The sequence below is a fragment of the Pinus tabuliformis genome, chromosome X (genome assembly GCF_031772625.1).
Source record: "Pinus tabuliformis cultivar Carrire ecotype Pingquan chromosome X, CPIR1, whole genome shotgun sequence".
NCBI lineage: Eukaryota > Viridiplantae > Streptophyta > Pinopsida > Pinales > Pinaceae > Pinus > Pinus tabuliformis.
The window spans coordinates 963528712-963600800 of record NC_142308.1 but is presented as its reverse complement, the minus strand read 5'-3'; the positions used below and the strand labels follow the sequence as shown (position 1 = coordinate 963600800).

Genomic DNA, 72089 nt, shown 5'->3' with positions numbered 1-72089 from the left:
AAGGGCCACCCCACCCTTTGATATATATAGTACCTCATAACTCATTGTATGGGCTTTTGGTGAACCAAGCTTCCAATAGGAGTATCTTAGAGAAATCTTGGAGAGTCTTGTAATGAGACTTGGCTTCTCCACAGTGCAAAGCTAGTACATCTCTTTGGGGGAGCAAGCACAATGACTGTAATGTTCTGCTACTGGGACTAGTGGTTGGTCATGGTTGTATTGTATGATTGGAACCTTCAATTTTAATATAATAGATCCAGCATGTTTCATTCATATGTTGTTAGTGTATTTTAGCTATCTTGGTTACTCTAATGATATATGTATTTGTTTGCTTACGCATGCATGTATGGACTCTTTCTATATAAGTATGCGCATAGTCTAACGAGGTGAAGGAGTTGCCCAAAAAGTTATGGAAATTCTGGTTATATTTAGAGAAAATCCAACAAGGGTTTTTGTAAATCCAAGTTATAGTTGTTAAACTTCAAAATTTTAGGTGTCATATACGTTTTTGATGGTGTTGAATCCATTTCCACCATCAAAAACACAATTCAAACACTGCCTCTACAAGATTTTTTGAAATATTTTTACCCGGATTCCGGCCACTTTTGGCCGTCCAGGCAATTCCTCCGCCTCGTTAGATGTCTCCATAAGTATGTATGAATCTTACTGAGATGTGTTGTTGGTTTAACCATCACTTTGGATTGTTAGCTTACTTGCTTTCCAGTTTGTGATGCATCTTTGCTAGTGTGTTCCCTTCCAAGCCGTGTGCTTTCACAGGTTTCCAAGGACCGCACCCACCCCACTTTCCATGTATTAGAACCGTTCATGCACCTTCCTTGGCTTATTGTACATGTCACGCCCTTGCTACCAACAGGGACATCCTACTTGCCTCTGTGCGCGACTGCGGTCAAGGCAATACCGTACGACCCACTACTGGAAATCCTACACCATACGATCTAAGGTCTAGTTGGGACTTCTTACCGGGGAGATCCCCTGACATGTTCGTAGGTCCAGCACCATCAACAGGAATGCAAGTTGAAAACCTAACCACCATAATTATTATGAATCATCTTGAAGTCATTAAATTTCCAAAGGCATATTTCAACTATTGCTCGATGTAGTCATATAACAATGCAACCATCATTTCATGTTTTACTTGAGTCATAAATAATTAATCTTCAATCTCCTTTAAGTGGTTGTCTTGATGTATTATTATTGATTGATATTCATTTCTATTTTCGAAATGAATTAACCATTTCTCAATTTCTTCCTTGGAAAAATCAACAAGTTTGTTGAACTCACTACCCCATGTGATCTTTAATACATAAAAAAGTTCTTGAATTTTCTCTCAAGTTAGTAACATTTTTTCTATAATTAAATTATGACGCTTCAACTCTTTAGTCATATCAATTAATTTAAAGAACAAGTAACACCTTTTTTTCTTGATATTGTCACATATGGAGATCATTTCTCAATGTGCGTGAATCATTTCCATCATGTAAGTGTTTACCTATTTCATTCTATTCTAGGATGGTAGATTGCATTCTATAATTTGGACTTTGTTCATATATGACACTTTAGTGATAAAGGTAGTTAAGGCTTCTTTATAAAACAATTCATCATTCTCCAAAACCTTTTGCAAATATTACACAAAATAATTGATCCTTCTTAGACAAATTGTGTGTAGTAGCTACTTCTCATACTTCTAGGATTATAGAAATCCTTTTATTAATATTATCACCCACATATTTCCAAATTCCCATTAATAAAATTGAAGCTTCTCTTATTACCAAACTACTTTTTGGCATGTCTTCAGATATCTAACTTATGTTAACAACAAACAGTGGTTAAGCATTATGTTTTCCGTTTTTCATTCGGAAAGTGAACAGGAAAGTGAATCTCTAGGTCTTTGATGAAATTCAAAAGTTGGAAGGTTTCATTCCTTTAATATCAATTTTTAAAATTGTTTTTTCAACAACTTGTTTGTTCCTCAAATTCACTTTTTGAAATTGCAGTTTCTTAGAAGTTTTGTCATTCATTCCATGATGCAATATGACTAATTCCTCCTCAAAATCAATGAGGTTTTCTTGATCCAACTCCTCTACAATAAATTGTCTTTCAAGCAATCATTTTTCAACCTAGTCTCATATTTCAACAATTGCATCAAGATCATCATTTCCATTACTTGAACGCCCCTTTCCTCTGATAAATCTTTAGTGTTTATTTAAGTAGTGTTTCTCTTCCTTTTTTAATTTATTGTAGTAGTATGAGTCTTTTCCAAATTATGTTTTGGGAGATTACTGTCACAACCCTCTCCAGCACTACCACCAACATTTTTCTCTGTTCCTTCTTTCCCAATTGACTTCTACCATGTGATATAGAAGTACTTCTCTGATATTGTTGAAGAGTTGAAGCAACACCTATAATAGAATATTCATGTTGTTTGTTTTTTTGTTCAAACTATGCAAGGAACTGATATCTTCACAAACTACCTAAATTAGTATTAGGCAAAACCTTATTATCACCTCCACCTTCTACATGTTTTGTCCGAAAAATAAAAATCAAAAAATAAAATAAAAAATAAAGTGCATCATATCCAATATAAAATGACCAAAGAAATGGCCTCAATGTCAAAAACCTCGACTACTTCTAATTCCTTTAATTTAAACATCTCCAAATAAGCTTCATATTCATCAAGACGAGCAATAATTTTGATGCTTAAATGGAAGAATTTGATAGGGAGTGGTATGAATTGTTTTCTTTTCATTAAAAGAATGAGCCCAATCCCTGTATTGTCGATGATTTTCTGCCAAGAAAAACTTATCACGTACATAAATTAGAAGCACAAAGCACTTTCCTTCAAACCCAAATAGTGGAATGAATGAGTAATATCCTTGAATATGAAAAAATCCCTCCTAAAAAGGTTAAGGCTTTAGATGAACATCTAGTATCTAAAGAACCAACTAGCAATTTTCTGCTTTTTGTAGGGAAAAAGTTCCGAACTTGATAACAAAAAAATGGGTCTTGTGCTTCAATAATGATAGAGATTCATATTCATCAAGATGACAATATTTTTTATGCTTAAGTGGTAGAATTTGATAGGGAGTAGTATGAATTTTTTTTTTTTCATTAAAAAAATGAGCCCAATCCCTATATTGTCGATGGTTTTCTGCCAAGAAAAACTTATTACGTACGTAAATTGGAAGCATGGAGCACTTTCCTTCAAACCCAAATAGTGGAATGAATGAGTAATATCCTTGAATATGAAAAAATCCCTCCTAAAAATGTTAAGGCTTCATATGAACATCTAGTATCTAAAGAACCAACTAGCAAGTTTCTACTTTCTGTAGGGAAAAAGTTTTGAACTTGATAAAAATAAAATTGAGTCTTGTGCTTCAATAATGATAGATACCAAAATTTCATTGGATCTATGTCAAAGTTGGAGTGTGACCTGGGTAGGCCCAAGTTGATATGAGATTTCAATTGAAATTGTATGAGCCCAATCAACTATGGCCCCCGCATGAAAACAATAATGTAGTACATAAATAAAATATGTAGGAAAAAAAGTAGTAGACTCTTGGCCAAGAATTCTTGCAAATAGTCAAACAAATTCCTAATATGGGTTGTTTAGCATACAGACCTCAATCTTACTAGTAATAACCATTTTTTGTTGGTTTCTTCAAACACTTCTTGAGAAGGTTATTTCCTCCTTCATGATTATTACAAAAGGCATTCACCTCTATATATTAAAGACTCTATTGGCTTTTAGAAGCCAAAGAATCTCCTTGAATACACTAGGAGTGAAAGGAATAGGAGTCTTTCCACCTTCTTCGAGTTGTATATCTTTTTCCAACTTAAAATTTGCTATCACACTAGGAAACCAATTCTTAGAAGTCAAAAAAATTGAGCATGTAACCAACATTTACAATACCTTAATTCCAAGCTTTAGTTCTATTCTTCTCCTCTAGATTGAGCTCATACCATCTAGAGGCAATAAACCGTTGGAATTCGTAATCCTATCACCCAAGCATGTTTACAGTATCTCAATAAAAGGTTTCGCTTATTATGTTTGCCATCTTTTATTTGATAGTTATTAACAATACTCAATAGATACATTGGTGGATCCCTTGTCCCACAAACAAATGGGTGTCATACAACAATATGGTGTCTAGATTGGTTGTGACCTTAGAAATAGATTGTTATTATTTATTATTGTTGAAAGGATTGCCAAATCTCAATGAGAAATGTGCCTTATTCATTATAGGAAACAATTTAGATCGTATGAAGTATGCATTGGTTGTGGTAATTTAATGTGTCTCGAAAAAAACATCCAAAATATAAAGAGTAGTGGAATGTAGGATCCAAGATACGGGATGTAAGACATAGGATAGTATATAGTATGGTCTCCTGCATCTACATGTGAAAGAGGCAGTGAATCAAAATATGAGGCTAGGTATGAAGCTTTGTTGGTCCCATTGAGCAATGCAAGGAAATCTATATAGGTTGAGTAAATGCAAGTAGATGAACAAGAAATATCCCCTACACCCACATGATCTATAGGTGCCTTATGAGTGTTGCAAATTGCAAAATGAGGAATGTGAAATGCAGGATATGAGTTGAACGCAGTGGAAAGAATAGCCTACGACCTGCCTGGATAAAAAATAACTAAGTACTTGAACATTACAAGTTATGAGGTATGCAGGGAAGTAACAAAGTAACCAACGTAACGAGAAATGTAACCTCAAAATGAGAACTCTAGCCCAAAAAAAACCTGTTTTTGAGCAAAAATAACGAAAAAACACCCCAGAAATGAAAAGTGTTGATGATGCATCAACACTTTCTTTTTCAGGTTAAAATTCAAAAAAAAAATAACACTCATATTAAAAACCAAACTTTTTATGCAATAAACATGAAAAAACACCCTAAAATGAAAAGTGTTGATGGAGCTTGAAGTTGCATCACATTCTTTTTTGGGGGTTAAAATTCCATTTTTTTAACAATGGCAATAAAAACTATTTTTTTTTTGCAATAAACATGAAAAACACCCCAAAATTAAAAAGTATTGATGCTTCATCAACGTTGTTTCTTTTTTTCTTTTTTCTTTTTTTTTTTTTTTTTTTTTATTCCAACATTTTTTAGCAATGAAATTAAAGAATAAAAGTTCATGACTCTGAAAAACCTTAAAATTTCAATGGTTTTCAATGATATCATTAAAGATAAAATACTACTACTCCAAAAGACCTAAAAATTCCAATAATTTTCAACCATAACGTTAAAGATTAATATCATGGCTCTGAAAAAAACTTAAAATTTTGACAATTTTCAACCATGGCATTAAAGATTAAATATCACGACTCCAAAAAACCTTAATATTTCAATATTTTTCAACCATGAAATTAAAACAAAATATCATGACTCTAAAAAACCTTAAATTTTCAGCATATTTCAAGGCCAAATATCATGAATAAAAAAAACCTTATAAATGAATACCTAAATCAAAGAATCATTATACCAAATGCTACACATATAGTTCTTTTACAATCTTAGCCTAACACAACTTGACACATTGCAATGAAAACTTTAAAATCAACCATCAAATTGACATACAGTGGAGGCACACTTGACTTATTGTAACGAAAACTTAAAAATCAACTATCAAATTGACACATAGTGGGGTCAGGTTGTTAGTCGAGCATTGACACAACCCCTGTAAAAAAAAACACACACACACATAGATAAATAGATTACTAATTAAAAATTTAAAAACAAAATTGAAACAAAAGAAAAAAAATGTTTAAAAAAAATAATGAAAAAGGAGAAAATGGCCACAAACTCTATAACCCTAGTCGTCGATCGGTCAACATCCTTCATTCTCCAACAATATGTTAAGGGTATAGATGGCATATCTCATTGCATTCAACCGTTTGATCTCCACCCTGATGTCCCTAATTTGAAAGCACGGCCCTTTGATTTGTGGAAACACTCGTTGCAATTTGACAAGACCATATTAGACATACGTCTATCTACTTAGGTCGTGTGTTTTAGTTTTCTTCTCAACGGCATTGCCACCACGGATGGCAAGAGGTAGACCAACAATTTGGACGTTAATAGACACTTGAAACGATGTTGGATATGTAATTTGAGTACTGATATGAAACTAGATCCTTACGCCGCAACTCAGGCGAGCCTCAACTCTTACAATGCAACAGGTAGTGGATTGTGTGCATCGCTCCTTGTTCATGGGTAACAGGGGTTGGTCAATCTTGGTAGAAGCATGGGAGGACTCTTGCGACACTTAATGTACACTGAGATCTCAAGACCCCTCCTTATGTCAGGCTCATCCTACTCCCAAGATGTGGTTATGACTTCAAATCTGGAGAAATTTTCAATCCTAGTAAAACCATTCTTAAGGGGGCCTTTTGTTTGCAGGTCATAAACTTATATCTCATCTCCTCACTTGCAATGAGGATACAAAATAAGGTTAGAATCCATCATGGCTATATTTGGCTCATATATGGAGGTCAGCAGCTTCAAGAGCAAAAATCCCCCAGTGAATACAACATAGCTAATGATGCCCTAATTTACATTGTAGCAATAATTTGAGGTGACGTAAAAGGTGGAGGTGCTTCCTCCTCATCCCAACCTAAATCTTTTAAGGGTGTCCTACAACTAGGACCTTCACTGCCAAACGCTAAATATCTCTCTAGACCTACATTCGTGGTGGAATATGTTGCGAAAACCCCCTTTTGAAGTGGACAATGTCATTTGTAGATATATAACTTCATATTATGAACAACAAGCACTTATTTGTCATTTCAATGGTTTTTGGCCTTCATCATCTGCTCTTCAAGAATGGGTTCCCCAAAATTGGTCTCAGAATATTGTGCTTCATTTTTACTCCAAAGGATTTTTTGTTCTTTTTAAAAAATTAGAGAACCGTCATAACGATTTTGATCAGGGGCCCTAATTTTGGGGTTGGTTCTAGCCTCTCCTTCAAAATTGGTTTCTTAATTTTAATCCTCTCTCTGTGTTTATTCTAGCAACTCCATTATGGGTAAGGCTCCCCAACAGGCCTGGAATTTGACATCATGTAGGACGTATTTTGCGTTCCCGGACGTATTTGACGGTCACTGAAAAATTTTCCACGTCAAGTTTGACGTGTCCTATACGGCTACAACCCGTCATTTTTATGTCTAATTTCAAAGTTAAACCGTCAAAAACTATGATACCTATATTGGGAGTAGGGGCTTGGTATGAGTACACAAGACAGTTCGAATTTAATGCTATTTAAATGCTCCATGCTCCAGCCTCTGATTGCCTCCTAGCATAGTACGTAATAGTAGTAACTCTCTCATCTACCATATGCTAGTACCTAATAGGAGTAACTCTCTCAGCACCATCTGTAGCTCTGCCCAAATGAATTATATGTGTAAATTTAATCTAGAGCTACCATTACCATTTGCTACTGGTTTGTACTCAGTGGAGAGTAGGAAATGAATGCAGTTTTAAAGTTTGCTTTGACGCCACGCTAAATCTAACACGCACAAATTTCAATCTTAACTATTCGTCACCCAGGTGCCAAGGACTGCGTGCCAGCAAGTGCATTGTCATTTTCACGAAAATGTTCACTGTCCAGGCCATTGATAGCCCAATTAGTGTCAACCATCTATGAACAACCTGCATGAATTTGAAGCTATCTGCATGATTGCACAAGAAAAGGGAATGGTGGCTTTGTTCCATGATCCATCCCGAAGGCTTATTTTTGCAAGTTGTTGCCATAATCTCACATAAGCGAAATCCTTGTATTCTGATTAGCTTGGATGTTTCTTTCTGGACATGCGGCTCTGGTGCTCCCTGGCAGATTGAAGATCTCAGGTTGTAATTTGATAGCAGGCCTGGATGCTCAACAGGGTTTATTTATTCGCCAGTAACCCAACTCGCCATTTCAACTAGCTTTATCAAAAACAATTCGATAAGTTTCTCAGGTCAGATGATAACACTAAATTGTTTTCTGAGTAGAGTTTAATTTGAGTGTTTGATTATTGCATGAAGAACTTTATAATGATGTATAAATTTTATTACCTCACCAGAATCCTGCCTGATCAGAAATATATAACATAGACTTGCAATCACATCTCTACAACAACCTAGAACCTGTGAACATGCTTCAGCACTGTGAGACAATGTAATACTTTGAGGTAGAGCTGAGTGAAAGGTTTATGTCTCGGTCCTTAACCCTCGGTAAATCTTCGACGAAATCACACCCATTTTCTATGAATAGCAGGGATGTACAGGAATACCACTTAAAACATTTGGGTGGTTTTGAGAGAATAGGTTTCTCTCATCCAATGTTTCGCACGCCTCGTCTATAAAACCATGGGTGATTTTTTTAAGTCTAGAGTTTGTTAAAAGGTCCACTTGGTTTATTATTTTATTCTCAACTCATTGAAAGGATCCCTACAATATAGCTGCATGCCACAAAGTGATCCAAAACTCTTTAGGTTGCAGTAATTGTATTTAGCATGGTTTTATCTTTGACTGTAATGTAATGTTCTGAGCATAAAATCAATACATAAATTAGAGAGACTTGTGTTGAGCAAATGAATGTAAACCGTGTAATTTTTTTATTACAATCACATGAGTGGATTCTACCTGGTTTTCTTGATATTGTACAGAGTAAAATGAATAATAGTTTGTGTTTATATTTGGATTTGTTGTAGTCTTTTTGAGAGAGTATCTTGATATCGTACAGAGCAAAATGAATAATAGTTTGTGTTTATATTTGGATTTGTTGTAGCCTTTTTGAGAGAGTATCTTAAGCGTAAGAACAACCTGCAACGTGAACTCTTTTGACTGAATTGCAATTATTATTCGGCTTTGCTAATTGACGAATGAAGAGTTTCACGAAACCAGTTGTTTCTTTTAATCTACATATTTCAAAAATGGAAAATGTATGTACAATTTTTCATTATAAATGATTATGGAGAAAATTATCATCACCTCTCCAAGCTACGAAAACTCTGCCAACTCTTTCATCCTAAAGGATTATGATTGGTTTTCTTGATAACATTGTAGATTTTCTCACATAACAACAATAATTAAATACAAAGGTTAGCTACTTGAGCAAGGACCAAGTTTCAACAAACCAATTTTTGTTTTCCATTCAACTACATATATTTTTCAAAAATAAAAAACCTTTGTACAATCGTTGAATATAAACTTTGACTCGGAAGGAAGTTGTCATCAGTTTTCCAACTAAAGAAAATTCTGCCAAACTTTCCAGTAAATGTATAACTTGAATAGAAACTTTGACTCGAAAGGACGTTGTCATCATCTTTCCAGAGAAAATTTTGCCAACCTTTCCAAATCATTATTATACTCTAGTAAATGTATAACAGCCAATGGAATGGATGGCAATGAAAATATCATCAATGACCTGCCTCGTAGACTATCATGGTTGACTTTGTCAGAATCTCAATGAACATAATGATTCCAATGCTAACTTTCTAACCTAATGGATGCTTGTCTTATTAGAGAAACAGTAGGTTTAAAATCCTTAAATATGAGAAAACTTTGAAATGAATAGAGTCTAAGAATACTATATATTCATAGTTTAAGTATTAGATTATAGTGATAATAATATATTTCAATGAAAAAAATTTGTGATATTACTTAATTATAGTTCGGAAAATAAATAAATAAAAAGTTGATTCATTTTAAAATTATTAATCACTATAATAAATATAAAAGAAATTTCAAATATTTATTTTGTTTTGTTTAATTTAATGAGATTGATTTTATTTTTTTTAATTAATAATATAATTTTTCATAAAAATACAATGTTTTATTAAGATAGAAGTAGGTCAGGAATTTCAAATCAACCACAGGAGTCTATCGGGAGCCCCATAAAATATGGTTATTTCCACATTCATTTCGAGCAGTGAACTACTATGGTGATTGTAGTTGTGGATAGAAATCTTGCCTTTTTGGATACGATACAAAAATTGTGCCGTAAAAAAGGGTTATTTTCACATTCATCTCTTCATCCATCCGAGCAATGAAATATGGTGATTGTAGGTGTGGATAGCAATCTTTCTTTTTTGGATACGATACAAAAATTGTGCCGTAAAAAAGGGTTATTTTCACATTCATCTCTTCATCTGTCCGAGCAATGAAATATGGTGATTGTAGGTGTGGATAGCAATAATTGTGTTGAGAAAGTGTACATAAAAATATTATAAAGAGATAAGTTATAATCTCCATTAGGGTGTGAATGTTTTCATGTAGTATGAGATAGATGAGTGTTTTATTCCTACGTTGTTATATTTCTTTTTGTAAAAGAGGAGTTGTTATTCTGAGTATCTCAATTTCATGGAGTGGTGGTTGTTGACCTTTAATTCATTCCACTTTAATTTTTGCACCCATCCCTTAGATTTTTTCCTCATATATTGTACTTTTCAATTGTGAACAATCAAAATACACATTTTCAATTTTGAACAATCAAATACACATTTTCCTAGTTATTGCTATCTAGCATGTAGAATTTGGCAAGGCCTTTGTTAAGATAGGAGTCTTCTTGTGTCACACAGATGGAATTTTAAGATGGACTCTCACAACTGTCATTTCCCAAAGAGGCTACAAAAGTGTACTAAGGTATACATGGTGGATAGGGATTAGCTTCCTATCCTTCATCGAATTATTAAGCATCAACAAATATAATCCTTTCTCTTTGAGTAAAATATAAATCCAATATTAAGATATGAATAATATCTCGAAACCCATGTTAATTTAGGAAAAAAATAAAGCACCATTTTTGGAGGGAGATTAATGAAAGTAGAGATGCAAAAGTAGTAGAAAAAGAGTTTGTAGATAAAGGGAGGTTGACACTCACAATTTTGAGTAGAACGTAAAATGAAGGGCATGAAAAATGTAAAAACGTCATAAAATTTTCATTTGACAGGCAAAGAAGATTTGAAATTCCAGGCCTGCTCCCCAATTTTCTCATCCATATGACACACCCAAATATCTTAAAAGACATGGGAAATTTACTAGGTCACTTCATCAAAGTCGACTCTAGAAAGATTCCAAAAGAATCGTCACATTTGTCTTTTAATTAATTTTTTTGTTTTTTTTTTTTCTAATTTTTTTAATATTTTATTTTTTTTAATTTATATTTTAATAATTTTACTCTTTGGTGCCGCAAAAATCGACCCCCCACCAGGCCCCGGTGTCCAAGGGCCACCGACAAGGCAACTGGAGCAACCTGTCACTCCATTTACCCTATTGATGACCCTTAAGCACTAGGGCCAAGCAAAGAGCCACCCAAATTTTTTTAAATATTGGCAACACATTTGGTCCATAAAGGAATTTCAGTGGCACCTCTAGCGCAATTCTCACGACACATCGAGAAAGGAGTGAGGGCGTGGTGTCAAGTCCACCCCCCTTAGGCATTTAAAGTGCATTTAGCACATGCCCTCTCCACTTAGCCTCCGCAACAATAATCCGCCATTATATTGATGGAAGATGACATCATCCAATTCAATTTTGGTTTTTGAGAGAAGGTAGTCTCTCAACTTTGTTTCAGACCTTGCCGTTTTGTTCTTTTACATCTAAGGTGAGAGAGCGAGGAAGGCCAACCTCCTCACCCTCCATGGTGTGGGCATGGAGATGAACACTTCGACAATGGAATCCCCTACCACTTCAAATGCAAGGTGGCTGAAGCTAAAGCTCAAGAATTTTGCAACTCAAGAGACCACATTTGGGCCTTGTGCAATGTTCTAGGTCGGAATTATCGTGATCAAGAGGACACCAATGTCTTGCATGAGGCTCATGTGTTGGATTTGGAGTATCACCTCCACCATGCAAACTCGACATATCAAAAAATTTGACATCTTTTGGGCTTGGAATTGCAAGGCTCTGAATCCCCATCGACTGACACAATCCATGATTCTTCCTTCTCTCTCGTGCTCGTAGAAGCTCCTCGTGCTCGATTGTGTAGTCCCTCTCCCTATCATCGTCAGCCTCATTGCAACACAAAGCAGAGCCCTGTGGGTGTGGATCCTTCCCAAGGCCCATGTTGCCAGACAAGCAGACCTAAAATCCAAGTCAATGAATCCTCTCAACAGTCTGTTGAAATTCAAGCCCCTGCCTCCAGAGCTTCAAAACTTCCTCCTCTTGATGGCTTGGACTTCTACAAACCATGCCATGTGGTCGAGGAGGATCCTCTGGAGCACTAAGCTAGAAAGCTCAACCTCTGAAGGTATTATGTCTACTCGTTGCTCATGGTTCATTCCTCACGTCCACATTGTTGGTTCCCCTCAGTCGTGTGGCCACCTCTTGTGTTCTCATGGCTCACATTTTCAGCAACTAACCTCTTAAGGTGGCGTGGTCTATCTTTTATTTTATGCTTATTTTGGTGAATTGTAAATGCGGGGAGATTTTACAGTTTCTCCACTATGAGCAGAAACCTCCTCAATTTTGTCTACACCTCATGTCTTCTTGACCTATAGGCCATCAAGCATAGCATATGCACAGCTCAATAGCTCCCATTACCGTAATTTTTGTACTGCCAACGAAAATGCCTTATAAAAAAAATTATGTTTCTTTTTTCTTTTCTCTTTTTATAATTTATTTTGCATTTTGTTTCTTTTTCAATTTGTTCTTCCTTTTAATTTTATTTTTATAATTTTCAATAACATTTTAATTTTTAGGGAAGGCATGAGCAACAGGGGTTGTATTGTGCCCCAATGAAGAAATAGAGATCTAATATGCATGGGACTTGGAGAATATTACAAATAATCAGGCTGAATTTTTATCCTTGTGGCAAGGGCTAGATTTAGCGATTTCAAAAAGAATTTGACAATTATTGGTATATTGAGACTCTATAATGGTCATTCAACAGGTGAGAAACTTCAAGAGAATTTGAAGCAAGGCTCATTCCTCAATCCTGCAGAGAATGACTTCAAATATCAAAATTTGAAAAGGTTGAGTTCTTCCATGTCAAACGACACCTCAATGCAAAAACGCCTGCGCTGGAAAACATGGGAGCCTCCCTAGAACAAGGAATTTGATTAGAGTCTGAGTGCCTACCTGGCTAAACCATATGCTTTCATGCAAATGAAGATACAGATGGATGTCAACCCATTTCATTAATAAATTTGAAAGGGTCAAAGGAACGTTTATTGCAATTTTGAGGAGAAGCTAGCACCCCTGAGGTACAGAACTATAATAGCGAAAGGAGGATTGTGAAGGGAATTAAATCCAGGGCTCTGTTTGGTCTTGAAACTATACAAGGTAGTTAATGGCATCGAAGATTGAGATCACATCAATGAATTGGTGGCGGCAGGCTTTGGCTATAAGAAGCTTTCATTCAACGCAATACCATTACCAGCCTATGTCGGATTCATAAAATTGTATGCATGCAAGGAAATCACTTAGATTACCTAACGACGTCCACGGAATATATTATGACTTTGTTTACCAGGCAGGGGAAAAGTGGGCTCCGAGATGCAACCTCAATTACTGCTTATAAATTAAAAAATTGGTAACCAAGATAGACAAGATGCAGATAAATTATGAAACTATGGGGCGTCGTCTGTCTAATTTGGAAGCTTTGAGCGGGAATGGTGCAGCTGAATTAGAAACGGTCAGGCATGGAGTTAACGGTTCCTCCGGACGCGGTTGGAGAGTTGCAACAAAGGGAAGCGGAGTTGGTGGAAGGAGTCCGGGAAACTGTTCCAGTGCACCCGAGGAAGCCAAAAGAGAAACAAGATAAATTCATTACTAAATTTGGAGCAAACTGAGCAGGCTAGTTTATCTTTTTTGGTTAAGCGATGTATTTTTTAGTTAAGCGATGTATTGCAAGTATGTAGTCATATTAGGAGTCTTTTTGGGAGGATATATAAGCTAGGTTAGATTAATATTGCAATAAATAGACAGTTTAGGAAGGAAGTATTTTTTTTAATGCAGCTAAATTTAGTAAAGTAAATGAAGTCATGACTAAAATTTTATTTTTTATTTTTTATATTTGTTTAATTTATTTATTTTTTCTTATTTCATTTTTTTAATAAATTTTGATTTTTAATTAGTTTATAATGTTTTAATTTATTTATTTTCAAACTTTTTTTAATTATGTTTTCAACTTTTTTTTAAATTTTATTTTAAATAGCCTTTAAGGTTAGTTTTCTTGGTAAGCCCTTAAGGTTAGCTTTATTGGTAAGTTTTTGTTACTAAAGCATTTCTCTAATGGAAGATCAATGGGTCAAATTTCTTTCACACTCTTGGGGTTAAGGGATTTTTTTAGATATTTTCTCCAAATATATATATAAAATTTTATTTTAAATAATTTATTTTTATTTTGTTAGTTTGGAATTTATTTTTTTGTTAAAGTTGGTTTTAATTTTTTTTTGTTATTTTTACTTAAAATTTTATGTAAATTTTACCTAAAGTAACAAGTAAATGAAAACTTCAAATATTATTGTCTTTGAGCATAGAATTATAAAATTTGTTATTTTTGGGAATTTCTATGTTCAATTTTTTCCATAAAAAACCTTTCATTGACATGTCATTTTTGGCTAAAAGGCCTTTAAATGTGTATTTTTTACTTATAACTTCAAATTATTAATTTTATTATTTTTTAACTTTGTAAAAAAGTTGAATATTTCATAACAAAAAATCATTGCAAAGAAAAACAAAAAACACAAACTTGAAAAATCCTTAAAAAACAAACATAAAATCCCTTAAAAAACAAACATATCGGGAAGAAAAACAAAGAAGACAACTTGAAAAGTGGTTAAATAACCAACATTTTAAAAAACAATGTGAATACTTTACACAACAAAATTTGAAGTGTCAAAAATATGTTGATGCTAGATCCAAATATTTCAAAATCAACATGAAGAACACCAACATTTTAAAAAAATCATTTCTAATTCTCATTATGAATACTTAATGTTAGTCAATATGGAACTTTCATTATGTTAGTCAATATGGAACTTTCATTTGGAGGAAATAGAGGAGTGACACTCATTAGTCGTAATTGCATTATATTTAAGATTGTGTATAGTTCTAGTTATGTTTATGATGAAATTTTCCTTTCTAATTCTCATTGTGAATATGTAATGTTAGGCTATATGGAACTCTCATTTGGAGGAAGATTTCAATTGTGGGCTTTTTGTAGAAACAAATCCTATTACAAATTATTTTCCTTTTACAAATTCTATTTCTTTGGTTTTAAATGTCCTTTTGAATATGGTCAAGTCCTACATATTATTTGTATTGATATTATTGATACTTTTTCATTGCAATTAAAATAAAAATAAGAATATTAATATATGTTGGTCAATATTATTATTAACCATGACATCTAATTATGATTATTTATGTATGTATGTGTCTTTGAGTTTGTGCGTTGGGGCATTCATTCCATTCAAAGATGATGGAGCTCAATATTAGGGTTCAAATGCATGTGAGGATTTCTTCTTATGGAAGTGAGCACCTCAAAAAGAACCAACGTACTAGGGTGTGACACATTTGTTTTTACAAATGGTTCTTGCATCACAACATAGTTTGCACACACCTTTCCTATATGAAAATATATAATTTTGCAAAGTTGGCTTGCAACACTCAACTAAAGCTACTTCAACTAAGATGCCATAAGTAAATATATATTCTACCAAAGTTGCCTAGTTCATGAATATGGTCCAAACTCCATTTGCAAGCATAAGCACAAGCAAAGAACGTGTCATCAAAGAGACTTAAACCTTGGTGGAGTCAACAATAATGTCATGCTTTCACCAACCTAGCAAACCATAATTGATAAATATTTGTTTTCAATTTGGGTTTTGGGTGAGGCCTACCTTGTAATATTGTCCAAAGATGTGAATTTTGGAGTTCAAATCCTTTAAATCAATCTTTGGTTTCTCTTTGTTTAGGCTTATGACATCCCCCACCTTATAATGTATGGGCGCAACTTTTTCCCATTAGTCACTCCATATTAGCTTTGAGGCAAGTCTGATGTTTGAAGCCAAGGTTTACTATTGCCATTTGATTTATTTTAACAAAGTTCCAATGATTCCCCAATTCCACCTTGAAAATACATAAAGGAAATTGTCTTTGGGAATTTATATTGATGAAGCCTCTCAATCCTTCTCCAAGGCCAACTTCATCTTGTAGAAAGTAATGTCAATCACTAAAACTCTCATTCAAGAGGTTGGTGATCAAGTTGAATTTTACCAAGATCATGCCACAATACTCGGAACTTACTAATGGATGTCTCAGCTATGAAATCCCATCTTAAAATAATCTTACAAATTCACATGTATTTGTGGGTATTGTACTGTAAATGTTGATTCTAGAGAAGATAGGGGATTATATCTTTCATTACAACTCTTCTTTCCTAGGGCACATGAATTTGCGAATTAAACCTTGGTAATCATGTTATCATCCATCCATGGGCATGTACTCTCCAAAAATTATGTGTCAAAAAATTTTAATTATATTCCAAAGATAGTAGTAAAAAATGTTTAGCAATCTTCACGAGGTTGTACATTGACATGTACCTAATGAGGGACTTCCATGAGAACTCTAGGTGAAGGTGATTGCTGTTCCATGGATGAAAAAAACGGAGTATGGGTAAGTTGTTTTTAAATGCAAGTTGACTTTTGCTTATTGGGCACATCATCACATCCTATTATATAATAAAAATGATGTTTGCATCTATGAATTCTAGGAAAACAAGGATTGATTGCCTTAAAAGTTGATAACATAACACTATAGAATATCATCACTTGGTTAAATGTAAAGATCAAACCAAGGTACCAATCAAAAATCATGGAAATAATATTATATAATAAAAATATTGTTGCATAAGCCTCAAAATCGAATCACTGATCAAATTAAGGTACCATAATTTTTCCACTTTGAAAAAAGGGAAGGGAAGTGTACATGACAGTCTTCCATGAAATATATATACATAGATATATGACCATCATTAAAACCTAGTGGTTAGCATAATTAACTCGAACATATTGTTTCAAGGCCAAGTTCATCATGATGTCTCTAATTCTAATACAATTGAAGTTTGGTTCAAATTGAGATCCACTGGATTATTATAATACCTAGCAATTAAGCTTCCCTTCCTCAAAGAGATTCGAGAGAATTAAGGAGAGATCCCACGATACTTTCCCCTTATGTGTGTGGATGCGCGCACACATAACTTTACATTAATATCAAATTAACATGTGTCGCCCACAAAACAAATTAATCCTAGTCCACTAGTGACTTAAGTGGGAGAATGTTACTCGGAAAAATGTTGCTTGTAAGTTGTGTACGCATATAAAGTATGTATATCTTCAATAAAAAGAAGCTATTGAAAATGAGAACTTGTTTAATTGAATCCAAGCAAACCCCTTGCCATTGCATTCTGAAAGAGATAAAGCACAAATTGTGCCTTTAAATTAATTTATTAAATAAAATCTATCATTGACTCTACATAAGCTTTTTGAACTCTCTTTATGGTCAAATCTTAACAAGTAAAGATGCAAAAGGGTTAAAAATGATACCATACAGGATTATTCATAAAATTTAGTCGATAATTATTATTAAATCATATTTTTCCATCTAGATTGAGACTAGGGCGAGGCCAGCCCCAATATTGGATGGAAGAACGATCTGCCACCTGCAGGAATCTGTCACCGAGATTGTGCGATCATAATGTTAAAAAAATTACATGCCAAACAAGCAATATATAGAGCTCTATTTACCAGCAAAAGACAATTGATTATTCATCAAACTTCAACAAAACCCAAAACTAAGAAACTAACCACATGCAATATCAAAATAAATCACTCACAACTTGAAACAACAATGCACATTATGTTTGCTTTAACTTCCCAGGGACACAACCTAGATTTCATTGACATAGGATCAAATCTCATCGAATTCCTTGGGATTACCAGCTAGAATTTCTGCTGGTGGTTACTACAACCTAGATTTCATTGACATAGCATCAAATCTCATCGAATTCCTTGGGATTACCAGCTAGAATTTCTGCTGGTTGTTACTACAGTCCATTATCCAAAAAAACATGGGAAAAGGGATAAACCGCAACGCCTAATAGGTGGGTGAGGGATCATATTTCTCCAGTGAAAAAATGAAACGGTTTCATCCTACTTAAGAAATTCAGCTAAATTCTAGTTTAGTTAACCTGTTAACCATGTGTTCGAAATGAAAATTAATTAGGCATCATTGATAGCCATAATCAGTCCGCATATATTCTACTATCTTTCTAAATGAACTTAAGCAACAAGTCCAGGAATATTTCAACAAATCTCATTTGCTTCAACAAGCGACATAAGACAATGTATTAGTGTCCGCTCACTAAATCTAACGGGAAAAAGTTAACTACCCACGACTTTCATCTGTTTATTCACAAGCAGCTACAATGGCATTAGAGCAAAGGACCTCAAGTGATCATAGAAACAAAGAAAATAATAGTCCAAACACTACACTTAGATGGTAATACAGTTAATATAAATTATTTTTATTGTGGTCTATCGCTAAAATCCAGATAAAAATATATGATACCAAATTTATGAAGGCCATATGTTAATGAGATTTGGGATCAACACATTTCATTGAATACCTTCAGAGGGAAAATTGAACCAAAAATTCAAACCATAGTTGAATCATAAATTTTAGAATGAACCGGGCATCCAGATTTAAAAGTGTCCTCAGTGTCAATTGAATGACATCCAAAATAGAAACCCGCCAAATATTAGGATTGTTAAATCCCAAGGCACAAAGAACATCAAGATGTAAAATGGAGAAACTGAGATTATCTTGTAATGTCCTCTTATACCGGTCTCAAAATGTTGCCTTAAATTAGATACGTTCTTGATAAATATATTGTACAGTACTTTATGCCCTCGAGAATTGCAACTTTCTAGGGTGAAATATCACTAAACTCTATTGTAAGCAACACTTCTGCTAAATAGACGACGAATAAAATATACTTGTAACCCACTAGCAACAATTAGTGCCAAGTATTCAGCCAATGTGTAGCCAATTAGACGCCTGCGTGTGCTCTCATTTGCTGCAAAATGAGTAAGAATTAGAAGAGATCCGGAATAACTTTGCGAGACATAATGATTAAATATGTAAAGAAATGCTGGGAACATCAAACATATGCTATGAACCAAATCATTAGCGCATGGTCATTTATATACTATTTGTTGAAACTCGTGATTGCACATTTGAAGAAATGTTACAAGTATTATGAAAACAGAGCATATCAAAATTATACTTCATGTGACACGCAAATCAGGCAACATTCAGACACCTCATTTCCTAAATAGTTAAACATCACTCAAAAATATAAGGAAAATATCAAAATTACCGAGGGAAACTAATTGACTATGTATAAGACTCTTTGGAGATGGTAAATCGCTTGATTTTCCGTTCACATAAGTTTTTAGGGCCAGAGGAAAGAACACTTTGTTCCCTTCTTTTGACATGAAGTTTTCCAGAACCAAAAAAGCCTTCCCAGGTCTCTCCAAATGAACAAGTTTTCTCCCAAAGAGATCCCACATAGGGAACTAGCCCAATGTGCTGATGATATCCCCGAGGTATGTGATTTATCCTCGAAAACTATAGAGTTCAGTCTCACTGCCACTGTCCATAGAAGGCCAATATGGAAGCTGTCACAAAATTCAATGGCAAAAGGACCCTGCCAAAACCACAACTATACCTGACCAACTTGAAGCATGGAAGGCAGGACACAAGGACCAAAATACTCTTCTTCCAGGCTTTTCTCCCCACAGACCAGAGAATTCCGACCCAATTTCAGAGAAGTTAGCTATACAAGCAAGGCTTTCCAAAAACCACACAGAAAATTGCATTTCTTTTTTCTTTTTTTGGGGGGGTGGGGGAATCAGGCATTACAATTTTTTAACAAAATAAAAAATTACCAATTTCTCGTACCATGATGGAAAAAATCAGCAACAGCAATTTTGACCCTCATTTGACCCTCATTTGTCAAAATTGTCTTTGGTTTTTTTCTCATTTGTCTTTGCGAGTGTTGGGGAATGAGAGGGAAGGCATTTCCCATTATCAACAACCAATCTTACGAGGGCCAAACCATTGCTCTCATCACCATCAAAGTTTGTTTTATTGGAGCAAGGATCAGATCTTATCCACCTATGGTTTTATTCTCAGATCCCAGATATCTCTTCAAAATTTCAAATTCCACCTTCCTAACTAGTTTTTTTCTAGATTTATGCATGGTTTTCAAAGTGCATGTTGTTCGTCTCTTATCATCAATATTCAGACCCATAGAACAATTTATGTCTGCTTTCTTTTTACCAACAAACCATCTTTTCTCTAGCAGAGTTCGATGCTCATTTTAATTTTTTGCCCTAAGTTTGAAGTTGGAAGTTATGTTTTGTCTTGCCAATATGCCAAAGCCTTTGGACCCATTTTGCTGATATGGTGGACCTAAAGATGGGGCAAACAGATAAAGATTGTCTTGTAAACTATGTGGGCAGCTGACTATGATGTTATTTATGAAAAGGATGAAAGGAAGGAAGAAGCAACCACTACCAAAACTGAACTTGATGCCAGGGCAGTGGCTAGATCCTTGAGGAAAACATATATCTGTGACTCTAGCAGTGAGAAGTGTTGAGAAATCTAGGGAAGCTAGATTAGGGTGATTTCTCTTGCTTGATAACTGTTTGCTATGTATTTTAACTTCATTAGCTTTCTTCTTTCACTTGATTATTATTATGTTTTCATCATCAAACAGCTACCAAACTATGAAAGAACAATAAAAACAAGAGGACACAAGATATAGGCTATCAGCCAGGGCCAAAACCTCTCCTCTTGGGAGGAAAACCCACAAGTACTCTTCTCTTCTTAATGAACTTCAAATGACGAATTCCAAGACCCATGACCCTTGACCAAGGCTCCTCCAAGACCAAGTCAAACTTCTCCTCTTCTTGCAAAGTCAAACCAAGTCAACCTTGCCTTGTAGCAACTGCAATTTCTCTTTTGACCTAAACTTTGAACCTGCACCCTAGGACTGCAACTTCGACCTATAGTTCTCGGCCCCTGGTGCAAAAACCCTAAATGGCACGTGTGAAATTTTATGGTGATTTTTCCCTTCTTTCTCCTTCGCTTGAGATGACTTCTTCTTGCATCCAAAATATCAAGGGTCTCCTTTCTTTTTCAAACTTTATCAAGGTCTTCATATCTTTTCTATGGAGATGTCATAGCTAATTCTTCTAGTCATCGGAGGTTGATCACTTATCTTATCTTACTATAGTTGCATCTTTTCACAAACTCTTCCTTTCTTTGCATATTGCTTTCCCAGGAACATCTATACATAGTTCCTTCATCATAGGAACCATCATTTTCAACCACATCATCTTCCATATAAGGTCATAGTATGTTGATTTCATCTTATCATCAGGTAGTGCATTGAGCACAACTGTGGTCATTTCTTTGTCGGACATTATTTCCCCTAACCCTTGTAATTGGTCTCTTATTTGTGACACCATCATAAGATATGAGGCTATCCCTTCTTCCCTTGATACCATCATTTTGTATAGCTTGGTTCTCAAAGATATAACTTCTCCTGCAGTGCTTACGGAGAACAACTATACCAACTTATCATAGATTTCTTTCGATTTCCCCAACTTTGCCACATAAGGGATGAGGGAATCCTTGATTGATTCTATAAGGATTCTTTGAACCCTTATTTCCCCTTTCAAATCTATCCTCTTTTTCCATGCAAGGAAATTTGATGACCCAACCAGTTTGTTGCTCTCCTTGCAGAATGAAGTCATTTTGGTAGTAGATTCAGACATAGATATAAAGGTACTTACTTGTCAAATGAAGATGCTTCTTTGATGATGATATATTCAACTTGATGCCTTTCGTAATGATTGATGATGTTTGCTTCCTTGAAGATGACAATACTTCTTCTTGCTTCCTTGGGATGTAGAAGTGTAGAATATGGAGACTTCAAGATGCTTCAAATGTGTAGTTCTTCTTTCTTTGAGTGGAGGTAGGGTCCTTGAAAGTAGAGTCTTTGAGGTCTTCTTCTTGATGTTGCTTCTAGATGGTATTATCCTTGAGATGAGATGGGTAGTCCACCTTGATGCTTCTTAGATTCTTCCTTCAAGCTGTTTTTTCTTGTCTTGTCACCTTAGCTCTAATACCATGTTGAGAAATCTAGGGCAGATAGATTAGGGTGATTTCTCTTGCTTTGATAACTACTTGTGATGTATTTTAACTTAATTAGCTTTCTTCTTTCACTTGATTATTATTATGTTTTCATCATCAAACATCTACCAAACTATGAAAGAACAATAAAAACAAGAGGACACAAGATATAGGCTATCAGACAGGGCCAAAACCTCTCCTCTTGAGAGGAAAACCCACAAGAACTCTTCTCTTCTTATAGAACTTCAAATGACAAATTCCAAGACCTATGACCCTTGACCAAGACTCCTCCAAGACCAAGTCAAACTTCTCCTCTTCTTGCAAAGTCAAACCAAGTCAACCTTGCCTTGTAGCAACTGCAATTTCTCTTTTGACCTAGACTTCGGACCTACAACCTGGGACTGCAACTTTGACCTGCAATTCTTGACCCCTATTGCAGAAACCCTAGATGGCACGTGTGAAATTTTATGTTGATTTTGCCTTTCTTTCTCCTTCGCTTGAGATGACTTCTTCTTCTTAAAAAATCGGCTTGCAAATGAGACTTCTTTTAACCCAAAACTTGGTTCTTAGTGATGATTGTAATCTGAACTTGTTTCTACTTCAAAATGCACTAATTCACCTTCGCGCATGTGAGAATGATGACCTAAAACACTTATAAAAACTTGGATTCTTCTTCCTTAGAATTTTCCTCTTCTTTGTTGGTTTTAGGTCCTTATCTTCACTTGATCAAACTTCTTGTGATCTTCTTGGATGGTCTCAAATGTCGTCATCTTCCCTCTTATATATAGACTTCTAGAGAGCCTCATTATGTTTGATAGGCCAACTTCTTGTTTGCACGTTGACAAGGTCTTGGAGGGTTTTTGACTCTAATTTTGACTCAAATAATTTTTTCTTTACAATATACAACATGCCCAAAAGGGTCTTCCATACATGACACTTAATTGACTTGTTGACTTAATGACAAGCCCTAAAAGCACTCAATGGATGCTTGACCTATAAATCAAATAACCTTGAGCATGAAACCCATGCCTCAAGAATGACTCCAACCTAGTTACATATTTCAACAAGGACTCCAAGAATTCACCTTTTAAGAGGACCTCACTTTTCTTTGTTCCAAGAACCCAAGATAGGGCACAACCTTCCATCCAATCAATGGTTTAAAACAACAAAAAGCAAGAAGCTGATAGGGTTGTGGGGAGATGTCTTTTCTAGAGCAACATAATTTTTGAGGAGTAATAAGTTTTAGACCTTGATAGTCATATAGTTGTTACTCACATATTTGGTCATCAACTCCCCTAGGCCAGGGCATTTGTTGACACTTCTCAATCTACTTAATATGCATCAGACAAGGTTTAGATCTACATCTTTGTTTCCATCCCAACCATCTTTGGCAAACCTTATCGATATCAGGTCAAATGACCCAGATTCCACCGAAAATAGTATTCATAAGGCCTCCTAGTTTGATCAATCACTTCTTGCTACACTTGGGCTCAACAACTCTTCTCTTTCATTTTGCAACCACACCTTTTGGGAAATGTTTATGGATCTTGGGACCCCTCAACTTTATGGCTTGTTTTCCCCAACATGGTGATCTTACACTAATCTCTCTTTTATTGCCAAAAGCTCGTATATTTCCTTCTATTGTTGTTTTTTGGGCATGTCATGTGCAATGGACCTCTTGTTCGAATCCTCAGCTTGTTATGATCCCTTGATTATCTTACACCCTCTCACTAATGAAATATGAATGAAATTATATACAATTTCTTGGATGAAATAAGAACGTTGGATCGATGGCCAAGAATACACCTATATATTGTTATTATGGCAAGCTATTGTCAATAGAACAATGTTTGCACAAGATTAGTAATTCTCACCTAGATGAAGATTGCAGATTAAAAAATCAAATGCATATGCTTACTCTTAAACCAAAAGTGAGATGGTGACAATTAACTTCTATGACAAATTTCAAGAATTTTGCCTTCCATCTACAAAATTCATGATAGCACTCCTCCATCTCTCTGTGGACTCCTTCAATTTCCCTCAAGAGATAGCGAAGGACAAAAGCGAGCATAAGCAATAATTAACTGAGGTTGAATGTGTCTTTCTAATATTTACATGGTGCTTGGTGTATGAATTGTATAGTGATATCTCACCCAAATACTAGTTGTAATGCAATGAGCAGTGTGAAGAAATCAAATTTTGTTAATTTTAGATAACAATGGTATGTTCTATGCTTAAGAGCAATTTACTTCAATTTTTCTTATTAGCCCAATATCAATTTCCAGATTAGCAAACACATTAAAATGACAGTAACTGCAAATAGAACATAAATAAAAAGCACAAGACAAAGCCAAGACAAGAGGACACAAAATTTGGCGAATGTCAAGGAAAAACCCCAATGTGGGGAAACCCTTTGATCAAGTCTTCTTATTATTCTTCAAAAGTTCAACACAGAGAGAGAGAGAGTACAATATACAAAATTCACTTGCCCAATCACAGTCAGATCTGTCCAGTCAAACTACAGTGAACAGGATGCCCTAACCAGAAAGTCAACGCTGGTCAAATCAACAAAATTACACCTCCAAATCAGCTCAGTCAAACCCAGTCAACTCGGCCTCCAACAGCTATACAAATAAATCCAAAATGGTCCCAAAAATATCAATCAAACTCTGTCAACGCAAAGTCAAACATACGGTCAACACTAGTCAAACAGTGCAGATTGCCTCAATTTTTGTGCCCAAAAATGTGGCCTGCCCAAACAAAATTTCTCCAAGGAAAAACACAGTCAAACAATGTCAAATGCTTCTCGATCAACACTAGTCAACTCTTCTGCAATTCAATCAACCTAGAAAACAAAGAATTGCAATTGAACTTCGCACGTGTGGAGGAGAAGAAGGCTGCCCTGAAGTTGTACGATCCAATGAGATGAGGAGAGAGAGATTTGTGTGAGAATGAATGATGTCCAAATGAGGTAGATGCACGTTCTATTTATATGCAACGTTGAGGGTGAAGAGACGTGTCTTTTGGGCTTCTAAGCCTACATTAGATTGTTGGCCGACCTTGACAATTTGTCCATAAACGAAATAAATTCATAATTCCATTTGTACATGTCAAAATGAGATGATCTTTAGATCAATCCTACACCTCTCGAAAAGAGGAATCCAATAAAAATATCAACTGCATCATATGAGTTGTCCAAGGTGGAGTTTGGCCCTAGTTACCAAATTTAACACTCCCTCTCAACTAGGAAGAAATCCACCTGCCAAACCATCTGACAATCTCTGCTCTGTTCGGCTCTCTCTACTCTGCTCTACTTTGTTGAACCATGAAGAAATAATGAGGAAGAAATGATCGAGAATGTGTCATACCATTCTCCATTGACCTGAAGTCAGTCTCCAATAATCGAGAGTGTATCATACTACTCTCCACTGACCTGAAGTCGATCTCCATTGATCCCAGATCAATATCAAACATCCTAGCATAGCGAGTACGGTAGTACACGATGCGTCCAACGGTAGTACTATGGTCCATATCCTCATTTCCATACTCATTGGCCAAATGAGAGGCACTTCCCATGAGTCTCGAACTACATGGGTAGGATGTATCGACAGAAGAAGGTGAACCACTCATCCTGCTCATATGCCATAAGAGAAGGTGAACCACTCATCCTATGCATATATCAACCATCATGGCGAATCACTCACCCTATACACAGCACACCACTAGGGGAAGGTCAACCACTCACCCTATTGTCGCTCATTGCTCCAAAAAGTACCCCAAGCCACCTGGAGCTCCCAAAGCTCAATATCCAACTCAAATGGGACCCTTATAAGAGGGTCCCTCCACGACTCCAAGTCGTTCACAGAAGGTTAAGAATTTGACCTTCCCCAAGGGCTTCTTAATAATCTTTGCGACCTGATCATTAGTCCCAATGTGATGGAACCTTATTGCTCCTTGTTGTACCATATCCCGGATAAAGTGGTACTTGATATCAATATGCTTGGAGCGGTCATTAAACACGGGATTCTCAAAAAGATGAATCCCACTTTGGTTGTCACAAAATATCACGGTGGTATCCAGCACATGTCCAAATAGCTCACTAAAGAGCTTCCTCAACCAAACAGCTTCACAAGACGCCATACTAGCAGCAACATATTCAACCTCAATGGTGCTCAAGTCAACCGATCTTTGCTTCATGCTCATCCAGGATATCAAAGCATAACCTAGTGAGAAGCAACATCACGATGTGCTCTTACAATCCACCACACTACCAACCCAGTAAGCATCAGAATAACCATGGAGCCTCACATTCCCGGCAGTGTATCTCAGTCCATAGGTGATTGTTCCCCGAAGATATCTCATAAGATTATTGGCAGCCATCCAATGTATGTGATGAGGCTCGACCATAAATTGACTCAATATATTCACTGCAAAGCATATGTTGGGACGGGAGTTCACCAAGAACATCAGAGTCCCCACGAGTTGACGATACCCAGATTCCCAAATCAAGCCCAGCAGCACTTTCGCATAACATCTTGAAGTTATGTTCCATAGGACTAGTCACAGACTTGTAATCCACCATCCCAAATCTTTCAAGTAGCTTCACAATGTATTTTCCTTGAGAAAGGAAAATCTCACCTAGCTTTTACCAGACCTCCAACCCTAGGAAATAATGCATCAAACCTAGGTCCTTCATTTCGAACTCGGAAGCCAACTCCCTCGTGCATTAATGAATGAGAGGGTCTGCACCTGTTAGAAAGAGATCGTTCACATAAAGTACCAAGATGAGAGGTCTATCATTCTCAACCTTAAAGTAAAGGTTTGTATCAACTTCATTTCTTGTAAATCCCAGCTTCATCAGATAGTTGTCGATCCTCTCATACCAAACCCGGGGAGCTTGCTTCAACCCATAAAGGGCTTTCTTCAACCTACATACATGTGCCTCCTGATCTTGAACTTCGAACCCCTCAAGTTGTTCAACATAGACTTCCTCCTTAATTGAACCATGCAAGAAGGCGGTTTTGACATCCATTTGGTGTAAGTTCCATCCTTGCGAGGCAGCAAGGTCTATGATCAAACGGATGGTGGTATATCAAGCAACTAGTGCAAATATCTCATCATAGTCCACACCTTAATTTTGAGAGAAGCCTCGAGCAACAAACCTGGCCTTGAACTTTTCAGCACTTCCATCAGCTCCATGCTTAATCTTGTACAGCCATTTCAAGGTGACAACGGATTTGACCTTGGGTATAGGGACCACATCCTAGACGTCATTTTTCATAATCGACTCATACTCTTCATTCATAGCATCCTTCCAAACTTGGTGCTTCACAGCTTCTTCGAGTGTGCAAGGCTTAATTTGAACAATGGTGCTCATGGCAGTTAAGTACCCTTGGTACCTATTCGGCTTCTTACTTTCACGAGAAGTTCCCCTTGGAGCAACATGTCTCTCAACATCTTCGAGAGTTTCCCTAAACCATGAGGGTCTCCTTTTTGAGGAGGAGGGCTCATGAGGAGGTGGATCAATGGGATCCATTGGTCCTTCAACATCGGGCATCGGCTCATCCTGTGGTTCTCCCTACTTTTCTGTATCTGCTTCTTTGTCCTTCCTTGGAATAGGAAGGTTACTAATCTTCCAAGGGCAGCATCTTCATCAAAGGTGACATCCTGACCTATCTCCACTTCTCTTTGACCAAGCACAGATTTTATATGCCTTAAAAGTTTCACTGTAGCCCACAAATGTTCCTTTCTTCCCAAATGCGTCCAATTTGCTTCTCTTTTCTTTCGGCACATGAAAATATACGAGGCTACCCAAAATTCTAAAGTGATAAACATCAAGTTTCTTACTAGTGAAAACTTCTTCGGGAATTTTGGAGTCCAACGCTTGATGAGGGCATCTATTTTGAACGTACACAGCAGTGTTGGCAGCTTCCACCCATAAGAATTTCAGAGGGCTTTGATCATGAAGCATGGCACGAGTGGCTTCTATAATAGAACGATTCTTCCTTTCAGTAACACCATCTTGCTCAGGAGTATATGCGATAGTAGTCTTCCTCTTAATGCCAGCTTCTCTACAATAGTCATTGAACTCATTTGATTCATATTCGGTTCCATTATCGGTTCTCAATATTTTGATCTTCTTCCCTGTTTGATTTTCGACCAAGGCTTTAAAAGAACGTGTTGTCGCACAGTGTCTAGGCACCACGACAACGCTCAGAGTAAGGGTTGTCACTCTTAATCCTTACTCACTCCATTTAGACTCTCTCCTAAACAAGTCAGGGGGGTAGTCCCTAAGATAAATGGATGAGGATAGCCTGTGAAACACAGACTCTAGGAGATTTTAAGGATGAACAACTTGATGAATTTAGAATAAGTCTCCATCAATTGAGATAGATAGACACAATCACAAGATAAAAATGACTAAAAATGACTACAAACCAGGGCCTTTAATTTGAATTAACCAAAGACTAAATAAATCACAAGTCAGTCAAAGCAATTTATAATGTGGCAAAGCGACAATCATGAACGATTAATTGTAAAATGCAAGAGATTCCAGATTTAAAATGATTTTCATTAATGGCCCAGATCTAGAATTAATTAACTTTCTCCAATATGATTTAAAACATTTATCGCACCTTGACCATAGAAAAATCATGAAAATTGCATTTAATCACCAAATAACACCAAGGAACTTTAAATTAGAATTTTAATTATTCCTTAGGCAATTAGTTGAATGAAGAAATCAAAATCTTTTAATGTGACGGAATTAAAATGAATCAAAGGGTTAAAAATTAAAATTTTAATGGGCCATAGGCCACATTAAAATATTAAATGTGAAAGAGCAAATCCCTTTTTTAGTTCCTTAGTCAACAGAATTTAAAAAAAAATAGATTTTTTTAAATGTTTTAGATTTTTTTTTAATTTTAGATTTTTAATTTTCATAATTTTCATAATTTTTTAATGTTTAAAAAAAAAAATCATAAATTAAAATAAAAAATGAAAAAATCAAATCAAATCATAAAAAGAATCGAAAACTTTAAATGAAACTTGAAACTTTAAAAAGAAAAATATATACACTAACCCTAACTCCTAACTAAAATACAAATGAAATAAAACAAAAAAAAAAACTAACTAAACTAACCTAACGCATACATAAAAATAAAAAAATCGAAGTGTTTATTTGTTGTGTGTGCAAGTGGAGCTCGATGGTGCAGGAGAGGAGACGAGGAGGCTAGGGCTTGTTTGTTTGCTGCAGCGGGAATGGATGCGCGGAGGACGGGTAAATGACTGCAGGTCGACGGGAGAAGGAGGGAGCTGCAGCAGTAAGCGAAGAGCTGGACGGAGCAAGGAATAAGTGCGGATGCGCAGCGTGATGGAGCAGGAAGTGTTTGAGGGACGACTATAGAGATAGACACAGATTTGAGGGTTGCGAAAGGTATGTGTGGAGGAAATCGCATAAAGAGGGAGCCGCAGAGAAGGAAGACAGAGCAAGGACCGAAGGTTTGCTTGTTGGATGCGTGGAGCTAGACGGATCTGATGTAAGAGGATGACAAATCGCAGGGTTGAAGAGTTGTAACAATGCTACAGAAAAATGCAAAGAAAGAGTATGGCAGAAAATGTTAAATCGTTGGAGGAGGATGCAAAATCGAGCAGCAGAGAGAAGAAAAAGGGTTTCCTAAAAAAATGAAATTTTGCAGCGAAACGAAAGCCCAAGCAACAGATCGAAAAACTCAGACAAATGGTAGCTAGAAAACCCCAGAAATTCTAATTAAAATGTTAAATCCTTCTGCTTTAAATTTATTTGAAACCCTTATAAAATTTTCCAGATTTAAAACCTTTTGAAAACCTTGGACTGCAAAATCTTTTGAATAATATCCCTGCAAAATTATGCAAATAAAACCCCAGAGATCCAGATCTTACCCTCCAGGGCCTAGATCTGGACTCTACACGGGTTTCTTCCTCAGATCTGTAGCTGCACGACAACAATAAAACACCCAAACAATATATACAATGATAAAAACTAAAACCCAAGTCAGAAAACCAAAAATAATTTTACAGATCTATGCACAGGAATGGCAGATCTATTAGATCTGAGGAGTGTGAATCTAACTTCGCTCTCAGATCTGATAATCTAAGGCTTTCAAAACCCTTTATGCATCACCAATAAAAATCTTATGATAAGCCCGGGATCAAATTAAGTTGGGCTCTTCCGAAAACACGAATCGGGAGTTGACTGGTCCAACTGAAAACTTCCCCAAACGCCTGATGATCTAAAAATCAAGATTTTCCTGCAAAACTCAATTCAACCATCAAAATAGAGCGAGAAAATGATAATAAAATTCAGATAAATAGAGATTCCAGATATTACATTCAAAATTTAAATTATCACTTAGACCCGAGTGACTGAACAAGATACCTATACTCAAATCACTCTTCAGAAGCTATCATCAATGGCTAAAAAAAAATTACGCATGAAAAACAACGCATCTTATAGTATTTTCATGAAGAGTAACACCGACGAAGATTAACCCCAAAGTCTTTCTTTATTATTCAAAAAAAAAAGATTACACAAGAGCTTTTCGCTTAGCACACGACTCAAAGGTCAGATGAATTGACTGACGAATGACTTCCTATTTAAATATAAATCCTCCAACGGCTAGTTCGAGTGATCCTCGTCAAAGCAATCTCGACTGTTGATGAAGATCAAAATTTCTTTTAATCGAAATTTTAAATTCTTGAGAAAATTTGAATTTTTCAGTTAAATGCATTTTAATTAATTCAAAATTAAAATTTTGAATTAATTTCCTCAAAATTTTGACTTTGACTTAACCCCAAGAATCAAAAACTTAAAATTTATGAAAATAATTAATTTACCTTAGTCCTTGAACCTCTTAAAATTTAATTTTTAAGGACCGGAGAATTCTGCCTTCGGAGAATTTAAATTTACCTAGGACCTGGAATTAATTAAATTTCTGGCTTATGATTTTAATTAATTTTTTGGCCAAAAAATTTAATTAATTAACCTGTGAGGAGATAAATTATTTTTCCAACCCTCAAGACACTTTACATCATAATTTTCATATCTTTTACATCATAAGGGGGAAAATCCATTTGTAATAGACCCTCACAGGCTACCCATTTCTGCGACACAAATATAATCTAGCAAACCAAGCAATTTGTAATAAAATAACCTAACCAAATAGTGAGGATTATTCCCAAATCACTTTTACATAGACTCGATCTAGAACGCTAAGACTCCCCTAAGATCCCAATGACAAAATTCATTCCGGCTCTAGGGTAAGACTGAAGGAAAACTCTGTCGATCATCTAAAAATGGATCGGTGAGACAAAAAACCTCCCGGAATATAAATCGTCACCAGAAAAGTAGGTTTACCTAGGCAATTACATACATGACACGGATCTGCTGAGATTATTTGCATCATATACATGCAAAATGGGTTTACATTATAACATGATAATCCGACTGATGATGATCGTTGAATAGTATGGACACATCGATCGGGCGCTATCCCTTTTGCGAAAAAAAGAGGTGTGCGACACAAATATAATCTAGCAAACCAATCAATTTGTAATAAAATAACATAACCAAATAGTGAGGATTATTCCCAAATCACTTTTACATAGACTCGATCTAGAACACTAAGACTCCCCTAAAATCCCAGTGACAAAATTCATTCCGCCTCTGGGGTAAGACTGAAGGAAAACTCTGTCGATCATCTAAAAATGGATCGGTGAGACAAAAAACCTCCCGGAATATAGATCGTCACCAGAAAAGTAGGTTTACCTAGGCAATTACATACATGACACGGATCTGCTGAGATTATTTGCATCATATACATGCAGAATGGGTTTACATTATAACATGATAATCTCGTTGATGATGATCGTTGAACAGTATGGACACATCGATCAGACGCTATCCCTTTTGCGAAAAAAAGGAGGTGTACTGTTATGGGTCGTTGACACGTAGTGGTCAACAAAACGGAACCATGAGAATACCTTATCCTTCTTCTTCAAGAAATATATCTAAGTTTTGCGAGAGAAATCATCCACAAAGATAGCATAATATAAATATCCTCCCAAAGATGTCAAAGGCATCATAACAGATAGATCAAAATGAACCAATTGCAATATGTCGGTAGTCTTGCTATCACTTGAGGGGAATGGTCCCCTAGTATGTTTTCCTTCAGTGCATCCCTGACAAACACCTTCATGTTCTACTTTAAAACCGAGCATACCTATCACCATCTTCCTCACATCAAGTAGAACCTTATAATGTAGATGCGAAACCTCTAGTGCCATAATTCAAATTGGAGAGATGTGTCGCAAGACATAGCTCTCAATGGGCTTCCTCCAACTTGATATAGGCTATCAACCCTGAATCCAAGAGTAAATGCTTCTTTGAAATTTCTATTCCAAACACATACATTTCCATCGATGAATGCCACCTTGAATCCTTTGTCCTCCATTGTTGAGATAAATACCAGGTTCTTCTTTAGATCAGGTACATATAAAACTTCTTGTAGATGAATGGTGTTACAATGATTCAATTGAAAAGTAACATTCCCAACTCCCTTCACGAGATAGGTGGCATTGTCCCCAAGAATGATTTCCAAATTTGTATCTTTTTCTATCAGATTTGAAAGAGCTTCCTTATACCCAGTGAAGTACCTTGAGGCACCACTATCAATCAACCAATTTCCCAAAGTATCCGGAGTAGAGGCAATAGAGAGGGCAAATATAAGATAAAATTATTTTTGCTTGTTATCTACAACATTAGATTCATCATACCTGGAGTTTCTTGATCTTTTGGGAGGTCGACCATTTCCATGTTGAGTAGCAAGAGCATTCCTTTTTCCTTTGTTGTTGAATTTGCCATTCCTTTGATTGGTGTTGCCCCTGAAATTGCTGTGGTTATGGTTGTCATCATCATGAGGTGTATCCCTTCTATTAGGACATTCCCTAGCATAGTGGCTAGACCTTTTACAAATGAAACATCTTCCTTTCCTTCCATCTTTGAATCTCGGTCTTCCTTGACATTGCTTCTTTGAACCTGCATTGTTCTTCTTTTTAGCATGAGCTGAAAATGCAGTAGGTTCATTCCTATTTGAAGGCATGTCTCTCTCCATCATCCTTATCTCTTATTGAGTGCATCTAGTCAACAATTCATCAAAACCTGGATTCCTGTCATTGTTGAGGATAGTAGTGTTGAACACATGCCATTAACGAGAGAGAAGGGACGATCTCAGCAGGGATGCCTTAAGGGCATAAAAAGTTGTTGAGAAGATTAGGTAGATCCATCTACAAGTACAAGAGACATTGCAAAAGTCACAAAAAATACAAGGTCAGGCTTGATCAACATAGAACAAAGAACTCATATAAGGTGGGAGACAGAGTATGCTTACAGTTGAACAAGGAGAGGCTACAAGGTCATGGTAAGAAAACCAAGGCTCTGTGTTATGGCCTTCACTGGAAGAAGTTTGAGAGAATGCCTATAGACTCACTCTACCCCCATACATGTGCATTTACTCAATGGTGAATGTAGAAAATTTGAGCCTTCCATGTTGGATCGAGAAGAGGAACAAATCCTACCTTCTACAAAGGATTTGACACCAAAGGCTCAGGCAAAGTTGACAAGGGATACAATTTTGCAAAAGAGATCTAGAACCAAAAGGCAAAGGCATCATGACCTTTAGTAGATTGGGTTGAAAGGACAACTTCCAAGCAAGGCTAAATGGTACTCTAGGAAGAAGGTAGAGGAAAATTTTCCTCACCTCATTCGATAAAAGCTTTTGGGAACCAAAAGCCTCCCAAAATGGGAAGGTATGATCCAGATTGAATCATTAAGTTATTTGTCATTCATCTTGATGATTTCAAAGTGGAAAAATTGGATGAAACAACTCATATGACCATTTTTCCTAATGGGTCCCAGTTTGGTGAATTAGGGGCTAAAACTTTCCAAAAGAAGTTTGAGGCATCAAACCACATTTTTGGAGGGGTAAGACTTTGGCACTTAAGCATTGCACTCCTAGGCACTATTCCACAGACTAATACATTTCTAAGAGCATAAGAATCGCCTCAATCGAGGTCCATATGCAAAAGTTATGCCACCTGAAAATTGGCCTTCATGTTTTGACCACCATGATTCGAGAGGATGCCATGTCATCCCCCATTAACTCTGGAAAATAGGCTAGCAACATGATCATGATGAAGAAGACTCTAAAAGAGTGAATATTTTAGCTCTATTTAAGAGTTGGAATCAAACTTAACCACTATCAGGCTATCAAATTGTGTTATAACCAAGCCACTGGGAGAGAAAAGGGTTCCATTCTATTCGAGTGCATTTTGTTTCGTGGATAAGCCGAGTAGTGAAGAGTGGATAGAGAGAAAGCAAACGAATAGGGCGTGTACTATAGCAGCCCACGGACCACAGGTCTCACTCCTTTGTACTTGCATCCATTTCCATTCAGAGAAAGAGAGAGCATAGCAACCTCACTTTCTAGCTGGATTTTCTCTTGAAAAGGTTTCCCATATCATATCTTGTTTTATTATGATTGTGAGTGATTGTATTTGTGCTTGTTCTCTATTTCCACATTTTATATATTGCATGCATGAGAACAATAACTTAATAAATCCAAAAGTTTAAGGAAAATAACCCTCATAGTATAGATTTTAGGGATACATGTATCATATCTATTGTGACGAACTGTCCAATGGAATATCCACGGCAATTAATAGATCACTGGGCTTAAAATCTCTGACTCACATTTTCCTCACTTCCCTTTTCTAGGGACGCTTTGCAATTCTTTATCTATAGCCTATAGGAGATCAAGATGCTTAAGCACTCCCATAATGTATTTACACTGGATGTATTCATTTACTCAAATTGACCTACTCTTGTGGTCATTCATTGGACATGAATAAAATTATCTTATCTTCTCTTTTCTACACTGTGAACCATCAGCCTTCCAGAGTTTATTAGAGACTTCTTGATATAATATGTTAAATTACTTTGAATGGAGATTCAAAAGCCTAGCAACAAATTCATTGTTTCTAAGGTGAATATGTTCTAGTTGGCGTGAGTAGCTCCCTGATCCTTCATTCAGGTGGACTCCAATGGAGCATCTACTTCATAGTCCTCCTTTTAACACAACTCTCCATGGAATTGCCAGGCATCCAGGTGATTTATCCTAAGATGGCCATGTCAAGTTGATCACTTCCTTCCAACCTATCTCATAGGAGGCATTACATGCCAAACAAATGACCCAACATTAAACAGAAATGATACCAGATCAATGAGACTATGCACATCCTCTCATCCAATGGCAACACAGCCCACTTTAACAAGAACACAAATGTGTCCTTTCTTTCAATGTAGGTCTACCTCCTAGCCCATGTCAAGGATCCAGACACCCATTACTAAACTCTTCTCATTGAGCTTCAAATGACTACCAACAATCTTCCTCAAAGATCACCCAGCAAGGCCATCTCAAACCAAAGGCTTCTCTTGATGACAACATCAAGTGTTGCATTGGAACCTTCACAAAGTTTATACGGTTGAAGATATGTCTGCTGCTTCCTCCATTTCTACCCCGATATAAAATGCTAAGTAGTGGCCCTCTTTTCTAGGGTTTACCCTCTCTTACTCTATTATTTTAACTTGTGTCCCTTTATCTTTTATCTTTCATTAGCCTTGGGACTCCCACATCATATTTGTAACTAGTTCTATTTTACAGTCCCATTGACCAATTCTTTTGATCACTTGTGGACATTAACAGATATGCTTACTTTATGTGAGTGGGGCGGGGTTTGAACTCAAGTCCCATTTTAATGTTTGCCACTACTATCTTATCTTATAATAAGGAATTTATATAACGGTCTTGCAACTTAATAAAGCTATCGTATCTTATCACAAGGAATTACAATAATGGCCTCACAAATCTATAATACTGAGAACCCTATTAATCACTTGTATAACTTGCTCAAAGACAACATAATTCTGATTCATGACAAAGTACTCTTAGTTAAACACATGGGGCTAACTATAGATGACAACACTGTATCTAGCAATGAAAGAAAATGGGCAGAAATATGCAACCAAGAAAATCTACGAATACATCAATCTGATCAAAATTATATGTAAGGGCAAGCATTTCTTTTTTCCATTGGGCATTCTGGCATCAATGAAATTTCAACAAACTGGCTCACAATGTTGTGAAAGAAGTTAAAATAACAACCAATTTAAAGACTGCTGCCTAAAACTGAATACAAAAATCAATCTCATAAATAGTAGTTAAGGAATGGAGCTTGCTCCAAACTCACTGTGTCGATGTCGAGCATCACGAGCTTTGAGATACTGTTGTTCAGCTGTAACAGATTCCAACGCCTCCCTTAATTCTGCGATTCTGACATTGACAGGATTGAGGTGTTCTGTGTAGACGAGTAACACAGCAGTCATAAAAGCAGTAAACATAGCATTTACTCGAAGTTTGTGTTAGTTGCATGGGAAAAGAGTAGCAAACTCTGATCTGAGAAAATAAAATGGCATGCTTTAGGAAAAAAAACATATTGAATATCATTTCACTAACCATCCTTAGCAAGATCATGTTCATTAGGGATATGGCCAACATGTACGTAAAAGGAAATTGTCTCTGGAGCCGAAAAGCTGTTATGAAAGCAAAATTTGTACATGCCACTCCGTGGTGCTACAAATTGAAACTTTTCTCCAGATGTTCCTTTCAAGGAATACACAACATTGCCTGCAGGTGCTGTTACCTGTAAAACAGTAAGAACAATTCTAATGTCTGGTTAACAAACAATTTCAACTTGAAGAAATAAATCCAAAACTGGCAGATAAACAAAAGAACAATTTTAATGTCTGGTTAACAAACAATTTCAACTTGCAGAAATAAATCCAAAACTGGCAGATAAACGAACTATTGAATCAGTTTCTGCATTTCATATTTCACAAATGTTTTTAAAGCTCAACCAGGAAGAACCCAAAAAGAAGACTAATTGAGCAACAACAGGAAGAGAGGTGAACGATAACCCCAGGTAAAACAACAGATCAGGACCAACCCTTCCTTGAAAAAACAAAGGTTTACCGTTTAACAATTGATATACAAATTTAAAGGAAAATGGATATTAGATATTGTGGGGTAAAACAGCAAAAGAAAATGAATGTTGTTGTACATATGTGTGCAACATTCAATGGTCATTCTACCTGTTGTAATAATGCAGTTGGATAGTGTTAAAATTGGCAACTAGGGCCAATCTCCATGTGGGTCATCTTATTTATGGCAGCTGATATTTTTCTTGGATTCCTCTCGTCGAGAGGTGTAGGATTGATCTAAAGATCATCCGATTCCGACATGTATTCATGGAGATATAAATTTATTTGTGTTATGTGACAATTCGTCAAGGTCGGCCAGCAACTAATTTACCCCAACCTATCCTCAACGTTTTATTATAAATAGAGGAGGATCTCAAGTCATTTTGGTACACTCATCTCTTGTGATCTCTCTCTTCATTTAGTTGGGGTTTTGATGAAAGAGAGATCTAGAGGGAATGCCCTAGCCACAGTCATGGAGAGACCTCTACGCTGCCCTAATGAAGATCAAATCAGTCATGAAGGAGACCTATACGCTGTTCTAAAGGAAGCTCTTCTTCGCAGCAAGGAGAGGATTCAATACACTGTCTTAGGGAGCTTCTAAACGCTGTCAAAGGAGGCTCTAAAAGAACCCTAGCCGCAGTCAAGAGGAAGGTTTCTACACTCAGCTAGCCGAAGTCCTAATGGGAGGATTCTAGCCTTACCCTAGCTGCAGATAATGAAGAGATTTGGCCACAGTCCTAGGGGACCTCTAGCAGTCAAAGGGAGCTTCAATACGCAGCTTAAAAGATCCCTAATCCGCAGTCTAATCCTCAGCCTAATCCGCAGTCTTAAGAGGCTTCTATCTGCGCTAGCCACAGTGAAAGGAGAAGGTTCCAGCCACCGAAAATGGAGGTCTCAAGCAGCTGTCAAATTGTGCCTTAAACCGCAGTCCAAACAAGGAGTTTAAGCTGCAGTTCAGGTGTGCCCTAATCCACTGTCAAAGTAGGGCTAGTGCTGCCCTAGTCACAGTCCTAAAGGAGGTCATCATCAGCAGCAAATGAAGGAGGAAGGCCGTAGTTAAAGGAGACCTTATCACAGTATGAAAGGACCCTTAGACGCAGCAGGAAAGTGAATCTAAAACGCAGCAAGGGTAATTATATTACAGCATGAAGGATCAATGATAATGTCACATTGCTGTAGGTGACAGCAAGGCTGTTTGGGCATGTTAGTATTGTTCCTAAGATCAATCTAAAGGGAAGGAGAACCCGCTATAAGGAGGAGCTTGAGGCTGATATGTAAGGGCTGTTTGAATCACTGTTTGAAGGAACCTAAGTTGCAGTCCACTGCTCAGCAGTTGGAGACCTTTTTAGGAGCTGCATTCATAAGGTAAGCAATCCTATAATGCAACGTTTCATTGGAGGACTGTATGAAGGCTAGTCACTGTCTATAGGTGGACTGTGGGGTGTATTATAGGTGCTGTAGCACACTGAGTTAGTGCCCTAACCCGTAATCAGGTTTACCAAGATATGCTTCAGTCCTTTCAGCATATACAAGTTGCCAGATGGGCAGCCTTGTCATGATCAGCGAAGCAGCAAAGGAAGGAGAGTCTTATGGAAGGAAAGCTTCAGTAGTTTGCGGTAATTGGTTGAGCTGTTCTAGACCTATCATCTGCTGCATATCTTCAGTGACCAGTCCTTGTCATCAGATCTAGTGTCATCTTCATGGTGAACATCTCTGATGACTGATCTCCTAATTTGGCAAGTCTAGTATTGACTTCGAATGTATTTGTACTATCTCTCTCTCTACTGAACTATTGAAGCATATAAGAAGAATTGATCAAGGGTTTCCCCACATTGGGGTTTGTCCCTGGCTGGTGCCACATCTTGTGTCCTCTTGTCTTGGCTTGTCTTTTGCTATTTATGTTTATGTTCTATCTGCACTTTACTATCATGATGATGTGATTGCTAATCTGAATATTGTCATTGGGCTAATATGAAAAATTGAAGTAAATTGCTCTAAGCATAGAACATAACCTAAAATTAACATGGTATCAGAGGTGAGGTGAAGACAAAGCCCAAGCGAGAGTGAAAAAACAATCACCGAAGACAGCTGGAAAGGACAAAAGGCTCAATGGGTTCCTCATCCCACTTACCGAGAGCAAGAAGTGTTGGGTTACATGAAGGGTAAAATCCCTGAGCCTCCATCAAATGCACCAGCTACAAAGAACAAGTACACCAAGAGTGGAACGAAAGGCAAATGCTTGTCTTGCAATAAATTGGGTCACTACGCGAGGGATTGTCCAAATAGAAGGGACACATCACATGATGATGATCACAATCATTCCAGGAGCATCTTCAATGATCGAAGGAATGACAGGTACAATGGCAAAGGAAATGGCTGGCTCTTCAAGAAAGCAAGGAACTCCAGGGATGAAGAATCGAATGTTGTTTCTGATAAGCAAAAAGAGTATTATCTTATATTGGCCCTCTCCACTACCTCTCCTTCGGACTTGTTGGGAAATTGGCTTATTGATAGTGGTGCCTCAAGGCACCTCACCGGATACACGGAAGCGCTCTCTAATCTAATAGAGAAGGAAACAAACTTGAAGATTATTCTTGGAGACAATGCCACCTATCCCGTAAAGGGTGTAGGGAATGTTACTCTTCAATTGGACCAAGGTAACTCGATATGTACTTGATCTCAAGAAGAACCTAGTGTCCATTTTGGCAATGGAAGTCAAAGGTTACAAGAGGTGGCATTCATCAATGGAAAGGTACGTGTTTGGAAAAGGAATTTTTAAAAATGCTCTTACTCTTGGGTTCAGGGTAAGCACTTTGTATCAAGTTGCAAGAAGTCCATTGGGGACCATGACGTGTGACTCATCCCTTCTATGGCATCGGAGGTTTGCCTATCTTCTTTGTAAATCCCTACCCGATGTGACTCAGATGGTGACAGGGATACTTGAATTTAGAGAAGAGCATAAAGGTACATGTCCGAGATGTACTGAAGTCAAACTTACAAGGGGACCTTTCCCCTCATGTAATAGCAAGACCACAGATATGGAACAACCTGACGGGTTTGAGATTCATGTTCGGGAATCTCATGTATGCAAGTTGAAGAAAGCTCTCTATGGCTTGAAGCAAGCACCCTAGGCTTGGTATGAGAGGATTGATAGCTATCTGATGAAGCTGAGATTCACTAGGAGTGAAGCCGATCCAAACCATTGCTTGAAGGTTGTGGATGATAGACCTCTCATACTGGTACCCTATGAAGACAATCTCTTTCTAACAAGTACAGACGCTCTCATTTACAAAAGTAAGAGGGAGTTAGATTCCGAATTTGAAATGGTGGACTGCAAGCCCGTGACTACCCCAATGGAGCTTAACTTTAAGAAGTTATGCAGTAGTGCTGCCAAACCTGATTTGGGAAATGCCTCCGAGTTTCGTCAACTCATAATAGCACTGATGTTCTTGGTGAACTCTCGTCCGGATATATGTTTTGCAATTAGCATGTTGAGCTCATATATAATTGAGCCTCACTAGATTGGTGCCAAGAATCTTGTGAGATATCTTCGGGGCACAATCTCTCATGGATTTGAGATACACTGTCAGAAATGTGAAGTTGCGTGATTATTTTGATGCTGACTGGGCAGGCTGTGTGGAGGATCGCAAGAGCACTTTTGGGTGTTGGTTCTCCTTGGGTTCTGCTTCGATATCCTAGATGAGCAAGAAGCAGAAGTCGGTTGCTTTGAGCACCGCTAAGGCCGAATACATAGCTGCGAGTATGACATCGTGTGAAGCTGTTTGGTTGAAGAAGCTCTTCAGTGAGCTTTTTGGACACGTGTTGGATACCACCGTGATCTTCTGTGACAACCAAAGTGGGATTTGATTGTTGAGGAATCCCGTGTTCTATGATCGCTCCAAGTATATAAACATCAGGTACTATTTTATCTGGGATATGGTACAATAAGGAGCAAGAAGGCTCCAACACATTGGAACTAATGTGCAGGTCGCCGATATTCTAACAAAGCCCCTGGGAAAGGTCAAATTCTTGACTTTCCGAGAACAACTAGGAGTCGTGGAGAGACCCTCTCCTGAGGGTCCTGTATGATATGGACATTGAGCTCTGGAAGCTCTGGGGGCTTGGGGGTACTTCTTGGAGCGATGAGCAACCATAGGGCGAGTGGTTCAGCCTTTCCCTAATGGTCTGCTATGTAGACAAGATGAGTGGTTCATCCTTCTCCTGCTAAGACACGATCATAGGGTGAGAGGTTCAGTCTTCCCCTAGTGATTTGTTGTGTACAAGGTGAGTGGATCAGCGTTCCCCTAGGATACCCTTGGCGACATGAAGGCATGATGAGTGGTTCATCCTTCTCCTGCTGAGACATCCTACCCATGCAATCTGGGACCATAGTACTACCGATGGACGCATTGTATACTACCGTACTCCCTATGCTAGAATGATATTGATCTCGGATCAATTGGAACTGGCATAGGGTCAGTAAGAGTGGTATGAGACACTCTCTATTTGGAACTGGTTTCAGATCAGTAAGAGTGGTATGAGACAGTCTCTTTATATGGGACTAACTTCGAGTCAGTAGAGAATGGTATGATACATTCTCGATCACTTCTTCTTCTTCATAGTTCAGCAGAGCAAACCAGTGTAGGGCACTGATGGCAAAGATAGTACAGACTAGCAAATGGATTAGCAGTTGGAGTTTTCCCTAGTTGAGAGGGAGTGTTAAAATTGGCAACTAGGGCCAAACTCCATCTGGGTCATCTTATTTATGGTAGCTGATATTTTTCTTGGATTCCTCTCGTCGAGAGGTGTAGGATTGATTCTAATTCCGAAATGTATTCATGGAGATATGAATTTATTTGTGTTATGTGACAATTCGTCAAGGTCGGCCAGCAACCAATTTACCCCAACCTATCCTCAACGTCTTATTATAAATAGAAGAGGATCTCAAGTCATTTTGGTACACTCATCTCTTGTTATCTCTCTCTTCATTTAGTTTGGGTTTTGATGAAAGAGAGATCTAGAGGGAGTGCCCTAGCCACAGTCATGAGGAGACCTCTACGCTGCCCTAATGAAGATCAAATCACAATCATGAAGGAGACCTATACGTTGTCCTAAAGGAAGCTCTTCTTCGCAGCAAGGAGAGGATTCAATACGCTGTCTTAGGGAGCTTCTATACGTTGTCAAAGGAGGCTCTAAAAGAACCCTCGCCGCAGTCCTAATGGGAGGATTCTAGCCTTACCCTAGCCGCAGATAATGAAGAGATTTGGCCGCAGTCCTAGGGGAGCTCTAGCAGTCAAAGGGAGCTTCAATACGTAGCTTAAAAGGTCCCTAATCTGCAGTCTAATCCTCAGCCTAATCCGCAGTCTCAAGAGGCTTCTATCTGCCCTAGCCGCAGCGAAAGGAGAAGGTTCCAGCCACTGAAAATGGAGGTCTCAAGCAATTGTCAAATTGTGCCTTAAACCACAGTCCAAACAAGGAGTTTTAGCTGCAGTTCAGGTGTGCCCCAATCTGCTGTCAAAGTAGGGCTAGTGCTGCCCTAGTCACAATCCCATTATTGCAGGGGAGCACCTCCCCCCCCCTCAATCCCACTCCCAATCCGCGCTCCAGGCGAGAGCGACTCAGGAGCAAGTCGAGAGCGCACTCCCTTAAAAAAAAAAACGCTCCCTGCCTTTTCGGGAGCGTTTTGCCTTTTTTGCCAAAAAAAAAAAAAAAAAAATGCAAAGATGTTCCAAATGCAATTTTTTTTCAAAGAAACAGATCAGTTTTGAGTGGGGCAACTTAATGGTCAAGTCTATGGCCCTAGTATTGATATGCAATTCATGGCAATGACAAAATAGAATTTTAGATTTCATTCAAAATCCAGCAAACTTATCAGTTTTTCAGGATTGCAATGTTTCCATTGAATTTTGTCATGTATTAGGGTATGGAACTCATATTTAATCAAGAGCACCAATCCCTCTATGTACCTTGACGTTAGTGACATTGGTTGTCGAACTCCTCTATCATGACCCTCCTAAAAATGTACGCATCACTCAACCAAAATCTTGACTTCACATGCTATGCTTTTTCTATCTTATGTTAATGCTTAGAGGTGATATTAATGACAAAGATCCCTATACAGATACAGAGGTAACGACAAAGATACCTCTGGATATTAATGCTTGGAGGGTGATATTAATGACAAAGATCCTGATTTTCCAACAAGACTAAAAAAATAGATATTTCTCGTGGTGGCAAGAGGCCCAAGCATAAGCAATAGATAATAGATTTACTTGCTTTTCTAGTTTCTAGTAGTTTTTATAACTATTCACTCTTTCATATTTATTATGATATTTTTTTAAACAACATATGACAATTTAAGTTTGAAGTTGGCAATTATAACTCATTAGTAATGAATTATGAATATGATGCTTCATGAAAGTTGAAAGTTGTTTCATTTCATTTTATAACATTTTATTGCATGTTAGATATTATTTGTTGTAATGGTTACACTTAGCTTACAAGTACAACTTTGGTGATCAATGATGATAAATGTTATATATTGAATTTTGAAAGCTTGAAACTTTAAGATCGATGCATCATGAGACTCAATATGTTGTATGTTACTATGTTACTAACTTGTGGACGTGGTTGATGAAGATTATAACTTCTAGATGATTGTTGTTATATGGTTCAATCTATGTTTTTTTATGTTTTTTATATATAATTCATCATTCTACACGTTTTTGTTGACACATATATATCAAAATATAAAAATATAAAATATATATATATATATATATATATATATATATATATATATATTATATAAAAAATGCTCCGGGATTCGCTCCCAAACCGGGAGCTTTGAAAAACGTCGCTCCCGCACCCGTTTTCGCTCCCACTCCCCGCTTTCGCTCCCGCTCCCAAGTAACACTGCACAATCCTAAAGGAGGTCATCTTGGCTACAGTTGGAGAGGCCCTAATCAGCAGCAAGTGAAGGAGGAAGGCCGTAGTTAAAGGAGCCCTTATCACAGTATGAAAGGACACTTAGACCAGTGTTGCACTAATCGCCAAATAATCGCGATAATATCGTTTTATTGCGATTTTTTCAAAACAAAGATAAAACCATGGGTTTTTTTAGCCAATTTTTATGCAAAAATCGTGAAAAACAAACAATATATATATATTACGAGGACGAGGAGGTGACCCAAGCTACCCCTATCACTAGTAGAGGACGTGGTCTACCTCCTGTAGCTCCTAGTTCTTCAGCTTCCAAAGCATAGCAAAGTCTACTGCCAACTCCACCGACATCTACATCTAGAGGGGCAAAGGAAATCAATAGTATTAGACTTTAGTTATTTGGTTCATTCCATTGTATATGACATTATGACTCATGATATGAGATACATTATTATATTTTTCGTTGATATTTTGAGGCTGAGTTGGGAGTCATGAGTCAGGACTTACTATTCATGACATGATTCACTGTTATGTGTGATGTGGCACTAGAAATGATATTAAACATCTTATATATTAGTTCTTTTATCATATTTATGTGTCAATGTATTTATTTTATGTTGTAAATGCTTTAGATATTTAAAAAATTGCAAAAAAATGAATATTTTTGTATGTTACGATTTTTTCCCGATTTTTACGATTTTTTCCGATTTTTCCCCCACGCCGATAATATCCCGATAATGATTAGTGCAACATTGCCTTAGACGCAGCAGGAAAGTGAGTCTAAAATGCAGCAAGGCTAATTATATTACAGTATGAAGGATCAATGATAATGTCACATTGCTGTAGGTGACAGCAAGGCTGTTTGGGCATGTTAGTATTGTTCCTAAGGTCGATTTAAAGGGAAGGAGAATCCACTATAAGGAGGAGCTTGAGGCTGCTATGTAAGGGCTGTTTCAATCACTGTTTGATGGAACCTAAGTTGCAGTCCACTGCTGGGCGAGGCCGCAAGCCATAGCCAGCAGTTGGAGACCTTTTTAGGAGCTGCGTTCATAAGGTAAGCAGTCCTATAATGCAGCGTTTCATTGGAGGACTGTATGAAGGCCAGTCAATGTCTATAGGTGGACTGTGGGGTGTATTATAGGTGCTGTAGCACACTGAGTTAGTGCCCTAAGTTCTAACCTGTAATCAGGTTTACAAAGATATGCTTCAGTCCTTTCAGCATATACAAGTTGCCAGATGGGCAGCCTTGTCATGATCAGCGAAGCGGCAAAGGACAGAGAGTCTTATGGAAGGAAAGCTTCAGTATTTTGGGGTAATTGGTTGAGCTATTCTAGACATATCATCTGCTGCATATCTTCAGTCCTTGTCATCAGATCTATTGTGTCATCTTCATTGTGAACATCTCTGATGACTGATCTCCTAATTTGGCAAGTCTAGTATTGACTTCAAATGTATTTGTACTCTCTCTCTCTACTGAACTATTGAAGAACATAAGAAGAATTGATCAAGGGTTTCCCCACATTGGGGTTTGTCCCTGGCTGGTGCCACATCTTGTGTCCTCTTGTCTTGGCTTGTCTTCTGCTATTTATGTTTATGTTCTATCTGCACTTTACTATCACGCTGATGTGATTGCTAATCTGAATATTGTCATTGGGATAATATGAAAAATTGAAGTAAATTGCTCTAAGCATAGAACATACCTAAAATTAACAGCGAGCTATCTCCCTCTAATAACATAAAAAAGGAAACACAAACAAATTTCAGACTAGCACACTTTCATAAATTGTTTATCAAAATTAACATCTGCATTGCTCGCACCTTATTTGTAAACTTAGTGCTAAATTCATTAGGATCCCTTAAATGTCTCATTTCATGCCTAGCAACTTTAAGGGGCATCATGAATGAACATCTTCATGTTTGGCATCAGCATTAGGTAGTGAATTTCAGTTTCCCACAGTACAAACAATATATCTCCTCATAAAAGGTATAAACCATGAAAACAAATAAGAATCCTCATGGTTCTAGTATTGCAACAGGTTGTGACAAGATTTATTACAAATGCCAATGCATGTGTGCACTATCCAACATCAACATGGACAATCAAAACCATGATTGCAAATGCCATTACCACTCCACCAAGATGGAACCTGTCCATGCCCTTGAATAAAAGGGCTTTAATAATAAACTAACCAAATGTTAAGTATTCTCTTTAACCAAAGTCAAGTAGTATTGTGTTGGACTCGAAACTTGGCATGCATAATCTCAGCCATATCTTTTGCTATCATGATATTACCTTTTGTCAGTTGAAGAAAAGCTATATATATCATAATCAGCTTGCTGCAATAGAACATCAGCAATTTATGATTCAAATTCCCATTTTAGAGTAATTAACTAAATGTTTCTTAATGGTTTATTTTATCCGTTCAACAAAGCTGTGTTGGCATACATAAGCTCAACCATCTGTTTCTTTATCACCATTTACCAGTTGAAGAAAAGATATTTAAATCACAGTTGGCTTGCTTTGATAGAAGAACAGAAATTCCCAATTCCACTTCCAAGTAATATTTCTATTTCTTCACAAATTTAGGTATAGGATTTTCCATGATTCATCTCCACTCTCAAAAGTCAGCATATTAGTGTCCAATATAGCACCTTTGCATTTATGTCAGAAGCAGGTAAGTCATCAACACAAGCAGGTAAGTCAACAACACACAGAATAGAGTCAATCTGTCTGACAGGGTAAGGCACTCACATATTAATTTATGAATAGACATTTTGCCAGTTACCTGATCATGGAACACACTTTCACTACAGCAACACGCAACAGAAAAAAATAATGGACATTTTATTTTCTCAAAGAGAACACTCTAGTTTTGAAAGTCAAAGGCCCCATGTGCCTTCCTAAGAGGTCTATCCAAATAGATTAACGAGTAAATTTTCATATTATATAGCTGTGATAATAGTAAATACACAATGTACACATACTTTGTTAAAGAACCCCAAAGTCACAATACTTAATGTTGAAGTTGAAGGAGTAAGAACAATTGTGCGTTTTTCAAATTTCTGTTGGTCTCTCTCTTTACAACCTGTTCTCTCTACAATACATAATCATTATTGAGTTTTCATTATTTCAATCCATTTCTTGGTGGCATTGTATAGGATTTTATTATCACCCACCTTTAATTATTTATCTGCATGTGCCATAAGAATCTATGGCAACGTATAGAGATTAAATATCATGCTTGGTCATTTGGACCAAAAACACATGTAGTAGCATGATGAATGCGATGGGATGACTATTACTCAATTCATGACTCATAACGTACAATCTTGTGGAGTTTATAGAAAAACAGTGGGATAAAAGGTGAAGAAGGAGAAGGAGGGTCCAAGCAATGGGAGGAGAAAAATGGGAGGGTTGAAACCTGCCTCTGTTTTTAATTAATTCTGAAAATCTGAAAATCAAAATCTGCCACAGGAAAACACTAAACGGTTAGCTGCTAAACAAAAAACTCTATATCATATCCATACCCCTGCCTTTCCATTATAGAGATGAAGAAAGGCACACCAGGGAGTTCAAAATTAGATCCAATTCCTAGATCTATGGATCTGCATGAGGATGAGGTAGCACGCTTCAAAGAAAGAGTTCAGATTCCCTTGGGATCTGTGCCTCAACTAAAAGTAAAACTCAAACATAAATGAATTGCAAAAAAAAAAGACTGAACTAATCTCAGCATGCTATCTACTTTAACTGGAGATAAGAATAACCTTATCCTATCCTTACAGCGCATCCTAACAGCTGGCAGCCAAATTTAGTGCTGCGCCCTCTGGTCTTCTTAATGTTGTACCAACATCTACAGATTGGATCTGCCAATTTTGTAAGAGAAGGCACATAGATCTTCTGTGCGTGCTCCAGCCCATACAAGACAATCCAAGGTACACACTCTAACAAGGGAGTGCCTAGAAACTTGGAGGAAAGTAAAAGCAGTAAAGGGAGTGCCTGGAGACTTGGGGGAAAGCAGAAGTAGTAAGATGCAACACCATAGTCGAAGGGGAGATCCCAGGGAAAAAAAAAAAAAAAAAAAACTCTGCAATCGATGATTCCAGCACCACAAGCAGAAGAACAAATCTACATTTTTTAACTTGAGGGAACCAACAAACATAACAGATCTTGGTAGGGTGGGATTATCTCTGTATAAGGACATAACTGACTTCAAGGGGCAATGTTAAAGGATAAGACACCCCATTACCAATTCTCTCATGCAATCGATGATTCCATCACCACAAACTCTGCAATCGATGATTCCAGCACCACAAACAGAAGAACAAATCTACATTTTTTAGGCTTGAGGGAACCAACAAACATAACAGATCTTGGTAGGGTGGGATTATCTCTGTATAAAGACATAACTGACTTCAAGGAGCAATGTTAAAAGATAAGACACCCCATTACCAATTCTCTCATGCAAAGAATAATTAAAATTGAATTTTACACTGAACTTGGATAGGGGTCATGAAACATCCAGAGACTTTTGAAAGTTATTTTCAGATAATTGTGCAGATAGTCTATTTGGAGATGGGTCTTTACAAGGCAACATACTGTAGGCAACAGCTAAAGGAATTACTCCTATGAGAAAACAGCTGCCCAAGGTCAGATTAAACAAAATGCATAGGCTCAACAAGGGAACACTGCCCTGCAGTAGACTCACTAATCATGAAAGCAGAAAAAACCAACTTGGCAGACATATGTCATATTGTTCTGTTTTGAAAATATGTGAGGATTTTTTGTTATTTGCTAATTCATTTTCGGGGAAAAAATGACCAGTTATTTATATAGATATGTGAAGAGTATAAATAGCAGTATAGAAACTACAATTGGGCTAAAGAACCCCCAATAATTTTGGAAATATTGTAGAAATTAGTATTTCAGTTTCATTTTTGCTGCTCTGGAACCTACTAGAAAAGGGTTAGGCTATAACTTGCAATTTTTTGTTCTAGTCAATGAGGATTGCTTCCAAGCATTTGAAACAAATCTAAGAATGCAATTTCAGGAGGAACATAAGGTTAAGGAAACCATCATTGATTTACTTTGTCTACTTCGGAAATGAACAAAGCCACAATAATGGAATATCTAAGTTGCAGAGGACATGTCCCCAGCTCATGGAGGGCTGGAGACTGCAACATTTCTGTACCATGTACACTGGTATCAGATGTCTGAAGCATCTCCCTCAGTAGAATATCTGTTGTGGGAGACTCCAAAAAGAAAAAGAAAAAACTTGAAAAAAAAAATGGCAAAATCATGCTAGAATAATGCCAAACGCTATTCTAAAATCATAACGCAAAGGCCACTGTAAACATTTTTGTATCTTGCAGATTGAACATTTCATGTGCAATCCGTGCATTGCATGTACAGGCTGAAAATTGATCTCAAATGAAAAGACAAGAACATTTCTTGAATAAGGCATTGCAGTAACAAACAACTGTCCAGTATAAAGGAACAGACAAAAGGCACTCTGCAGCAAGCAATGACACCATCAAAAACTCCTGTTGCCACCATGTAAGTAACATCAACCAATGCAGAACTGTGATATACGTTTTTTAATCACTATATATTTTTATTTCAGACTGAGATCAAAATTTCAGAAAATCTCCTGGTGTTTCCTCGATAAGTTGTGAAAAGCATGACTAGAAGATAGAATATTCAATATGCCAACTGCATACACAATCTAAAATTTAGGAATCACTCATTAAAGGTCAGAAACTGTATTAATCTTGCACTACAATATGTTTAGAACTAGCAATATTGATTCAAGTTTCTATATATGTCTGCATCTATATCCACACTACCTGTACTGGAGACTTCCCCACACCCAATACTCCAGTCTCCATGCAACTTAGGGCAATATACAGCAGAAAAAGACAAAACTAGGTCAATCATGCATATCCGGTAACTACGCATGTAGGCTCGGTATGTTGACTTAGATAAATCACAAGTGCTGTCAAAAGTAATTTACAAAAATGCCTCTCTTTTCGGTTGAAAAACCCCTATTAAGAGCCATACAATAGTAGAATGAATAATAATGTATGAGTTGAGGAAACAGATATGGAGCTCACATGGACGTCGTAGTGAACCAGATTGAACGAAAACCCTCGTTAAAGAAAACTATCGACGTCGTAGTGAACCAGATTGAACGAAAACCCTCATTAAAGAAAACTATCGACCCAATCAACAGCGGTTCTTTCGTCCTTCGGACGGGATAATCAAGAAAACAAAGCAACAGGTTCATGTTTCTAGGTATCTTTACTAAAAATTTTAAATATAGATTTGAGGCTAATGTAGATTTCAACTTCGAAAAGGGACTGTAAGAGGAGAAGTAAGAGGTTCCCTTATCCACTTATCCATTCTCTCTAATAGTTGTCCAATGCCCACTTACTGTCTCAGGGACAAGCCTACTCCTAAACCTCAAGTATTTATAAGTCTGAATTTGCCCCACAGAGCCTTACGGCGTTTTAAATGTTTTTTAAACTGCATAAAAACAGCATGTTTATGACCGTATCTTTCAATGTTACATCGCAAAATTTTAATTATAAATGTTAAAAACCCAAGGCCTGAAATCTAGCCCCCTCCAACCATGACCTGAATCCAAAATTCCGTTTTTTTGGCAGTTACAGGACCGTTTTGGCGTACTTTCGGTAAATTAATTCATAAATCATTCTCAGAAAACAAATTGGAATACGCCAACACCAGATCAGCGAACCACGATGGCGTTGCCTGAGACTCGAATAGTGTCCTAAACCTATAGCTATGCAAAGGGCCGATATGCTGATCAAAGTTTCGAATCACATTGGGTGATATGCTGATCAAAGTTTCGAATCACATTGGGTGCTAAGAAGTTTAGGAAAACAACTCACCGTGAAGTCAATTCCAGGGTGATCGGAAGACCAGAAGATCTCGTGGTCGACAACGACGAAATTGCCAGAGACGTTATCTCCTTCGTATTCGACATTCTCATAGAGGCACTCCTGGTCGTTCACTGTGAATGAAAGGCCCGCTGTGTAACGTAGCAACGCCAACAGCAACCCCACCACTAGACCCACTACTCCTTTCATCGGATTAATCTTACCGATCTTGTTGTACCTTGTTTTCAAGGGTTTTCTCTGACAATTTTTTAATCTGGTCTCCTATTCGATTCCTGTTGCGTGCACTTCGTTCGATCTAAAGCCCTGTCTTCGCTGCCTGCTGCCTCTAGTACGCTTAAATACTGAGGTCAACAAGAAGGGATTTGCTTGTACATAGATCGATCTGAGATTCAAATGATGGCCTCAAAAAAATTCCAATTGAATTATGGAAAGTACTCACGCTACATCGAATCGAGATATCTTATATATACCGGTTCCCTTCGTTGACACACGGGCGTTTTTTGTGCGTACCAGGTGGGTGTGTGAAAAAACCAATTAATTTTATCTCAGATATCATTACTCTTAAAATTACCCTTTTTTAAAGAGTTTTAAGAGTGGTTTACATACCACTACATCTATATCCAGGTTTACACTTTACATCTACATCTACAAGAAAATTCACGTAAGGTCGCTAAGTTCACAGAAAAATTCAGGAAATCAACCCAAAGGGGTCTACCCACCGGGCCAAACAAGCAAGGCCTGACGTCGGCCTAACCCCAAGGGCGTCGAGGAGATTTGACCCCGTGAACCCCAAAGGCGTCGAGGAGATTTGACCCCGTGATCAAATAACTTTATTTCAGATATCGTTACTCTTTTTTTAGGGTGGTTTACACACTGTGTGGCCGCTACATCTACATCCACAAGAAAATTCAGGCAAGGCCGCTACATTCATAGAAAAATTCAGGGAAATCAACCTGAAGGGGTCTGGCCGCTACATCTACATCCACAAGAAAATTCAGGCAAGCCCCGTGAACCCCAAAGGCATCGAGAAGATTTGACCCTGTGATCAAATAACTTTATTTCAGATATCATTACTCTTTTTTTAGGGTGGTTTACACACTGTGTGGCCGCTACATCTACATCCACAAGAAAATTCAGGGAAGGCCGTTACATTCACAGAAAAATTCAGGCAAATCAACTTGAAGGGGTCTGGCCGCTACATCTACATCCACAAGAAAATTCAGGCAAGGCCGCTACATCCACAGAAAAATTCAGGCAAATCAACCCAAAGGGGTCTACCTGTCAGGCCAAACAAGGAGGGTCAAACCCCAAGGGCGTCGAGGAGATTTGACCACATGACCTCCCAACTTCGCCAAGGGCGTCGAAGAGATTTGACCAAGTGACCTCCCAACTGAGGAAGTACAACGGAACATGGGAACTCAACCAACTGAGCTAACCCTTGGGGATTATCATTAATCTTCTTGACTTTTCATTTGATAAAATTAATAAAAAAATTGAGAAAAAATTTAAATAAATAATATATAAATATGGTATAATCTAATTTGTAAATGAAATAGTTTTAATAAAGATTATGACTTATTTTGAACAAAATTAACCAAATATATATATATATATATTAACTATGCCCATAAATAATTTTATATTTATAAGATTAAGATTAAATATAAATTTCTTAAGTTGCCCCATAAAGTTTTTTTGGAAATATATATATATATATATGAAGTTAATTGCAGTTATCTTGGGTGGTTGTGCATAATGGTTGTTTTCTTCCCCACCCAAGTTCAAATTTGTGCTAGTGATATGATGAGCTATAATGCCTTACAAATATTTTGTGCTTATGAGCATTATTGTATTGGCTTCAAGCCTTGTGAACTCTTAAGTGAGTATGTTTGTGGGCTAAGAGGGATGATTTCTTTCCTCAGGGTAATATATATATATATGCCAACAAGATAGCACCACCATTTGTTGCTAATGTTTTTTTCCAATTGTAGTTCACGGACACTGAGTAGTCGCTACATCCACAGGGAATAATCCAGGTAGATCAACTCGAAGGGATCTACCCGTCGGCTTATCTAGTCAGACCTGACCCCAAAGACATCGAGGAGATTTGACCCATGACCTCCCAATTGGCAAGGTACTTAGCAACGGGAACTCAACCAACTCAGTTATCCCTTGGGGCTCATTGGTTGCCAATGTTGTTAAACATTTGGTTAATTTTATGTTGGTGAGTGTCTTGCCAATGTTGTTAGACATTTTGTTAATTCTATGGCGGTGAGTGTCTAGTGGTAGGTTGTGTGCACCTCTATACACTTTAGTAGTCAAATCATTGCACAAACGAAATCCTTTGTCCTACAAACAAGGGGGTCATATGCACCAATTTGGTGTCTAACTCAATTGTGACCTTATAAATATTTTATTGTCATCATCATCATCAATACGAGATGTCTTTCATAAATGTGGGGAAGCATCAATTGGATTTCCTAGGTGGGTGGGTGTTAGAGTGAACCTTAGGGATGATAGTAAGATGAAAAAATTATTTTTTGAAAACTATTATTTGGAACGTTAGAAGACTATAGTAAGTAGAGAGAGGATAGATCAAGTTTATAAGATATGAAAGTTTTTTTACTAATATTTTTTAAACCCAAAAAGGTATATATGATGTATATTTTAATTTCGAACTTGAAATATCAAATATAAATATGCTTTCATGAAGGGGGGATGTAAAAGTACTTTTCACACACACACACACACAGATATATTATATTTCCATGAAATACATGTCTTGAGGAAATCCATAAGTGTTTCCCCTTATTTTCAAAATGGTAGCCAAGATAAATCATATTTTGCAAAAGTTTAAAGATTTGGTAACAAAGGGCTTAAGGACATTGCAATAATATACTCATTAAGAGCTAAATCATATTTTGCAAAATTTCAAGGATTTGGTAACAAAGGGCTTAAGGACATTGCAATAATATACTCATTAAGAGCTAAACATGTCACTTGCATGAATTGAATTTTGAGTGGAGAGGATAAAATTGATTCCTCCCAACCGCTTGAGCTATATCTGGCTAACTTATGCACACACACATAATGTGTGTTTAGATATAATACATGCATATATGATACATACAATAGGGCTTATTCAAGAAGGGTATATTTCTTCTAAAAGATATGATGAAGTTTTTATATGATCAGGGGTCTAATTAACATAACTTCAATAGTTGATTAATATTTTACATGTATGTGGCATTAGGGATGGCCATTAGCTAGAACATATGGCCTTCAAAGACATTTTTCAAATTTATGAAATTCATATTTAAAGGAATGGGAAAAGGGTCATTTTTATATTAATGAGGAAGCGGATTATTTGGGCTAGTCAATGAATAATGTTGGTGGGAACTATATAGATATACTAGGTCATATTGCTTTGCATTATGAGGAAAATTAGGGCTCAAAGTGGTGGTGGTTTAAACGTTGGAAGATAAGTGCCCCTAAAAACTCTATCATACACATGTGGCTAGCTTTGAGTAATAGTTTACTAAGTTAGGGTCTATTTCAGAAGAGATAGGTATGTGGCACACCTAATTATCGTATTTTATAAAAAGTGCAAAGAAATCATCTTACATTTGGCCATATCCTATCATTTTACTTGTTTGGTCCAATGACAATATATAACATGGCCTACAAAACAACTTCCAAAGGTAGGAGCTCAATGTAATTCCAGTACTTATACTTTGGGGCATATAGCTAACTGATGTAGGAGCATCTACCTTTCAAAATCATTTTGACATTCTTAGGTCAAAACCCATTTACCAAAGGAAGTTGGTTTCCTTAATTTTATTAAATTGTAATATTTTCCTAGTTGTAAATCTAGAAGGAATTTATATTGTTAAAGAGGATAGGATGAGTGTCATTTGATTACTATGTGCAGGAATAGATTCAGCCTAATTAGGAATTTGTTAGATAATTCACCGAAACAGATTGAATTTGTTGAGTTCGGATACGAGAGATTTGTGTATAGATTTTTCCATGTAATTGAGTGATTCAAAGTTTAAGTGTGTGAGTGAGAAAGAAATAAAGGAAATTAGAGGAAGACAATACATTGACTATATATCTGTAATCTTCCCCTTTATTGTTAAATATATGAATCAGTGTGTATATTTCTATGTGCATCTGTGTGGTTGAGTTCATGTTGTGTTGAACGCATGCCGAATTGGTTTCCTCTATATTACAAGAAGAATCGATTGTTGTAACTAACTTATTCCCATGTTCAATTTCTAGGTTCATAGCATCAAATCTAATCACAGTGCAATTTGGTGTTTTGAAACTAGACCAGACCCAATTTGAATGAATTGTCGTCAATCCAGACTAGAAAAGGCATCTGGTTGTATTAATAAGTTTGATCTGCAAGTCAACAATCAAATTTTGAATCACAATTTATAATCTAGACTACGAATTATTTGGTTTGAACCTATCCACAAGTTATAACATTAAGTTGGATCTCGAATACTAGATCAAAGCAAATAATCTAGATTGGAAGAGATATTTGGATTAAAGGAAATATTCAAATCAAAAGATATCCGGATTGGTAGGGATATTTAGATCATCTCGATCTCTAGATCTTTGAACTATGAGCAATAATGAATCCATTTGTATTCTGGATTACACGGGAAATTGGGATTTCTATCATTAAAGAATTGGGGGGTTAAGATTTGGATATAATTCAATTAACACTAAACTTTGAGTTCGACGCTGATCACCACGATTTCCACATAGAGTTTCGACTATAGAGTGAGAGACTCAGATCTCTCAAGAGAACTTTGAAGAGAATCGATCCACAATTAAGAAAAAAAAACAGTTAAAGGAGATTTAAGGCTTCAGTTTTGGTATCAAAGCAAGGAGTGCTCAAATATGATAGAAAGACATAGAGCAGTTAGAGGAGCAAGTCAAGAAAGGCCTATAGTGAATGCATCCCTGCAAACAGAGATGGGGTGCATTTAGTATAGATTAGAGGCAATGGAGACTGCCCAAAAAAGAGGAGTTGGCATAGGAGATGTTAGTGAGGTAGTAGAAGATTCTTCCAGTGAAGAAGAAGGTGAAGAATCAGTATAGGAAGTTTTTTTAAAGATGATAGCTAAGATGAAACAAAGTTACCAACTTAATGAGAACTGTAACCTCAAAATAAGAACTCTAGCCCAAGAAACCCCTATTTTGTGCAAAAAACGTGAAAAAACACCTTGAAAGCGAAAATTGTTGATGTTGCATCAACATTTTTTTGGGTTAAAATTCCTTTTTTTTAGCAGTGACATTAAAAAATAAATTTTTTGTGTAATAAACATGAAAAACACCCCGAAAATGAAATGGTGTTGATGTTGCATCAACACCATTTTTTTCTGAGTTAAAATTCCATTTTTTTTTTAACAATGGCATCAAAAAACTAAAATTTTCATGTAATAAACATGAAAAACACCTTGAAATCAAAAAGTGTTGAGGTTGCATCAACTTTTTTTATTATTATTAAAATTCCAACAATAATTTGTTTTATTTTATTTTTTTCATTAGAAAAATTGTAACCTTTTTATTAGATATATAAAAAGTTACATGAGCACATGCATTTAAGCATTTCACATATAGCAGTATATATAAACATAGATAAAAAAAAAATAGGTTGTGAAGGAAGAGGTCCTATAGCCCAAATAAGTCCCAAAAAATAATAAATTGTCTATCAGCCATGAAAAGTCAAAACAACCTATAATTTGTAAACTGAAATTCTTTCAGTAAAAAATCACATGAAAAATTTTGAAACAACAAAATGAGGAAACAAAGAAAAGAATACATGAAAAAAAAATTAAGTAGAAAGGGTCAGGATCCAATAGTTGCTAATCTTCCAACCATCATCTTTGTTAAGATTACCTAGCCTTCTTTCAATTTCTATGGCCTCCCTAACATTTGGTGATGGAAATGATCAATCTTTGCAATCACCTTAGCTTCTTCTATACAGATGTGGTGTTTCGTACTTTCTGCATGTTCCGCTAAAGCCGAGGAGTGGGTCCTCCCATGTTTGATGTCGACAGCATGCTCATGGATCCTTTGATTTATTGAGCGACCAGTTTCACCAATGTAGGGGGGCCCATAGGAACATGGGATCATATAAACACCTTTCATATTCTTAGGGTCCACAGGGTCTTTGACTGACCTTAGGGAGCTCCTAATTGTGTTCAGGGGCCTAAAGTTTGAAGGAACTTCATGCTTCCTAAGGATCCTAGCAATCATGTCAGCAATTCCTTGGATAAAGGGAAGATGAACCCTATAATTTCGATCTATATGTTCTTTTAATATCCTAGGACCTTAGGCAGCTTTACAAAAGCCTTTGAGATCTTAGGACCTTGGGTTGTTCCCAGAAAAATCCTCACGGAAGAGATTATTTGTGGCATTGAATATGGGATTAAGGACCTTCCTGATAACACTAAGGATATCATGAGACAAGATCATGCAATTATCTTTAGAAAGGAAATCCCCCCTAAGAAAAACATTAGCAAGCTTGAATTTGATGCCCTCAAGTCTTTAAACAATAATCTTGACATCGTTATTCTCAAAGATGACAAGGGTGGGGCTATTATGATCTTAGATAAGGATGATTTCCATAGAAAGATGTTAGATCACTTGTGTAACAGTGGAAGCTACAGGAAACTTAATAAAAATGCCCTTAAGAGGATCTTGAAAGCAATGGCTCTTGCCATTAAATCTAGTAGCACCGTTTGCTCCATTAGCCATAAGCTCATTGAGAGTAACCCTCTTACTCCTAGGATCTATGGACTTCCTAAGATCCATAAAGAGGGGGCTCTATTGAGACCCATTGTCAACATAATTGGTGGACCGACTTATCTTCTAGAAAAGTATTTATCTCAAAAGTTAAAACCCCTTGTTGGTCGAACGAAGTATTTTGTCAAAGACTCTTCATCCTTTGTCAGTGAATTAAAGGGATTGAAATTTGATATCGAGGATAATCTCGTTAGTTTTGACGTAGTCTCCCTATACACTAATATCCCTATTAATGAAGTTGTTGAGGTTATCAACCGCATTACTAATCCAGATAGGTCGGTTGAGATTTGTCTTACCTCAACTTTCTTTAGCTTCGAAGGGGAGTTTATGAGCAAACTTGTGGTATGTCCATGGGTTCTCCTCTTTCCCCGGTCGTGGCTAACTTGTTTATGGAGGAATCGGAATCCAAAGCATTGGCCTCAACCCAATTCAAGCTAAAGCTTTGGAAAAGGTTTGTGGATGACATCCGCGTCATCTGGCCTCATGGACGGGAAAAGTTGGATCTATTTTTTCAACATCTTAACAATCAATATAGCTCTATAAAGTTTACTAGGGAATGTGAAAACAATGGTAGCCTTCCTTTTCTTGACATTCTTATACCTAAGAAGAATGATGGTTCTTTCCCGCACCAAATATTTGGAAAGAAAACTCACATTGAGCAATATATTCATGCTAATTCTCATCATTATCATGCTCAAACTATGGGATTTCTTAACACTTTAGCTACCTGTGCTTTAAGAGTGTTTGATGATAATCATCTTAATGATGAGAAGACTCATCTCCTTGAAGTTTTCAAAAATAATGGCTATAGTAGACACCAATGTCTCAAAGCCTTTGGTAAAGCAACCCAAGGTCCTAAGAAATTAAAACAACACAAAGTTAGAAATTTTGGGGTTCACCTTTCCTTCATCCAAAGAACCATTGACAGGATTGCTAGGATCCTTAGGAAGCATTGTTATACAATATTTTGTCACACTCCCCACCTTGTATCCTGAAGTGTTGAACTTTATGTCGTTAATGCCACAAATGTTGCAAAATTACGAAATTTGTTAGTGTATTCACCATGAAACATGTTTAGAAGCATCCTTGAAGAAAAGAAGAAAAATTGCCTTGAAAGAATTATGAAGAAACTTGTTGTCGGGATTAGCGCGTTTTGCATCACTAGTGACCCGTGTTGGTAACTTGTTGCACTATACTGTCCTAGCATTGCCAACGCGGCTTTTATCAGGTAAACCTGCGTTGAACCTCTTCGGACAGTTTTTCCTAAAGTGGAGGAGAAGCTTCTCTTACTAGAAGTCTCGAGAATGGCGAGCTGGTTACAGGTGAATGAGGATTGGAACGAGACCTCCCATTCCTGTTCCTTGATCCTACTTTCATGGATCTTTCCCTTGAGATGTGGAACTTCTCCCTCCTTTAATGGATTCTCAACTCCCTCTCCTTCCCTATAAATGAGATCCCTACTATCCACAACTGGTTTTCTAATGATTGGTTGCATTCTTAGTGTTGAATCATGCCCAAATGTTGCCCATTTTGCTAAAGAGAAAGGAGTGCTTGAAGGTTAAGGCTAGGACTTGGAAACCCACATAAAGGAGCCTTCCAACATCAAGGCTTAATTGGTTGCAATGCTCCCTTTACCATCTATTAATAATACATTATGTGTTTGCTTTCCATAAATGTGTTAATGATTGCTCATTTAGTGTAATATTCCTTGATCTTTTACATGGTTTAAATTGGAATGGATTTTGCTATGTATGTGTTTGTTGTCTCCACGTGATCCTCCTTGTAGGTATTCATCCATAATGGTGAAGAGGAGATTGAGCTTGGAAGTGAAAGAATCAAGGACGACACCAACGGATGTTAGCATCAGAGTGAGGTAGGCCATCTACCCTCCTTTGTGTTTTCTGGTATAAACTAGGAAATTTTGCACATATTTTTCTTTGTTTGTTGCTAGATCCTCCCATAGGACTAAAGGGATCATTTCTGTTTGCAAAAAGGATTGCCTACACAACAAAATGGCGACTCCACTAGGGAACTTATAACCCTTCAAACCTCCTTTTTATGTTTGGTATTTTTTATTAGTTTGGCCAACCTCCTAGTGATCTGTAATTTAGGTTCATTATGGGTCTGAATTTTGAGTAGTATGTCCTTTAGAGTGTCAAGTTTGGATCTCTCTTTGGATTTCTTTTTATTTTCCTAAGTCTTTCTCGCCCAACGCATTTTTTCCAGAAACAGTCGTGCTGAAACCCCTCTCAGCACGGGCTTTTACCATTACAGCCACGCTAATCCATAAAAATCGAGAATTTTTAGGGTTTCTACCAAAAGGTCTAGTGTGTCTTGATCTCTGAAGTGTCCTCCTGCTCTGTGTGCATAGGATTTTCCATTATTTTTGTTGATTTCTTATTGGTTTGCAAAATTCCATCCCATTGCTTGAAGTAGTGAAAGTGAATTTTGGTTGAGTCTTTAGGTCTTTGGGTCAATTGAATTTACTGTTTGTTGCTTGTATGTGTGGAAGGAATACTGATTTGCTATTGGTTAAAGCATTATTAGTTCTTTTGAAAACCATAAAAGAAATTGCATTTTCATTTGCTTAGCTTTCATCTCAAGGTTTACTTTTCGAAATTGCATTAGATTACATTGCATTGAAAAGTCGTTTTTGGGATTATCATTGAGCATAGATTACATTGCTTAGTGTTGAAAGCTGAAAAGTGCATTCTCATTCATTGAAAAGAAAAGTGAAAAAAATTATGTAGGTGCATTTTAGTGAATTGAAATCCATTTTACTTTTGGTGGGTGTATTGAAATAGTGAAAGTGAAAGATCTAGTTAGGAAGCTTTGTTTGTTGCATACTTGGTTGTTGTATCAATGTTTGAACTTCTTCCATATGCTAGATAATTTTCATTGAAATGAAATGAATCATTTTTTCATATTAGTTGCATCATAGGTGTGTTCAAGGGACATCGATTTTTGAGCCTTGAAACTAAAACTTAATTCAAGATCAACTTTAAAATTTACCTCAGTTAACCTAAGGAGCATTTGGAACATTAACGAAAACATCTAGAGGTCTAGGCTAAAGATGTGTTCCAACCTCGTTAAATGTAGGATTGTCGTTGTTTGCCAGCGTTGCATCCCGGGGGTGAAATCTCGTTCCACGTACGGAAGTGTATAGGATCGTTCTCCAGAACTTTCAGGTATATCAAAGGCTCTCCATGCATGGTAAGTATATGGGAACACTCTCATTGAACGATTACACATTAGACAACACTACTGTGGACTGCACTCCCACGTACCTTTACGTATATTTTGGGAGTCCCCAATAGGTTGCTATCCATCCATATGTAACCGAGTCTACTGCCTTGTATACCGTGATACAGCAAACACAACATTCAGGGAGATTGGTTGTCATACGTTAAGTCCTTGATTTGCCAAGGTGTATATTGCAGTTCACGGTTTCTTGGTAAACCTTTATGCCTAGATTCCCCTCTTTTATTTATTTTTGTTGTTAATTTTTCAAATCAATTAATTAACAACGAAACAACATCCTTCCTATGGAAATACTCCTTAGTAGATCTTAGGTTGAGACTAATGACAACAATTCCTGAGTCCACCAATCAAGGAAACCCCTCTGACGGGAATCCTGGTCCTTTTCCTTCTTTTGGAAATATTGGTGCTCCTTATATGGCAACGTTGTCCCTTCCTGGATTTACCATTAGTTTTCCAGTTTAGTTATTTTCAACCCCTATGGTTCCGAATGTCCAAACTGCTTCTCAACTGGGTTCTCCTCCACCTGAACAATATCAACCTCTAGTTGATCCTAAAATTAACTCCTCGCCTTCTTCACATGTTCAGTCTTCTTCCTCTTCTTCCTCTTCGTCTGGTGAAAGCCTGCAAGTTAGTAACCAGGTGGATAAGAAGAAGAAGAAAAGGAAGATTAAGAAGAAGAAAAATAAGCAGGGGGGCAACCCATCAACCATTGCTACAGATGCAACTAATGAGGAGAAACCTTCCAATCAACCCCGCAAAGTTAAATTCCCTTGCATGCTTTGTAAGGGTGACCACCTTCTTAGAGATTGTCCTGGTATTCCCAAGGTATTAGAAGTGTGGTCTATAGGCTCACATCAGCCTCTGGAGATCATGTTGGTGATAAATCCTCAACTAGTGATCATAAGCTCCATGGGAAAAAGGGTAAAGTAAAATTTCCCTATAGGTTATGTGAAGGGAATCATCCTATTCACCTTTGTCCTTGTATGGATGAAGCCTCAAAAGTGTTAGACAACCTTACAGCTTCTCAGCCTCGTCTTCCAACTAGTTCTCGAAAGCTTCCCCCTAATTCTCCACTAGTTGATCAAGTGATTGATCAAAATTCATCTCTAGTCAATCCCACTCTCTTTGAAAGTGAATCCCATGAGTCTGTTCCCGACCAGCAATTGGTTGAAAAAATGGTTGACATGATTCCACCTTCAGTTGATCGTACCTTTCCCATAGAGAGTGAACTTCATACTGCTTAGGTTCTTCTTGTTTCTTCAAATTCCAATGAATTAGGGGCAATCCTTTTGTTCCCATGGTATAGGGGGGGTGATCCTCCCGTTCCCATAACATAAGGGTACAGTTCTCCCATTCCTATGGCACCCCCTCCAAGTAGTATGGTCACTTCCTTTGATTGGAGTCGACTCATAGGATATTGTCTTACATGCCCTTTATAATGACAGTACAAGCTTATAATATACTCGTACCTGGCACAGTCATAGTTGAAGATGCATCTGTTAGTATTCTATCCTCAACTACTTGACAAGCTTTAGGTTCTTAGTAGCTTGTACCCATTACCTAGAATCCGTTGGCTTTTAACAAAGGAACCAATCAACCATTAGGTATCCTTCCTAAGTTTCATATTACTTTGGGAGGAAAAAACGTCTATATCGATGTGATGGTTGTCCAAGGCCCTTTGGATTTTAATTTACTCCTTGGTCGTGACTATGTTTATGTCATGGGAGCTCTTGTCTCTTTTTTCTTTCGTGTCATATGTTTCCCACATGAAGGAAGAATTGTGTCCATTGATTAAATTTCGTACGCTAGTCCTAATTTGACTCCCAATCAACCATCTCCCCCAAATGGTCCTTGCATGCAAGTGGCATCACCCCCGCCACAGGTTAATTATGTGGCCACCTATTCCATGCCACATTTACTGTTGATCTAGTAAGTGATATAGTGCATCATGTACTGGGGGCATTGAAGCATGATCTTTCCATTAGATCCCTTGACATGTATCCCTTCTAGAGCATTGTTCTCCCATCTGATGAGAACCTCTTGGAATCCATGGCCTCTTATGGACTGTGATCAAGGTTGTCGGAGCAGATTTTCTTGTCTTGTGTCAAACTCCTTAAAAAAGGAAACAAGGTGTCAAAACAGAGTTCCTTATCTTGTGTCAAGCTCCTTAAAAAATGAAACAACGTGTTAGAGAAGAGTTCCTTGTCTTGTTTCAAGCTCCTTAAAAAATGAAACAAGGTGTTGGAGCACAATTCCTTTTCTTGTGTCAAGCTCCTTAAAAAATGAATCAAGATTTTTCGGAGCAGATTTCCTTTACATGTGTCAATCTCGTTAAAAATTGAAACAAGTTTTCATGAGCATGGTTATTTTCATATGTCAATCTCATTAAAAAATGAAACAAATCCCCTTTCAATTCGAGTCTTTAATTAGATATTGTAAATTCCCAGTCAAGTCTTTCACTTGATCTCGTAAATGAACCTTCATTCCATCCATCTGTTAGTAACCAATAGTCTACTTAGGTGAATGAAATGAAGTGTGGGGGGCATGTACCTAGAATTGGGTCATTATGTTGGGGGCATGCAAACTAATCTCAAGCATAGTTTTTCTTTATTTCAAGCTTATGTAAAAATGAAACTAATCTCAAGCATAGTTTGTCTCTGTTTCAAGCTTGTGTAAAAATGAAACCACATCCAAGGATAGTTTTTTCTCATGTTTCAAGCTTGTGAAAAAATGAAACCATCTTCAAATATCCTCAAGCATAGTTTCCCATGTTTCAAACTTGTGTAAAAATGAAACCATTCCCACTTTACCTCTCGTGATTGTCGTTTTTATTAGCCTGTTTTTGCTAGATGAGCATTGGTTTTTTTATTCCATCGTCACCATCTCTGTGGCCGATCATACTATTTCACTTGATTGTTTTACCCTTGCCTAGGGAACGTCTGCGATGAGTGGTCTTATTAGCCAACCTATTCACCTTTTTGAGTAGTTCCATCAAGATCAGAACCAATTGCTATCCTTTTATATCACTCGTTCCTCCAGGTAAAGTCCTCTTTTAGCTCTTTCCAAACTCCAAAAATATGAAAAGATTGTTGAGCACTTGTCTTTTTGGACTCGTAAAAGTAAATGAAAAGATGTTTACTCAATATAAGTTTAACCCTTTTCCGGACTGAGATAGATTAGCTACAAAAAAGGAATACCTTAGTCACACGTGGCTAAGAGGTTCTCTTGAATATTGTTTTCTACCTTTTTGGATTCGAGAGACTATCTACGAAAAGGGACCTTTGGAGTTTTATTTTCGTATCTTTTTCAAACTCTCTAAACATGAAAAAGATGTCGAGTTACCCCTCCATCAGACTCATACAGCTGAAATGACGAAGGACTTGTCACCATGACGAGACTGAGCTGCTCCTTCCTAGGGCTCGTTAAAAATACTAGGATCGATTCATGTGAAGGATGAAATTATACGACAAGCATATGGTATCCTCTTCAATCTTGAGTCAAAAATAAAGAGGTACTTGCTAGAAATAGTGGGGAAAAATGGAAGGAAGCATATATCCTGTATTTTTGTATAAAAGGCAGCATGTCGCTCTTGAACATGACACTTATCTGTATCTCGTGTCGGGTTTGGGTTATCCTCATTTCGTCACTTTCCCTACTATATTTGGGGAATCCATTTGCCTCTCATATGATTATATCATATTGTCACCATGACCTCTGATCCTATTTTGAGTCAAATGCTGCCAAATTCCAGAGTCGTGTCGCCGATATGTTCAAGAGAAGTCCCATCTGCAAATTCAAACCACTTATACCCTATTTGAATTTTTCTGCATCAATCCTAAATCACTCTTGCCAACTTTGTAAAATCCTATGTTTCGTGTTGATGATGTGGGAAACATTATGGCCCTCCTTTGACAGATCACTTCCTATCGACTCCAACTCATTATCCAGGAAGATGATCTAGAAACTCCCTTTCAGTACCTTAGAGCTTGCATGCCTCAATGACAGGTTCTTCGCATTCAACGATAGGTTCACATCACTGGCCTTCGATCGAATGATTCTATGAGTGTTTGACTTCAACTTCATTGTTCACACTCATGGATTGTGTTATTATACCTTGAGAGCAATCATCATCATTGGTGGTTTCTCTTGTCCCTGTTAACAGTGTACATCATTGATCAATAATTAGGTGGTTTCTACCATGTTAAAATATGACACATTTATTCACATGGTTAAATTCATACTTTCATTAGATCATGACAAAGATGAAGACCCTGGGTTTCATCTGATAAATGCAAACTACGTGGAGTTATTAAGTATTCATGATTATAAACATGATCCTTTCTATACGGATGGATACGTCCATGTCGTGGATCCATGTATTGTTAGATGCTCACATTTTAAGCATACTTACATTAGAGATGTTAGACATATTGTATTATGTTTAATTAGCAGGTCTCGTGATGATGGTTCTTTAAGTCCTTGCCCTTGCTTGTAAAGCACTTCAACCATCACTTCCTGTTCTAACTTCATGCTTTAGGGGGCATCTGTTATACAATATTTTGTCATACTCCCCGTCTTGTATCCTGAAGTGTTGAACTTTGTGTCATTAATGCCACAAATGTTGCAAAATGACGAAAGTTGTGAGTGTATTCACTATGAAACATGTTCAAAAGCATCCCTGAAGAAAAGAAGAAAACTTGCCTTGAAATAATTCTGAAGAAACTTGTAAAAAAACGTTGTTTTTAGGATCAACGCGTTTTGCATCACTAGTGACCTGTGTTGGTAACTTGTTGCATGATATTGTCTTAGCACTTCCAATGCAGATTTTATCAGGTAAACCCACGTTGAACCTCTTTAGACAGTTTTTGTTAAAGTGGAGGAGAAACTTCTTTTACAAGAAGTCTCGAGAACGACAAATTGGTTACAGGTGAATGAGGATTGGAACGAGACCTCCCATTCCTGGTCCTTGATCCTACTTTCATGGATATTTCCCTTGAGGTGTGGAACTTCTCCCTCCTTTTATGGATCTCCAACTCCCTCTCCTTCCCTATAAATGAGATCCATACTATCCACAACTAGTTTGCTAATAATTAAAGGATTGTCTGCAGAACAAGCATGAAGTTCCTTCGACCTTTAGGCCCCTAAACACAATTAGGAGTTCCCTAAGGTTAGTCAAAGATCCTGTGGACCCTAAGAATGTGAAAGGTGTTTATATGATCCCATGTCCCTGTGGGACCCCCTACATTGGTGAAACCGGTCGCTCAATAAATCAAAGGATCCATGAGCATGTTATCGACATCAAGCATGAGAGGACTTGCTCCTCAGCTTTATCAGAACAAGCGCAAAAGACAAAACACCACATATGTATAAAAGAGGCTAAGATGATTGCAAATATTGATCATTTTCATCACCGAAAGTTTAGGGAGGCCATAGAAATTGAAAGAAGACCAGATAGTCTTAATAGAGACAATGGATGGAAGATTAGCACTTGTTAGATCCCGGCCCTTTCTTCTTAAGTTTTTTTCATGTATTCCTTTCTTTGTTTCCTCATTTTGTTGTTTCATCCTATCTTCTATTATTAATTTAATTTTACTACATTTTATCAATATTTTAATTATATTCCTTTACTATTCCTTTGGTCTATTTAGTCTCTTTATGGTCCATTAATCATATGTACTTTTACTTCTAAATAAGTTATATGTTAGAATAAGTTATTTTTATTTTACTATTTTTTTTGTTGTTGTTAAGTGTGACCTTTACCTTGGTCTTTTTTTATTGTATTTTATTTTTATTATATATATATATATATATATATATATATATATATATATATTGTTTTTTTCTTTCTTCATTTCTTAATTTAATTATTGTTATTGGTTATTTTATTTTATTTCACTTTGTTCATTTATTTATATTTTTTTAAGTCTTTGTGTGTTTTGATTTAGTCCATTTATTATTCATTATCTTTATTTTCAAAGTTTAATGAAAATTGTTTTTAATATTTTTCAATCTCAACTTTTTCTCGATTTCCAATTAAGTTTGATTAATTTTATTGTTAACTTTTTATGTTCCTTAACTTCCAATTAATTTTTTAAAAGTGTAAGAAACCAGTTGCAAATTAGTTCACAATTTAATTACTAACATTGCATGGAAGGAAAATTCGAACTGCCGTTGTTGTTGCGTTGCCGAGACCTAGATCAGAAACGCTTAGTCTGCATCTGCCCCTCAACGGCCTCCTGCTGCTGAGGCCCTAGACCAAATGGATCCTCCAAAGGATGGAGATCCTCTACTAGATTGTCAACAGGAAATGGAAGAAACTGCAAACACCTTCGCTTCCCTCATCTCTGCACTTGGTCCTCCCAAAAATCGACCATTAGTAACCGAGTTTGTTAAAAGATTGGAAGACATCCCTGAAATCTCCCTCCCTCCTGCTATCCCTCGTAGAGCAGCACTGTCTCTTGTTGAACGCGGATTAGTTGGGCAGTTTATTGGATTATGGCCTTCACCCAAGACGGTCCAGAAATGGGTTGAAAGGAACTGGACTGCATCGATCAATGGGAAAATATCAATCAAATTATGTGGAAGAGGATACTACACCTTTCACTTTGAAACCAAGGAGGATGGAGATCTGATATTCAGGAACGGCCCATATTTCATGGACACAAGAGGACTGTATTTAAATAGATGGACACCAGATTTCGATCCGGAAATGGATGTGCCTAGCACTGTTCCAGTATGGGTCAGGCTGCCACACCTCCCCCTTCACTGTTGGGGAGATGATTCAGTAAAGGCCATTGGAAATGTTGTTGGGAAATACATAGATAGATGCGAACCAAAGGAGAACATGCATGCATGCGCCAGAATCTACGTAGAAGTGGACTTAGGGAAAGGGCTTCCCGAGGCAATAAAGATCAAAGTGGACCAATGGACGCACATCCAACAGCTAGATTATGAACAAATTCTTTTCAAATGCAAGGTATGTCACGAATATGGCCATTTTGCTAATAGATGTTCCAAAAAAAAGAAAATGAAAATGAAAATGAAAATGTAGAAGATTCAAAAAACAAATGGGAGTAGGCTAAATGGAAGAAATCATCCAATAAACAACCCCCCTCTCCTCATCATAGCACTTTGTCCCCTCTGACCCCCTCCCTCCTTATCCAAAAGAAAACATCCCCTCTTCCCTCATTAGCTTAAACCCTTTTGGCCCATTAGAAGATCCTACAGCCCCTCCTTCCCCCAGATCCCCTCCCCAACCCCATAACTCCCCCATAATATCTCCTCCTCATACAAACATTCGTTCCCCACCTCCCCCATCAGTTGATAGAATTATAACCAGAAATCAGTCCAAAGAATCCCTTCAAACCTTTGAATGCCAAAAAAAAGCAAGAAGGAAGTCCAGTAAGGAGCTGAGGGATAAAGCTGCAACAAAGGAGATGGCTCTGGCTACGCAACAACCAATGGATTCTTTTTTGGGGAAAAACTCTGGAAACAATGACAAATGTTAGCAGAGAGGGAAAGGTCTCGCGCATCATCAAACAAATAAGTAATGATTGTGGTCTCCTGGAATTGTCATAGACTAGGATCATCCTTTAAATAAAATGCCACAAGGGACATTTTAGTAAAAGAAACCCTAGACATTTTTATGATACAGGAGACCAAAACAAATAGCCAAGAAACTAGAAAAATGATTAAAAAAACTAAAAAATTATGAAGGGGCTGCAATACAGGCTACAGGAACCTCAAGACGAATCCGTACGATATGGAAAAAAGGAGATTGGGAAATGATACAAAAAAAAGGAACAACATTGGATCCAAACAGATCTAAAGCAAACAAGCACAAAGGAGCAGTACAGTTCCATCAATATATATGCACCTAATCACTACAAGGAAAAAAAGCAATGCTCGAACACCCTAAATGAAACTCTAAATGAAATACAAAATGGGAAAATAATCCTTGGAGGGGACCTAAATCTGGTTCGAAATATAGAAGAGAAGTTTGGAGGGATATATCATGCAGATCCATCCAGGGATGCCTTGGAAACAATAATGGAGCAGCACACACTAATGGATATCCCCCCAAACAATGGAAAATATACTTGGAGCAATAAGAGAGTGGGAAAAAATAATATAAAGTAAAGGCTGGATAGAATATTGATCCAAGAAAACATTGTAGTAGGTTACAGCTCAATAAAATCTAAAATTCTTCACACCACGGCTTTTGATCACAAGTCGGTGGCAATAATATTGGGCAAAATGGAAAATCAAGGACCTCTACCATTTAAATATAGCCCAATATGGGACAACAATGAAGACTTTAGGAATCAAATCATAGAAGCTTGGGCACCAAGAATCACAGGATCATCCAATATGTTTGGGAAACAAAGTTAAAGAATTTGAGAATTAGGCTCAAGGAATGGACAAGAGAAAACGAAATACAAAAAAAAAAAAAAACAGAGCTGCAAATTAAAATGGACAGCATGCAAACTGAAAAAGAAAATAAAGAGGAGGACAAACAAGATTGTTTAAAAGAGAAGGAGATATTTTGGGAAATGTACAGGGAAAATAGGAGAGGAAGAGGAGGCAAGACTGAAATCCAGAAGCCTTTGGCTCAACACAGGGGATAAAAATTCAGCGTTCTTCCACAACACCATGAAAATAAGAAGAGCAAGAAATCAGATAAACAAAATTCAAGTTGACGAACAAGAAGTCAAAGGAGCAATGGAGCTGAAAAAAGCAGCTCTCATAATCACTTCAAAAACCTCCTTACAGCCAGTGAAGATGCAACAGATCATGAAAGCTTCCTCAGCACACCAAAAAAAATTAAAAGAAGAGCAAAATTCAGAAATAAGCAAAGAGATATCAGAAGAGGAAGTAGTTGCAGCCAACTGGAGCCTTCACCCAAACAAGGCCCCAGGGCCAAATGGTTTCACAATAGCATTCTACAGGCAACATTGGAACATAATAAGAAAGGATTTTATAAGAATGGTGAGAAATCTTAAAAAAAATAAATTAGGAAGCAATACAAAATCCTCTTATCTGGCTCTAGTCCCAAAAGAATCCAATCCTTCCACCTTTAATAGATTTCACCCCATTTCCCTCTACAACTCCTCCTACAAGATTATTATGAAAATAATTGCCAACAGAATCAAGAATGTGCTCCCGGAAATAGTATTTGAAAATCAGGGAGGCTTTGTGCCTAGTAAGCGAATTATTGATAATGTAATTATTGTACAAGAAGCCATCCACACCAACATGGAAAGGAAAGAGAAAGGAATCATTATTAAATTAGATATGGCAAACACATTTGACAGGGTCAGCCTTCCATATTTAATGGCAGCGCTCAAAAAATTTGGATTCTCACAAGAAATAATAGAGGTCATCCAAGCTTGCATCTCGACCCCATGGATTGCACCTCTCATAAATGGAAGGCCAAGTGAATTCTTCCAGAGCTCCAGAGGTCTCAGACAAGGGTGCCCGCTTTCCCCTTTTCTCTATATTATAATGGCCGAAACTCTAAGCAGAGCCTTAGAAAAACAAAGAAGAGAAAGAAATATTACTGGTCTTCAAATAGCAAGAGGAGTAAAGAGCATAAACCACTCCCTGTTTGCAGATGACACCCTCTTATTGGGAGGGGCCTCAACAATAATTGCAAGAAGATTTTAAAAAGTTCTTGATGACTTTATTCAGGTCTCATGGGGGCTCTTAAACAACTCAAAATGCAGAATATGTGGATGGAACACTCCTCCCGGAATCATGCAAAGGATTTTACAAATCCTAGAAATCCCCATTCAGGAAAAATGGACCCATTTCTTCTATTTGGGGCTCCCCATCTTTAAAGAAAATATGAAGGCAGAATTATGGACCAAAGAGATCAAAAAAATGAAAAATAAAATTCAAATCTGGGGTATGATGTGGCTAAATATGGCAGGTAGGGTGATCTTAATAAAAGCACTACTTGCTGCACTCCCAATCTATCAGTATGTAATAATTTTGGCACCTGCAAGTGCACACAAACAAATGGAGCTAATTCTAAGAAGTTTTTTATGGCAAGGAGGAAAACAAGAGAATAAAAAATTTAGTTTGGTCAAGTGGGAACAAGTAACATTACCCTATGAACAAGGAGGCTTATTAATAAGGTTACCTGGCCTAATGAATGCTGCTCTAGGAATGAAAATAATATGGAGAATGATAATAGGAAATGGGAGTTGGTGGAAAAAAACTCTCGCCACAGAATACATGGATAAATCTATTGAGCGAAAATGTCCCCATAAGGCCGTGTACACAAGTCTGGATACTTGTGAAAAGGACAATCCCTCTATTTAGAAAATATATATCTAAAATCCCAGACAATGGGAAATCGATCTCGATTTGGGAGGAGAGAATTATGGGGGAAGAACCTTTAAAGTTTCATTTGGAACTTGAGGGCATTAAAAATTGGAAGACAGAAAGAGGCCTCAACACTCTTAACTCAATATCTATTTGGGACCAGCGAGAATGGCAAGAATGGAACAATGTAATAACTCCTCCAAATCTGAAAGGGCAATGAGTCAAATTAAGGCAGTACCTCAAAGGAGCAATGCCCACAAGCACTGAGGAAGAAGATGATTTTATTTGGGATCCAAGTGGAGGAAGATACACAATCAAAACTGGTTATAAAGTCCTACAAGATAATCCAAATCAACATGATTGGGGCTTTTGGAAGACAGTATGGAAATCTGAAAGCTTACCTAAAATAAAATTATTCATGTGGACACTCTTAAAAGGAAAGATCCTAACTAGTGAAAATCTA

General features: G+C 37.1%; 1 protein-coding gene across 1 annotated transcript; it reads right to left on the bottom strand.

Moving 5' to 3' along the window:
• Positions 1–18657: 18657 nt before the first annotated feature.
• On the bottom strand, positions 18658–51687 carry LOC149142918 (emp24/gp25L/p24 family/GOLD family protein). Its single transcript, XM_089446913.1, has 4 exons — positions 51206–51687; positions 36831–37017; positions 36565–36672; positions 18658–19093 (listed from the first exon to the last, which is right to left on the bottom strand). Exons 1-4 carry the CDS (start codon positions 51401–51403, stop codon positions 18960–18962), a joined length of 627 nt encoding a protein of 208 aa, XP_089303039.1. The 5' UTR covers positions 51404–51687; the 3' UTR covers positions 18658–18959.
• Positions 51688–72089: the final 20402 nt, after the last annotated feature.

What these genes read in the sequence shown, in the direction of transcription:
- LOC149142918 (XM_089446913.1), bottom strand. Translation starts at nt 51,403, where the DNA reads ATGAAAGGAGTAGTGGGTCTAGTGGTGGGGTTGCTGTTGGCGTTGCTA. An exon ending in ACATGATCTTGCTAAGGATG is followed by an intron (nt 36,673 to 36,830) that starts GTTAGTGAAATG and finishes TCGTCTACACAG; the next exon opens with AACACCTCAATCCTGTCAAT. An exon ending in TGATGCTCGACATCGACACA is followed by an intron (nt 19,094 to 36,564) that starts GTGAGTTTGGAG and finishes CTCATTTTGCAG; the next exon opens with CAAATGAGAGCACACGCAGG.